This window comes from Cannabis sativa, chromosome 6 (assembly GCF_029168945.1).
Source record: "Cannabis sativa cultivar Pink pepper isolate KNU-18-1 chromosome 6, ASM2916894v1, whole genome shotgun sequence".
Taxonomy (NCBI): Eukaryota; Viridiplantae; Streptophyta; class Magnoliopsida; order Rosales; family Cannabaceae; genus Cannabis; species Cannabis sativa.
In genome coordinates this window covers 67,613,734-67,685,822 of record NC_083606.1, presented here as the reverse complement: position 1 = coordinate 67,685,822, position 72,089 = coordinate 67,613,734, and the positions used below count along the sequence as shown (strand labels likewise).

The window sequence follows — 72,089 nt, the reverse complement described above, 5'->3', positions numbered from 1 at the left end:
CACGGATTGATGAGAAAGGATAAGTTTAGCCTTTCTACAATTCTCCGTGGTGACCAGGCCCCCGACATCAAGATCGGCATGGTCGTAGGAGGCGAAGGCTTGAGCCCTTCGAAGGAAAGCCTGAGTGGGGAGCGTCCGCTGGTAAGGTGGGATCCGCACCCACTCCGTGAGAAGCTCCGGGTGGTCCACGGCCCTGAACCCGGAGGAGAAGAAAAATCGGTGGCGGTACTCCTTAACATGAGTCTGCCTATTATATGGAACCATCCCCTCATTAGCAGGGTGGATCCGGAACCCATAATAACCATCCTTAAGTTTGTCCCCTTTCTTGGGGACGGATACAAGTTCATAAAAATATAAAATTTCCGCCGGGCTGGGAGCCCCCCAGCCGCGGGCGGTGTAAAAAATAAATAAGCCTGAGAGCAGGCGGTAAGCTTGAGGAATAAGTTGGTATGGCGCAAGGCCGACAAAAACAAGAAAATTCACAAAGTAATCTTGGAGCGGGAGCATGGCACCGGCCATCAAGTGGGTTTGACTCCAAGCCCCGAAGCCGTCATAGTTGTGATTAGGCGTCTCCGAGTCACGAGGAGGCCGATGGAAGGTCCCTGAGGTAGAAGGTTTGATCCCAGCCACGTTAATGATGTTCTCCAGCTGGTGAGGGCAAGTCAGGGTCGATCGAAGCTCGGCCGCTTCCCAACCAGTGGCACGGGACTTGTACCCTTCCTGGGCAACAGGTCCCAGAGAAACCTCCTCCAGGGTGGCTATGTTTTTCCCTTTCTTCTTCGAAGATTTCGAGCCAGAAGCAGACATTTTATGTTCTGAAAAAGACAAAAAGAAAAAACCCAGCAGTTAGGCCCCATACCAAACCCTAAATCAGAAAAAAGGGAGTGGGGGTCCCCTAACCGCTGGAAAGAGGCCCCCTCCGGACACGTGTCGCCTGGGAAACTCAAGAGAGAATCCCTGAACAAGTGTCGGGTGCAGTAAAATCGCAGAAAAGTGGTTTTGCAAAAAGGAAAAGAAAAGAGAAAAGTCTTCCTATGCCCTAAGCAATTGCTAATCGAAGAACACATGGCCTTCTTCAAACAAAGTTGTACGCCTACAACAGAGGCATGACAATGACGACTCTACAACTAACACAGTAAACATAAAGCAGAACTCGAAGAACTTAAACAATCACACACCCAGAAGTCTCTAAGTGCGAACCCAGAAAACAAACAAAGTAAATGTAAGCATGGTATTATCTAAAGATGCAAGAAACTTACAGTTGATTGTTGAACTGGGGGTACTGAGTATGGTTGAGTGAGAGTTGAGAAGCACTGGCAAAACCGAACACTGGAAAATTAAAGGAAGTGTTTAAGTGTTAAAGCAGTTTGTGCTACTTTGAGGAATTTTCTTTCTGAGAAATTCGAGCAGAAATGGCAAGGAATGGAAAGTAACCGAAATGAAGGAAAGGTGGTGGCTTTTATAGGCAAAAGTGCATGAGGAACAGGCGTCTTCACCTACCAATCGTACGGTGGGGGAAACGCACGATTCAAATTCCCAAAAGATCAACGGACCAGATCAATCTACCATTAAGGCGGTGGAAACGTTTGAGTATCCGTCTGACACCATCAATGCGCCGCATCAATCATGGGGCGTGAAACGAATCGACCTCTGCAAAAGTGAATCGCCGCATTTAATGCCATTATTAGACACACCTTCACGCGCCCCCAAGTCGTATCATAAGACCGAGGAGGCGGCTGGAAACATTCCTGCGAACAAGCATATTGCTGCATTAAATAACATCATTTAATGTGCCCCCACGCGCTCGAGGCTCGAGCTAGGGAAACGAGGGGTCAACCGGAGACACTCGAACAAGCCTTGGTTTATTTTTACTAAGTAAACAAGGCTTGGGGGGTAAATGTTGCTCCAAAATTCGCCCAAAATACGTGGACCAATCAAGAGGGGACACGTGGATCAGATAACTTGGACAGATTTGCTAAGTCTTTTTATGCCACCAGGAAGCGCTATTAACATGGGTCCCGGAGGAGACACCCGGAGTACAAGTTACTCCTGGAAGCCAATATAGCGTGAAGGCCCTCCGGGATGTGTCAGGTCTCTCCCGAGAAATCAAGTCGCATTTAATGCTGCATGGGAGGAAGCGTGTTGGGACTGTAACACGCAATAAAGTCTGACGGCACAACCCCCAAACAGCAGAGCTACAGTAATGATCATTTAAGTCTAGCGACGGCTACTCTGCGAAGAGTCACGTCAATCATAAGACAAAAAGGACATTCTCCATAAAAGCCCTACAACACCTAGGGATTTGACCATGCATCACCCATGGTATATTCATCGGAAATGCCCAACTTTATGGATACTTACAGACACATGTGTAAGAACAATTCTAGGGATTACCCCACCAAAACACTATAAATACCCCCTCAAAGCTCATTTAATGGGGTCGGAGAATCTTGGTTGCAAAAGAGCAAGAAGAGAAAAAACTCACCAAGAACATTCTCTGTATTAAAGAGAAAAACATTCTCTCAAGTGTAGAATCTGTATTAAATACATCCATTAATAGCAGTGGCTCGTGGACTAAGGCTCATTAACGCCCCAACCACGTAAAAAGTCTTCATCTCGCTTTCTTACAGCTCATTATTATAAATATATTTTAATAGTTGTCGAAAACCTCGGTCAACAGTTATATACAATATATATATATAATGCTAAAATTATTAAAGAAAAAAATATGTAATATATATTTTAATGTTGAATTGAATGTTCATTCTCCTTTAATATCATTAATTCGTTCTATTAATTATATTTTATTTTAATTGCTATTTTTTAATTGAAATTAATCATTATTTTTTTAGTTATTAATTAGTCACTACTCATTAGTACGTACTAATGTACTACTCTTTCTTTTTTTTTTTTTTTTTTTTTTTTTTTTTTTTATAGTTGTAGAAATATTACTGCATAAATTAGATAATTAATTGAAAAACGTATTGGGCAAACTGACGACTCTTAATTTGTGATAGGGAAGGGCATTTTACATAAATGTATACAATATTTTAATTAATTATAAAAAATGTGCAAAAAAAATTAATTTCAAAGATGTATACATTCGAAAATATTTTTACATAAAATCATACAAAATTTTAATTTAATTATATTAGATGTATTAATGAGTTAAACTTACCATAATTAGATTTGTGTAATTATTTTATGGCTATTTTTTTTATTTATTATGTCCAATATAATTATTGGTAGATTTTTAAAATCAATACAAATCACATCCATGATTCACATAATAATTGTATGGTATATTTTTCAAAATCAATACATATATAATCATGATTTTTTTCTTTATTAAAATATGTCCAATATGCTCTATATATTATCAGAATTAAAATGATATTATGTTCTTTAGATAAAAATATTTAGTATGTTTATTTTTGTAAAAGATTATTCTAAATATTTAATTCATTTTATGAAATTGTTTATTTTTTTAAATAAACATGTGATTTATTAAATAATAAAGATATATATTGGTAAAAAAAATATAGATTAATTATAAATATAAAATATATTTATAACTAGTAAAAATATACGTTTTTTTTTTCTACATAATTTTTTTTTTTTTTGACAAAGTGATTAAAATCACTTATGAATTTACGACGCCCACGTCCGCCACCGGCCCTGGAACCTCCTCAAACCAAGATAGCTCATCGTCTAACCGTAGAGCATGCTTTGCCAATTATGGGCTGCTAAAATCTTAGAGCAAGCCCCATGGGACAAAACTGCCTCTGGAAATTTAGACAATAAAGCTATAACATCTTCAAACAACGCTCCTAACTCAATAAAATACTAAAGTTCCACCTGAAAAAAAACATCAAAAAACAACATAAAACTTTAATTAGAAAACTCTGAAGAGAATCAACCAACCACCAAGACTAATCAACTAGATCTCCCTATAAAATACTAGAACTAGCCAAAGGGATTACCCTTTGGCTAGTAACAACTAAATTATAGCATTCTACTTCATAGCCTTAGGATCCCTATTCCTTACTTTTACCCTTTTAAAATCAAACATAAATAAAATTTTCCTTTTAATATCCATTATTCCTTAAATATTCAAAATATCATATACTAATTATTTCATTTTATCTCTTAAAAATATTACTTATTTATAGACTAAAACATGTCAAAATCCTTAATAAGTCAAATTATTTATTATTTTATTTATAGCGTAAAACATGGTATCTATAATCTTTATTCAATCTAAATTAAACCAAAATTGTATTAATATCCTTAAAACTTAAGATTGCACTTTTCACATTCAAAAGTATCATTTTCCTAATACAACTTCATCATACATTTAATTAAAAATATTAAATTAATATTAATTAATTCAATTCGACATTATGACATAATGCTTCCTTATTTATTATTTAAATAGATAACCTCCTAATTATTATTCCATTCAAATTATTATAAAAACTATTCATATTAGTATCTTCCTATACAACTAATAAGGCAATAATCTCAATTCTTCATTAGCATTTACTTCCCATTTATTTCAATATCTTCCCAAAAATAAAATAACATAGAACAAAGTATTCTCAATTCACAATTAATGTCCCTATCTCCAATTTATTACAAAATCCTACATTTATAATTTATATACCAAAATTAATATTATATTATCTATAATATTATGTTATCTATAATAAACTCCTATTTATAATTTATATACCCAAAATTAATATTATGTTATCTATAATAAACAAATAAGTATATACATAATTGTTAGCTATTAAATTTTAAAATATTTTACAATTTATGATATCTTGTAATTTTAACAAATTACCCTAAATAATTATGACATAGTGCTTCCTTATTTATTATTTAAATAGATAACCTCCTAATTATTATACCATTCAAATTATTATAAAAATGCTATTAAGGCAATAATCTCAATACTTCATTAGAATTTACTTCCCATTTATTTCAATATCTTCCCAAAAATAAAAAATAAATAAAACAAAGTATTATCACTTCACAATTAATGTCCCTACCTCCAATTTATTACAAAATCCCACATTTATAATTTATATACCAAAATTAATATTATGTTATCTATAATATAATGTTATCTATAATAAACTCATATTTATAACTTATATACCCAAATTTAATATTATGTTATCTAAAATAAACTAATAAGGCAATAATCTCATAATTATATACCATAATTGTTAGCTATTAAATTTTATAATATTTTTACAATTCATGATATCTTGTAATTTTAACCAATTACCCTAAATAATTAGGGGTCAGCCATAAATCACGCGAAAACCTTAAAAGGCACCAAAGCCATACACAATGGCGCAGCTCATCCATCAAATTTGTACTTCTATTTCTTCCATCAAAAAACTAATGCCACTCATCGAGAAATTCTTTAAAAATACAAATAATATAATAATTTTGGTACATTCCCATAATATTGAGAACAAACCAAATTTTCATAATAATTTGACTTCCCAAATATATATGAACCAATATATTCTCATTAGACCATTAGTGTTTCCACCTCCCTTTATTACAAGATTCTCAAGATTCTTATTCTTCAATTTACTTAATTAATTATAATATTAGAATCTGAATATTAAAATTCTAAACACTTTCCTTTTATGCTAAAAATTCCTAAAAAAAATATAAACCAAAACATAGCTAATAGGAATTAGCCTATAAAGTAAACCCTCTTAAATCTTATTTCAGTTTAAAATATTCTTTAAATCATACCTTAACCAAAATAATCCTTTTATTCCGACTAATAAATCTGTATAGTGCATAACTTATTAACTTTAAAATATTATTGTGTCAAAATTTTCTTATACATTCAATACCAATAAACGTGAAAATTTAAACAAACTACCCTAAATAATTAGGGGCCCAACCATATAATAGGTGCTAAAGCCTTGTAAGGCGCCACAACCATAAATAATGGCGCAAAATAGAACAAAATTAATATAAAACAAACCTATAACAAAAAAGAAAAACATTGAAAAAAGAAAAAATAAAAAAGTTGTGAAACAAAAAAGAAAGAAAAACATTGAACTCATTTACAACAACAAACGATAGACAAAGAAAATTAAAATAGAAAACTCTTAAGGTAACTTGAACAATAAATATGATCAAGAGGTATTAACTACAGAATAGTTGTTTCAGAATCGCGATCACTGACCCTTAATATAACCAATTCTTTCACGAATCACACAGACATTATATCAAAGAGTATATACACCAACTAAAACACTATCACAATTCACATAAAAATCGAAATACGACTATATAAAATGGAATGAATTCAGTCTACGAAAAAGAGAAGAAAAAAAAAAGAAAAACAAAGAGAGAAATATTTACCGTGATAGTTTGTTGGAGGATTAGAACGATAGAGAAGTAAGTACTCTCTTTAGCTTATATTCGTTGTAACTAACTAAAATAATGATCTATATCAAACAATATAATAATATATATCAAACGCTTAATGAGAGAGCTTTTCTCTAATTTTATCTTATGTATAATATTTTTATTATGTCGGTCAACAACCTATCGGGTCATAATATTTTTACATGGTTGATATCCATTTCTTCTTTCCTATATTGAATTTTTGATACATAATTTTAAATAAACATAGATATAAATTATTAATACATTATTGTTTATTATTTTTATTAAATATTTTGTTAAAATAAACATATATTTATAATAAATTGTAGTAAAATAGATAATAAATATTTATACTATACAAAAAAAAAATAGTATATTTATTATATTAAACTGTTTATTATTTATTTAATTTTATTTTTTGAACATGTTTATTTATTTTTCATAAAACAACTAATATATATAATAAATCGTATATTTTATAATAAATACACTATAAATAAACATAAATATATAATAAATCACACTAAGATAAATCAAAACATTTATATTACAATTAAAAAAAATAGCATGTTTCTTGTGTAAAAGTATTTTTTTTTTCAAATAAACATGTATATTATTATTAAAAAAAATTTAAAACATTACTGTAATAAACATAGTACATTATTATATTTATAATTATAAATTATAATAATTTAAACATTAACAATGATATTATTATAAATAAAATATTTTATTAGTATAATAAATTTATATAATTTTATTCTTTTAATTAAATTACTATAATTAGTTTTCTTCTTAAATTTCATTTTGTTCATTATGTACTTATACCATACATATATTAGTAATTATTATAAGTATCAAATCAATAATCATAAATAATAAAATTTAAAGTTACATGTTATAATTACTACACATTAATGCTCCTTAATCCATAATCCACATTTAAAGAATATTATGTATATATATATTTATAGTAAGTTTAGTTAATATGATTTAAATATTAGTAAATATGTAATTAAAATGTATGAGTTTTTATAATTAAGTTTTTTTGCACATTTTTTGTAATATATTAATTTTTGTTGTACATTAATGAAAAAACCCCTTATTTAAATTTGATGCTTTAAAATTTGAAGATAGAATCGGCAGCAAATACCATGATCTTTTGTTCTTTTTTCACTTCTAATTTAATAAATTATTACTGTATATATTGATTGTATTTTGAAATATTATATTAACTCTTGTGTTTTTTCAGCTATGCCTCCTATAATTAGAAAACATGAATTTGGGTTAAATTCTTAAGAAAAAAAAATTGAAGAGTTAAGTACTCATCTCAAAGAAAAACTCTTAATAAATTTATTATAAAAGAACCACATATTTCTTTAGAAAATCATAATCATGACATTGTTGATGTTGAAATTCTTGAAAATATGGTTCCAAATGAGAATGTTCCAAAACTACCCAGCCAAACATAGTATAAAGTTGCGGATCTAGGTCAATTGTCACAATTGTAAACACCCAACCTAATTACTGGGTGTTTGAGAACGATCCTACGATCTGATTGGGTTCCTGAGATTTCTGACACAATTGATCGCTTAAATAACTATAGTTCGCTAAATTCAGTCAAACATAGTATATAGTTGCAGATCTAGGCCGATCATCACAATAAGTTGTAAATCATGCGCACCCAACCATTACGGGGTGGTTTGGGAACGATCCTACGATCCAATTACGTTATTACTTTTCTTGCTGAGTTTATTAAAATTTAAATATATGTTTTCATAAAATAATGTATATATTTTTATATTAAAAAATTTGTTTGATTTTGTTTATTTATTTATTTTAAGTGAAAAATAACATTGGTCAAAAATAAAACAAATTAAAGTGATAAATATACAGCCCAAAACACATAATGATGACAAATTTGTACCAAAGCAAAGCCCAAAGGGATCAGCCCAACCCACCATGATACAGCCTCGCCACGTGGAGGGGAGCTTGTAATAACAGGTAGTAGTTGGTGAAGAAAATAACCGGATATTTATTGCATCGCATCATAATTAAAAAACTGTTTTTTGTTTTTAAAAATAGAAAATTATTTTTTGAAAATAATTTGGCTTGTTTGGCCTTGTTTTTTGAAAACAGTTTTCAGAAAATAAAGTTACAAAAAACAAGAATTTTGAAAACAAGAAAATGTTGTTTTCTGTTTTAAAAACCAATTCAATTTTAGTCAATATTATTTCTAAAAAACACTAACCAAACATGACTTGTTTTTAAAAATTTTAAAAATTATTTTTTGTTCTCATTTCTAAAAACAATTTTTTGAAAACAAAAAACAAAAAGCAATACCAAACATGCTCTTAGAGCATCTCAAATGGTAATATTTTAGAGAATGCTTGATGAGGTGAAAAATTTAGATGACAAAATATAGGGATAGAAAAGAATGTTATTCTTGAAAAAATTTACATTAATGCCACATAATAGCATTGATGTTATGTTTTTTTTTTTTATACAATAAAAAATTAAAGGTGCATCTATAATAGTTTAATAAAGAAAAGAAATATATATATATAATGTGTGAGATTATAATTGTAATATTTTTAAAAAATATTATACCATTTGAATATTTTTAAAAGTAAATTTACCAAAAATATAATGTAAAAAAAAATATATTAAATCTTTAAATAACGTGAAGACATGTGAAGATATATAGATCTTCAAATAATGCTGAAGGAGATGCTCTTATTACCCCTGTCAGTTTGACTTTAAAAGCATATATAATAAGAAATTTAATCACAATATTAGTGTTGTAGTTGTTAACAACTAATTCTGCTATGTTCATTTTACTGTTATATTAGTTTTACTGTTACATTAGTTGTCAGTTAAGGTAGTTAGTTGTTTTGTTTTCTGTTAACAGTTTTGTTTTGTAACAAACTCTCAGTGTATAAATAAAGCCTTTGCCTATACCTTAATTAGCTTTTGCTCTGCTAATCTTGGTTCTTACCAATTCAATTTCTCGCTCTGTTTTTTCTTTTCTCTGGTTTATACTTGAACTCTTACATGGTATCATTCGTCCATGGCGTCGTCTACAACGGATCCTGCTCCTGCAACAATGGCTACTGCCACCACTCCCGCTGCTCCTTCCACTCAATCCTGGAATCCATTCTCCAATTCACTCACCTCCTCTCTCACCCTCAAACTTAATCGCCTAAATTTCCTTTCTTGGAAATCTCAAGTTGTCCCTACCGTGATCGGTCATGACCTAGACGATATACTTTTCACTGGTGTTCCTCCACCCAAGCTGCTTGTCAACAATGATCCCAATCCTGAATATGCTGTGTGGCGCAGAAAGGATCAGCTACTTCTTTCTTGGTTAAGATCGTCGATGACCGAGTCGATTCTTGCTTCTGTAGCAAATTATCACAGCTCCTTTGCAGTGTGGCATGCCCTGGAACAAAAGTTTGCCAGCCAAACTAAGGCTCGACTTCTCCAATTGAAAGGCCAATTCTGAAACATCCAAAAGGGAAGTCTCTCGATCTCTGAATATGTTGATAAAATTCAATCGATTTCTGATGCTCTTTCTGTAGCTGGCTCTCCGGTCAGTAATCAAGATTTAGTTTTACAACTATTAAATGGTCTTGGACCAGATTTTGATTCTGTTGTCTCAGGCATAACTTCAAGAAGTGATGAATTAACAATTGAGGAGGTACAAGCCCTGCTCTTGACTCATGAAAGCAGACTTGCGCATCATCAATCGTTAACAGATCTTGCAATTAAGATGCAAGCCAATCTCACCTTTGGTAATGGTCGATCGGGTGGTGTTCGACCATATGCTAATGCCAAGAATCCCCCATCTGACACTTCTTCTACATCCATAGGCCGTGGTCGAGGCTACCCACGTTACAACTCTCAAAGAATCATCTGTCAAGTTTGCCTCAGATCAGGCCATACTGCCCCCGTGTGTCACTATCGCTTTGACAAAAATTGGGTGGTTCCTCGCACCAATCCCTATGCTGCACGGGCCAATCTTGCTGAAGTGGAGTTTGAGTATGAACCACAGGCATATTCCACAACATTAGTTCAAGATTTTGGTGATGATAACTCATGGTATGCTGATACGGGAGCCACGGCTCATGTCACTTTTGATGCCACCAATCTTGACAGCCAACACACTTATAATGGTACTGAAACTTTGGCCGTGGGTGATGGTAAAAAGTTGTTAATTTCTCATATTGGTCATTCTACAATCCCTTCTACTAATCCCTCTTGCCCTCTTCAATTAAAGTCTGTGTTACAAGTACCTTCCATAACTAAGAATCTCGTAAGTGTATCTAAGCTTGTTGATGATAATGACATATTTCTTGAATTTCACAAACATTGCTGTTTTGTTAAGGACAAGCAAACCGGGGCACCTCTCCTCAAAGGAAAGCGTAAAGCTGGTCTGTATATGCTCAACAATGATTCAGAGATTTCCAACTCAGCACTACAATGTCATCTTACTACAGCATCTTTTTTTGATGAACACTATCCCTGTACTGATAACATACAGCACTCTCACAATAATAGTGCTCTTGTTTCATGTAATCCATCTTTCATGAATAAAGATAGTAGTTCTATTTCCAATTCAGCAGCCTTTACTGCTACTTCGTCATGTACTGATATTAATATATGGCATTGTAAACTTGGACATCCCTCTTTAGCCACATTAACCAAATTACTTCCTCAAATACCTCACACTGGTTCGATTAAAACATTAAAGTTTTGCACAACCTGTCAACAAGGAAAAAATCACAGACTTCCCTTTCCCATTTCCACCAGTCGTGCCAGTCAACCACTAGAACTTATTCATACGGATTTGTGGGGACCCTCTCATATTCAGTCCAAAGATGGGTTTAAATACTATATTCATTTTATTGATGATTATAGTAGGTTTACTTGGATTTATCCTTTGTCTTTAAAATCACAAGCTCTTGATATGTTTCTGCAATTCAAAAGTATGGTAGAGAAACAATTTGGTTTACCAATTAAAGCTGTTCAAGCTGATGGAGGTGGTAAGTACAAACCATTTAAGAGATTCTTCAGTGACCAAGGTATTTTATTCTCTCATCCATGTCCCCATACACATGAGCAACATGGTAGGGCTGAACGAAAACATAGACACATTGTGGAAATCGGCCTCGCTCTACTAGCACAAAGCAATCTTGATTTCTCTTATTGGTGGCATGCATTCCAATATGCAACTTTCACTATCAACAGGCTCCCTACTGCTATTTTAGGCAACATCAGCCCTTTTGAATGTCTATTTGCCTCCCCACCTGATTACACAATAATGAGACCATTTGGGTGCGCTTGCTTTCCACATCTTAGGCCTTATCACTCTCACAAGATGCAATTCAGGTCTGAGCAATGTTTATTCCTTGGCTACTCTTCCTACCATAAAGGCTATTTATGTGAAAATGCTCAAGGAAGGATTTATATAGCAAGAAATGTTGTATTTAATGAGGCTCATTACCCAGGTGCTTTCTCATCTACATCTTCCCAACAGGTACTTAACTCTCCCATTACTGCTCCTACTGCCACATTTACCACTTATAATGACTTCCTTAATCCTAATACTACTACTACATGTCCTACTGGTTTTGTCCACAATGGTACTGAGACAATTACATCTCACCCGAGCCTTATACCTGACCATGCCCCACCACTTTCTGCATCTCCACTTGAGCCTATTCATCATTCATCATCTCCACTTCCCACACCAGCAACTACCACTGCAGCACCATCACATAATTCCCCTATTAATATCCCACCAACAATATATCCTACCCTCTTACCACCCACAAACACAACTACACCTCCATCTATTGTTGTACCCAGTTCTACACCTGTTGATCCATCACAGATTGCCCCACCGGTTTTAGAAGATTTTCCTCAGATTCCCTCTACCAGAACACATCCAATGCAAACCCGATCCCAAAGTGGCATTTTCAAACCAAAGTCTTACTTGGCCACTAAACACCCACTTCCCCAAGCCTTACTACCATCTGAACCAAGGAACCTCAAAGAAGCCCTACAACACCCTAAATGGCTTGCTTCCATGAACTCTGAAATTGGGTCACTTAAACGTGCTGGTACATGGACACTTATACCCTATGAACCCGGTATGCATGTTATTTCTAACAAGTGGGTTCATCGAATCAAGCTCAATGCTGATGGCTCATTAGATCGCTATAAATCCAGACTTGTAGCAAAAGGATTTTTACAAACACCAGGAATTGATTATGCTGAGACCTTCTCTCCTGCTGTAAAACCAGTGACAGTACGCACTGTGTTATCCCTTGCTGTTTCTCACCAATGGCCAGTCAAGCAACTCGATGTTAGTAATGCATTCCTTCATGGAAATCTCACTGAAACCGTGTATATGAGCCAGCCACCAGGCTTCATCGATTCTGAGAAACCGACTCATGTTTGCTTACTGCATAAAGCAATTTACGGCCTTAAGCAGGCCCCTCGAGCATGGAACAACAAGTTAAAAGATTGTCTGGTGCAATGGGGATTCACACCATCAAAAGCTGATACATCATTATTTGTGTACCGCTCAGGCTCTTCCCTTATTATTCTCCTTGTCTATGTTGACGATATTTTAGTCACAGGTCCTAGTGCTTCACTCATTGACAAGCTTGCAACTGATCTCAACAAAGAATTCTTACTTAAGGACCTTGGTGATGTGCATTATTTTTTGGGAGTTGAGATTTTCAGGGACACTTCGGGCATGTATCTCTCTCAAACGAAATATATTACCGACTTGCTCAAGAAACTCAATATGGAAGGTGCCAAAAGCTCTCCCAATCCATCTAGTGCATCAACAAAATTATCATTGACTGAAGGAGAACCTTTCCCAGATGTTACTTTGTACAGAAGTACCATAGGAGCATTGCATTATCTCTCTCTCACTAGACCCGATGTGGCCTATATCATCAACAAGCTGAGTCAATTTATTAAAGCTCCTACTTCTTGTCACTGGGAGGCTTGCAAAAAGTTGCTACGATATCTCAAAGGTACCATTTCTGAAGGACTTGTTCTTCGGCCAACAACAGACATGACACTCCAAAGCTATTCGGATGCTGATTGGGCTAGTTGTGTAGATGACCGTCGATCAACAGGGGGCTATGTTATTTTCCTAGGAGGCAATCTGATATCATGGTCAGCAAAGAAGCAACAAGTTGTTGCCCGATCCAGTACTGAAAGTGAATTCAGAGCGCTTGCAAACACCGCTGCTGAACTCAAATGGATTCAATCCTTATTGTCTGAACTTTACATCCCGCCTCATCATTGTCCTATTATATGGGTAGATAATCAAAGTGCCACTGCGTTAGCTGCCAATCCTGTGTTCCATGCCCGATCGAAGCATATCGAAATCGACTTACACTTCGTTCGTGATCAAATTGTTGCACAAAAGCTTGTTGTCCGATTTGTGCCTTCAGTAGATCAGGTTGCTGACCTTCTTACCAAATCCTTGTCAACTGAGAGATTTCACTACCTTAAGTCCAAACTTCACATGGCCACATCCAAGTTTAGTTTGAGGGGGGATGTTAACAACTAATTCTGCTATGTTCATTTTACTGTTATATTAGTTTTACTGTTACATTAGTTGTCAGTTAAGGTAGTTAGTTGTTTTGTTTTCTGTTAACAATTTTGTTTTGTAACAAACTCTCAGTGTATAAATAAAGCATTTGCCTATACCTTGATTAGCTTTTGCTCTGCTAATCTTGGTTCTTACCAATTCAATTTCTTGCTCTGTTTTTTCTTTTCGCTGGTTTATACTTGAACTCTTACAGTAGTTACATAGACCACTCCAACGTAGTTACATAGACCACTCCAACGACTGTGTTTGAAAAAAGCAAATGGTAACATTTTTTTATGTAAAGGCGACATTAGACCATCTCTAATGGTAATATTTTTAAGGATGATAAAATTATTTAAAATTATAATATTTTCTTTTATTTCTTTTCCACATTATATTTGACACTCTTACTTCTAAAAATATTTTAATGCATAACACTTTTTAAAAATGCTATAATTATGATCTCACACATTATTATTTAATATATATCTTAATTTTTAGCTACAATAATTTTTTGCTTCAATTTTTTATTAAAAAATAATGAATAACATCAATGGTACAATATAACATATATGTAAATTTTTAGAATAACATCCTCTTCTGTCTAATAATATAGTATCTCAATACTTTGCCACATAATATATCCATCTAGTCCTTTAAATTTTTATCATTGGAGATGCTTTAGCCAATCCCTAACTTGTAATCATTTTGTACTTATTTGTTTTTTTTTTAAAAAAAAGTTGTAGCTCATATGTCTTTTTCTTGCTAAATTTGATTTTTTATAGAAGCTGATACATGGCCACCGTAAGTACATATTGTCTTATTGCGCTCTGATGTATATTTAATATTTATGAAGTGAAAATTTATTTTTTCGAAAATATATCGTTTATCTTCATTATAACTGTTCAATAACAGTTATTTAAAAGTCAAAGTACATTAAATTTTAGAGTACATTCATTCAACATTAATCAAAATAGAAAAAGAAAGCTTATAATATAAAACAAGGTAATGTATTTTGTTTTTATATATAAGAGACAAAATAAATTCTCTATATTTTGTATATCCTTTGAATAAAATCATTTACTACCCTACACATACAACATATATATTATTAAGGATAGTCTCTATTAACACATAATTTTACACAAAACTTTTTATTAAAGCATTGAATTATAAAGATGTAATGGTCAAGAATATCACTTGGGGCTAGCTCAAGTGGCCATAGGTGGGTGTGTGAGTGTTGAAGGTTCTGGGTTCGAGTCCCAGGTAAAATATGTTGTAATATATAAACGTTTAAATAAAAAAAAAAGATAGTCAAGAATATAGAACAAACTAATATTAATTAGTAAAAATTTAAATTTATAGAACTTCCAAAAAAGATAAAAAATAGTACTAAAAGTATTACTAGTTTTTAATGTTATATTTGCCAAAACTCAAAACAAAATTACTCTAAATTAAAAAAAAAAATTAAGTATATTAATAATACAGTTAATTCGTATGTATTATTCATATTTTATTTATATATTATGACTCTGAGGCATGATGTTATTTTTATGGAAAAAAATAATATTTACATTATGAGCTTGTTTTAAGTAATAAACATTCTGTCCTTATTTTATTATTCATATTCTGTAAAAATAAAAATAAAAAGTATAATGAATAATTAAAACTAATAACTAATTCCTTTTAAAAAAAAAAAGAAAAACTAATAACTAATTGATTGTGTATGTTAGAATTTTTCATTACTCATAAAATATATGAGCTATATTGTTTTTACTTATATATATATATATATTCTGCTTGTTATTTTGTGTAATTACTAATTAATATTAATTTATTCTATTCTCGACCATTAGATTATAAATTTGTGAAGAATATGTGTATTCATAGAATCTATCCCAATCCCCATATTATTATTTGTATAATTTTATAGCAAGTCTCACATATAATAATTCATGGTGTTGACCACCACTGTAACAATGCTCAATAATAATAATAATAAGATGAAGATGAAGACGATTGGACGAGTAAAGAATTAATGATGTGAGAAAAAACAATAAATAAAATAAAATAAAAATTAAAAGTGAAGATAGAGTTTTGATTTTCATACTGATCATGAAAGGAGTTGTCAAATTTTATAAATATGGTAAAGTAATATGGGGAGAAGACCTCTTCCACAATATCCTATGACGAACGTTGAGCAATATCATAAATGTCAACCTAACAATATTAATTACCTACACATAAACATAAACATAAACCTAACAAATTAATTACACCCTCACATCCTCATCTGGGTCCTTCCTGCTCCCACGTTTTCCTGAAATCTTAAACAAAAAATTGACTTTCCTTTTTTTTTTTAAGAGAAATGCTAAAAGTATTAGTGATAGTTAATATTTTTTTATGTAATAAAATTGCTGTTGGTATAATTAAATATCACGTCTTATATAATTTAAGTTACAATTACTATGTTTCGTTATGCTGCCTTCTCAGAGTATTGATGACTCGGGGATTTCTTCTAAAGCAATTGTTTTTCTAGGTATCCAGTCCATTCCTTTGACTCTTGTCCACCCTGATGATGTTCACTTGCAACTCTGAATAGCCAAGCTCAATTTCGCTGTTGATGACCAGACTAAGGGAAATGCAAAAGCGGAGGCTTTGAGGAAATAGTTGATGGACAATTACGATGGTCCTCTCTGGGCAGAGTACGCTTTTCAGGTTTGAGACCTGAACTTGGAACCCATGATAATCTGGTTCTCCAACTTCCTGGGATCTAATTCCTTGGCTCCCTTTGCGTAAAAAATGATGAGTCATTTTGCCTCTGACTTAGTACAGCTCCCTACGAAAAGATTTGTTGTGTGCGCTTCATCCAGCCCACTCTACCAGATTTAGGATATGAGTGTGGCACTAACCTCAATAAGTCGTTGCACATCCTGCGACTTGTTTACTAACTATTTTATTTTGTTAACTATGGTGTTTAAAATGAACAGATTATTGTTGAATTTGGCTGGTTGTCCAAGACTTTAATAGACTAAGGATATGTTGTTGCGGCTCAAGGTGGCATTACCGAGGTGCTCAGTAAGCTCAAGGAGGCCGAGGAGCAACGGGAGGTGCTCAATGATGAATTTCTAGCAAAGAAGGCACTGAAGGAATAGGACCAGAAGGCTGCAAATGAGGCAAAGTCTACTCTTCAAGAAGCTCAAACTCATCATGATCACACAGACATGCGTCAGGCCCAGAAAGAGATTGAGAATCTTAAGTCAAAATTGCTTAAGCTCGAGGAGCTACATAAGGACGATCTTTGAGCTGTTGCAAATATGTTTGTCGAGCTCAAGGATCTCTACGAATTCTAGGATTTAGCCAAAAAGGAGGCTGAAAGATCTACCAAGCCGTCCTTTTTGGCCCCAGTACGTGCAAGCATTGTGTCAAACACTATGAAGATGGTGTTTTCATGTGATTGAGGTCCAACCGTTTGAGCCTCGTCTTGACTCCCTTTCTAATCCTAAAGCTATCTTTGCCTTCTTTTTGGAGAAGAATAAGAGGTTGGATGCCAAGTTGGCAGAGAAACTACGCCCCCGTCTTCCTCTGCAAGCTTAGGGCATTTGTCTGAAAAAAGGACCTTTTGATTTGGAGTTTTTACTGTAATTTTTCTAATCTTTTTTAATTGTGTAGACATTTTTATTGGCCTATCCCCATTGTTCTTTTTAATTTATGCTTCTAATTCATGCTTCCTTCTTGATAATGTTCTTCTTTAGGATTTTTATGCATTTTAATTACATTTATACACTACCCCAAGTGACTGAAATAGATTACTCTTTTTGAGTCACTTGTAGAACTTGTCTTTACAATTGAAAAGGATAATAGCATTCATAATTAACTTGCAAAAGGTTCCTTTAACTAAAAATTGAAGATGAAATTAAATACCAAACTCTTAACTACTGATAGTATTTTCAGAGATGATCAACATTCCATGCTCTCCAGATCAGGGACCCATCCATTCGTTTAAGTTTATAGGTCCCAAAGCCTATTTAGTCTTCGATTTTATAAGGTCCCTCCCAGTTTGGGCCCAACACCCCCACTCTGAGGTCTTACAAAGTGGGAAAGACCCTTCTCAAAACCAAGTCTCTTGCTGAGAACATTCTATTTTTGACCTTGGAATTAAAGTGTTTTTCTACTTTTCTTTGGTATGCGGCGAGACGTATTTGTGACTCCTCCTGAATCTCTTCTACGAAATCCAGTAATTCTTGTAGCAATGACTGATAAGTGGTTGGGTCGTAGGTCGTCCATCTATGGGAGGGAATAATACTCTCTAGCTACTAGGACCATTGCTTCACATTCGTATACCATTGAGAAAAGAGAGTGTCCAGTTGTCGTTTATGGTGGTTGAGTATGCCCAGAGTACTTGCGGCAATTCTTTAGGCCAATTGTTCTTACAAGCATGGAGTTTCTTCTTGAGTGTGACCTATAATATTTTATTCACAACCTCTACTTGACTGTTTACTTGTGGCCTTGCAACCGCGAAGAAGCTTTTGATGACTCTACATGTTTTGTAGAATTATGTGAATATGTCACTGTTAATTCTGTTTGCCATTGTCTGAGACTATCATGTCGGGTAGTCCATATCGACAAATAATTTTTTTAACCACAAAATCTAGGGTCTTTTTAGCAGTGATCGAGTTCATTGGCTTAGCTTCTACTTTGTGAAATATTCCATATCAACTATTGCATGTTTAACTCCGCCCCTTCCCATTGGGAAAGACCCGATGAGGTCAATGCCTCCTACTACAAATAGCCAAGCACTTGTCATAATGCGAATTCATTTGGAGGGGCCTTCGAGATGTTTCCAAATCTCTGGAAAGGGTCACATTTTCTCATGTAGTCTATGCATTCTTTCCTCATAGTGGGCCAGAAGTACCCTAGTCTTAAAATCTTTTTAGACAAACTAGGACCCCCAGTGTGGTCCCCCCAAAATCCTTCATGAATTTCCTTCATTATTTGTTTAGATTTAGGGTGAGAAACACACCTGAGATAAGGCATACTCAAGCCTTCTTTGGTAATGAAATTTCTTGGAGGCTGCCATGTCTTGGGGAAACTCTCCCTTAGTCAAGTAATTGACAATCAGGTCCATCCAACTAGGCTCTTGATAAGCTAATCCAACCTCTACCTTGGCCAAGATAATTGGCTCCGAAAGATACTTGATGGGAACTACCCCCAGTCTCTATACTTCATTGTTCAAAGCTAATTTTCTAGAAAATTCATGTGTGCATTTTTCTCCCTTGGGATCTACTCAATTTTTTAGTTCTTGAATTCCTAGAGCCATTCCCTTGCGGCCGAGATGTAAGAGACCATCTTCTCTCTGTGAGTCAGATATTCTCCCAATACTTGGTTAAAAACCAACTGGGAGTCACTGATAATTTCTATCTTGTCGGCTCCCACAACCCTGGATAATCTCAATTCTACTAGCAAGGTCTCATACTCTGCCTCATTATTGGAGGCTGGGAATTTAAACCATAGGGCATTTTGAAGCCTTAAACCTTCGGGAGATGTCTTCACTACTCTTGCTCCCAATCCACTTTTGTTTGAGGCCCCATTTACATACACTTTCCAAGTGGGTGCAATTACTTCAAGAGTATTGGCAGTTTCCTCAGTTTTATTGCACTCCATAATGAAGTATGCTAGGGCCTCTCCCATGATTGAGATATGCAGGATGTATTGAATGTCAAATTTACCGAGCTCCATGGAAAATTTAAGCAATCTTCTTGAGGCTTCTAGCTTCTATAAAACTTGTCAAAGCAGATGATTAGTAAAGGCTTTGATTGAATGTGCTTGGAAGTAGGGTCGCACCTTCTAAATGCTATTAGCAGATAGAAGGCCAGTTTCTCTATCAAAGGGTACTCAACTTCTGCTTTTATCATCGTCTTGCCGAAGTAGTAAACGGGGTGTTGGGTCTTTTCTTCCTCACAGACCAGGGCCTTGCTAACTGAATTCTCAAAAAATAGCCAAATAAAGGTAGAGGTCGTTTCCTTGCACTGGTTTGGACAAAATCGAAGGCTTAGCCATATGCTCTCTCAGTTTTTTGAATGGTTCCTTGCATTCATTGGTCCACTCAAATCTCTAATATTTTTTGATATATTAAAGAATGAGATGCATTTGTCAGTAGATTTAAAGATGAAACGACACAAGGCAGCCATCTTTCTAGTCAAGATTTGCACATCTTATGTTTGTTAGGGGAGGGAAGATCTAGCAAAGCTTGTATTTTCTCGGGGTTAGCCTCTATCCCTTGCTGGCTGACTATGAACACCAGAATTATTCATCACCTTACTTCAAAAGTGCATTTTTTGGGATTGAGCTTCATCCTGTACTTTCTTACAACTTCAAAACACTCTTTGAGGTTGTCAAAATGGTTCTTACTGGTTTTAAACTTGACCATCATGTCGTCTACATAGACCTCTATGTTTCTTCCCAACTAATTTTTGAACATCCAGCTGACCAACAGTTAGTAAGTTGTTCCTACATTCTTTAGCCCAAAGGGCATGACCAAGTAGCAATACACCCATTTATTTGTCCAAAAGCTAGTACATTCTTGGTCAGCAATGTGCATCTTAATTTGGTTGTAACTAGATTCAGCGTCCATGAAGGATAAAAACACATAACTGGACCTAGCATTTACCATTTTGTCAATTCAGGGTAAAAGGAAGCAATCTTTGGGATAAGCCTTGTTCAAATCCATGAAGTCAATGCATACTCACCACATCCCATTGGGTTTTTGTACTAGAACAAGGTTAGCCAACCACTCTGGGTAATAGACGTCACGTATGTAGATGTTTGACATCATCGGGTCCACCTCTTATTTTAGTGCCTCTAATTTGACGAGGTCAAGGGGATGCCTTTTTTTATGCATAGCTGGCATATTCTTGTCAACATTTAGAACATGACTAATCACATTTGGACTGATGCCAATCATGACCCCATGATTCCATGCAAAGATATCTACTGATTCTTTAATGGTGTCTCCTATCTCGCTCCTTTTTTTGGGATCAATCCCCAACACGAATTACTTTTGTCAGGTACTGTTCACAAATTTAAATTTCTTCCACTTCCTCCGTGGGTTTCAGCATTGTCTTGGCTCCTATTTGGGGATCTAGCTCAACCTGCACCCCTACTAGGTTTCTCTCTTCGGTTTGTTGAACAATTAAGAGAGCCTGCTTGGTGGTCAAATTATAACACTTTCTGGCCTCTCCTTGGTTTCCTCGAATGATACCCACTCCTGTAGCATGGGTAGGGAACTTGAGGCACAAGTTCCTAATCAAAGTTATGGCTCAAAAATCAACCAAAGTTAGACATCCCATTATAGAGTTATAAGCTGTTGGGAAATCCACCATAACAAAGGTAAAATATTTGAATGTGCTCTGAGGTGTGTCAGGGAAAAAATTCATAGGGAGTCGTATTTTTCCCATAGGAATGATGAAATTTTCATTGAACCTCGTGAGCTAGGAACCACTCAGAGATAGGTCTAGGTCTGTTAGGCCAATGGAAAGAAAAGCTTCTTTGAACAGAATGTTAACAAAACACCGTTGTCCACCAGGATTTGAGAAACTACCTTGTTGGCAATGAAAGTTTCAATCAATAGTGGGTTATGGTGTTGAAAATGTACCGTCCAGGTATCTTCTTTAGTGAATGTTATAAGCTGATCCATGAGACGAGGTCTTTACTTTGGTAACTAGCCTACTTCCAATACCTATTCATTATGATACAAGGCTCTGACATAGTGTTTTAACTCATTGTGGGTTGAAGCTATTGTACAGGGTCTTCCGGAGATCATAGCCACTCTCTTGTTCTGTCTGGGTGGTTGTGAAGGTGGTACCCTTTAATTTGGTGGGAGTTCTCTTAGAAGAGTTGGTACATCTGTTGCGTGAGCTCCAGGAGGTGCTTGAGCTTCGAATTGCCCCTCTCTCATATGTAGCAAACGATTTCTCATCCACTCATACAAGTGGCCCAACCATATCAGGCTCTCAATTTTATCTTTTAAATCTTTGCATTCATTGGTTGTATGCTCAATATCTTTATGATAATCGCATCTTTTGTTGGGATCTCTCAGTGAACTACCTCCTAATAAAGGAGGTGGCCTCCAATAGTGACTGTTCTGTCTTATAGCCAAGTCTACACGTTCCTGTGAGTCCACCAAATCAGTATACTCAGTATTCTGGGGCTATATTCGGATACTCTCTTTTGATTCTTGTTCTCACTTTGGGTGATTCCTTTAAATGAGCTTTTGCTCTGGGAGGCTTGGGGATTTGTAGTCGTACTTGCTGCAAGTGAAGCAGATGAGCAAGGTATTGTTCCAAGGCTTGAATCAATAAGATTATTGTTATCTATTACTTGTTTAATTGGTTTTAGGTTGTACAAATGGATGTCAAATTTACATTTCTCAATTGGATCTTTAATGAAGAGGTATATGTTGTGTTATCTCAAAATTCCCACTGATGACGTATAACACCAGTTTGTACTGATCGAGCCAACTAATATTGAGACCTTCGAAGACTACTACAAATTATACTTGTGGTGTCAGTTTTAAGCTAACACTTATACTTTTACCAGTCAATTAATTATTTACTTCTATCTGATAAATAAGAATTGTTGGATAGAAAGTAAATAAAATAAGATAATGATTTATAATTTTAAAGAAGTAATAATAATAAAGACAAAGATTACTATGATCCCCAACTATCTTTTATTTTACTTTCTAATGCAATTACCTAATTTCTCTTCTTTCTATTCAAATGACAAGTTGAATTAAGTAGTTTATAATCTGGTTAAGACTTACAAACTCAATCTATATGAAAACTTCCTATATTCCTATGGTAAAGTTTAATCATACAAAAAGCATTAAGCGAAGCAACTCATAAAATTATAAAAATAATCTAGATACTTTCGTTCTAAATCAATTTTCATCCATAACAATTGTAGCAGATTCAAATCTCACCTCTCGGAATTTTCATTCAAATTCATTGAACAATTATTGATGGCCAGTAAATAATTGCAAGTTTTAAAAAAAATTGAACAATTACATTAATCCATAAAATAAATTCAAGTGGTTCAAATAATAATCCTTAAAAGAAAATTAGCTACTAGAAGTCATTCTAAAATTATATAAATTCAATTAAAAACATAAAAGATAGAGATAAAGGAGACAGAACATTGTTTGGAGTCCTCCAATGGTGTCTTTTGCTCCTACCCTTCCTTCTATGCTCAGAATTTTTTAAATTTGCGAATTTCCCTCAAAGCTTGCCATCAAACCTATTTTTGTAATGCAAAAATCAGGTTTCCTCTTTTCCTTCAAGGTCCTGGCCTTGCTTAAAAAGTCGCGGCCTTCCAAGAAAGTTTCCATTTTCACACCTTAATTTGTTGATTCTGGTAGTTTCTCATTTTAGTTTTCTTCAAGAGCCTTTTCGGGTATACACCATGGTTGAAGCGTGATGAGAATTACTAAACTTTCTTAGCTTTCAATAAAAGTACCCAAATGTTTACTGAGATCTTCGGAAACTGATTAAGTAGAGCTTAAGAAATTAAAAGATATTAAACAATACAAAAAAATAAATTTTTTAAATGATTCGGGCGTCAATGATCCTAGTCCATGAGTTCATAGTATTAGCATCACTGGGCAAGTAAGTATTACAAGTGTTTACAATAATGAACTCTGTATTCCTCTTATTTCCTTTTTTTTAGGAGAAAGCTCTCTAGGAATTTTAGCAGAGTATCTGTAAAAATAAAAATTATTCACCCCCTGTTCATCAAAAATAAAGAGTATTTATAGGCACACAAGGGATAAAGGGCATACCCTTTATCGACCTAGGGTTTTGTACTCTACACGCTGATAAGGCCGATATTATCATAGGACAATCTGACCATTGGTTGATAATAACATTCTTCATCGTGTGGCGTACAACTATATTAAGGGATTTTGTACAAACCAGGACACGTGTCGTGCAAAGTTCTCTCCTTTGCGAAATACTCTTTAACTAGGCCGTTGGGCAAAAATCATGTCCAGAGGTGCGTACGCGCACTACCATGGCCTGGCATGGGGCACACGATCTAATTTTGCATTTGAAAAAGGTGTAACCATCTATAGAGCAATTTTTATATGATGCTGACGTGGTCATTGCCTGTGAGACTGTTATTACCCTTTGGGTCCATCACTTAAAGGATTTACCTCAACTACTCTCCAGGTTCGGGAGATATTACTTGTCCGCAAATGGCTTATTCCATCAGGTTTCTAGTGCACACTTCTAGGATTGCTGAGATATCCCCTCCATGATACCTTAGGAGTGATTTTTGACTAATCCTTTCAGCTAATTCACTTTGTCTCTTAATCGTGTGCCACGTGTCTTACGCATAAGAATACAGATAACACCCTTTGATTAGCTAGGGTTAGGATAGAAATTAAAAAAATACCGCAACGTGCCTTAGTTAGTGGGGTGTTGCACTTTTGATTGTGGTGAAACATCGACAGTGTTAGCTGAGATATCAAGGAACACCATCAGGTGTTTGGGAGAGAGAGAAAAAACTTTCTTTCAAGCCTTTGTGTTGGTGGTCCTCCCTTCTGGTATCATCGGTGCCAAGATAGGTGGTGGTGTTGCTGAAGCAGATGAAGGAGGCGAAAATGAATTCTAAGCAGCGAGCTGTTGGATTTGAGCGACAGGGCTAAGAGCTTTTTAGGCTAGCTCATTTAGTTCTCTCATCCATCAGTCCAATGGACTGGGCTTATTTCATGGAGGGAATGGTGGCCCTTTTAATTTTCACCAAGCTTCTTCTCTAAAAAATTCAAAACCTCAAGGAAAAATTTAAGGGAAATAGTGAAGAAGAAGAAGAAGAATAGTGAAGTCCTGTAAGAGGGAGAAGTTGAATAATCCTTTTAGGGCTCATTTGGTACGCTGCATTGTATTGGATTGTATTGTATTATGTTGAATTGTATTGTATAATATTAGTATTATTTAATACAATACTATATTTGGTATTGGCTTGTATTAATAGATTGTGTAAAGTTATAATATATTTTAATTACACTCGACCCCAAAATTTACTACGGGTTGGGTCGGGTCCAAGTCTTGGTCCTGAGTCCTGGGTCCGGGTCCGAGTCCGAGTCTGGGTCTGGGTCTGGGTCCGAGTCCGAGTTTGGGTCTGGGTCTGGGTCCGGGTCCGAGTCCAGGTCTGGGTCCTAGTCCCGGGTCCAGGTTTAGGTCTGAGGTACGGGGTCCGAGTCCGGGTTTGAGTCTGGGTCCCAGGTCAAGGTCAGGTCCCGGGTTCGAGTTCGGGTCAGAGATTAGGGTTGACCCCGAATCCTTGGTAAATATAATAACACAAGCTAATACAGACTATTTTTTTATGTATTAAATAATAGAACTTACATTGTATTAAAAATTTTGGTCTTAATAATTAATACAATACATTGCTTCATCGAAACATTGTGTTATTTAGGGATGTTCGTGGTGCGGGTAGTGTTGTATTGACCATTTTTTTTAAACTAACCTGCACTTACAGTTTTTCAAAATTCCCAAACCACATCCGCACCGCGAAACTAAAAACCGCAAAAAATGGTGCGGTGCAGTTTTTGTGGTTTCTCCGGTTTGGACTATCATCAAATAATTAAACTATCACAAATATAATAAAGCTTGAGCAACACTTGTTAAAAATACCATAAGGCTTACAATACAATAATTAGTGGGCTTTGAGTTGAACATTCACATATTGGACCTAAATAAATATAAAAATTGGTAGTTTTATAATGTGCGATGCGGTTTGAACTGCATATTAACAATTAAAAACTGCAAATCGCACCACACAGCGCTGTTTAGGAAAAATTCAAACCTCAACCGCACTGCAAAGAATTTCAAACTGTATTTTTTTGCGATGGGGGCAGGTTGAATGGTTTGATGATTAACCCTAGTATTATTATTATTATTTAATAAAATACGAACCTTATACGACGTACCAAATGAGTCCTTAAAGAAAATAACTTCCCAAAAAAGAATCCATGACAAAATAGAGATTGTTCCCTTTCTATTTATTGCAAATAAAAAAATTGAAGACATGTTAATGAAAGAAAAAGGGAAACTAATAATACCACTCACGATCTGTAAAAAAAATACTTTCTTGGTTTCTTTTTTAAAAAAATTATTGAGTGATACAAGAAAGTAAAAAAACAATGAAACTATAAACAAACTTTCCATGAAGTAAAACCACCCCACACATTAGCAAGACTTCCCAATTTTTTCACATATAAAATTGTAATTTTTCAGTAAAACAAAAAAATGGATAGAGCTCGATTGAAGTTTGAGGAGCCTTTGTTCAGGGAAGGTATCAAGATCGCTCAAATAGATGTTGAGAAAGTCAAATTGCAGGCTACAAATTGGAGCTCTGCCTGATTTGTACTGTTTTGGGAGCTAATTCTCCTTTTGTCGTTTTTGAAGGATTCATACGAAGGATGTAGAGAAACCTGGGAATTTCTCAGATTGTTCGAATTAATGGAGGCTTTGCAATTGTCAAGTTCAATGATGAGGCTACCAGAGATCATTTTTTGGAACATTGCATGTGTGATTCAATTTGATCAAAAACCAGTAATTACGAGACTTTGGACTACACATTTAGATGATGCAAAACTTGTTAAATTTGTGCCTTTGATGATACGATTACATGACCTGGGATTGCAGTATTAATTGGGGAAATAATTGCTTGAGTGCTTTAGTCAGTACTATTGGGAACCCTATTATGGTGGATAAATTTACTAAGGAAAGATCTATGGTCAAATTTGTTAGAGTTTTGGTGGAGATGGATATTATGGACACACCTCTGAGAGTTATTCACTTCATTAATGAGAAAGGGAGACTAGTTGAACATGGTGTGGATTATGAATGGTTGCCGATTAAATGTAAGAGTTGTGGGGGGTTTTGGCCATATTGTGGCTGATTGTAGAAATGGGGAAAATAAACAATGGGTCGAAAAAGAGGTGAAAGGAGGAGGGCTAGGTAAAAGTAAGGAAGGGAAGGCAGGTTTAAAGAATATATAAGGAAGTAGTTAAGAAATATATGGGTACTGAGGTTATGCAAGAAGATGGGAAGGAATTGGGGAAAGTTGTTAAATCTTACTGCAAGGAGGTTGATAATAGTATTAACATGGGAATTAATGGGATTGTTGAAAATCCTAAAAGTAGGGAGAAAGCTCAAGAAGAGAAGTGGGAAACACCAAAAAAAAGCTTTACTGCTTAAAATTAAGAAGGGTAATATTGAACAGGGGCGAATCAAGACCTCAAGAATCCTTTTGAAGTGTTACAAAGTAAGGAGATAGGGACTAAAAAGGGAGACTTATTAGCAGTGATATCTTCTCAATGAATCGCTGTAACATTTTGTGTTGGAATGTTAGGAGCCTTAATAAAGAGAAAAGTAAGAGGCGGTGATGAATGTTTGTCGTATAAAGGAGGTAGGATTTGAAGCTTTGGTGGAGACTAAACTGAAAGGAGAAAAATTGCAGAATATGATGACTAATAAATGATGTGCCTGGGATAGTTATTCCAGCTCTGCTATTGAAGGGAGAATGTTGATTATTTGGAAGAAAGTTTATGCTAGGGTGATTGTGATTGAAGAAACCAACCAATATGTGCACTGCTATGTGAAATTAGCTAGCCACACTAAGGCTTTTTATGCTACGTTTGTGTATGGGTTGAATGGTCTGGAGGAGCGCAAGTTGTTATGGAAGGGCCTAGCTAATCTAAGATTCCCTGTCAAACCTTGGATTATTCTAAGTGATTTCAATGCTCTTCTTAACTATGGTGAAAGAGTTGGGGGTAAATCGGTTACTAAGGCTAAGATTGAAGACTTTAATGTGTGGTTAAGTTTGGGTCAAGTGGATACAATGAAGAGGGTGGGCTGTTATTATACTTGGTCCAGTAATCAAGGAGGTCATGATAGAATTTATTCTAGAATTGACCATGCTTTTATGAATGAGGATTGGTTGGATTTATTCCCTAATTGGATGGCTACTTTCAGCTGGGAAGTGGTTTCGGACCATTGTGCCATTCTTGTCTCTTTGATAGTTATGGTGGAGATAGGTGTGAAGCCATTCGAGTTCTTCAACTACAGGTGTGAGCATAAAGATTTCAAGAATGTTGTCTTGGAAAGCTGGTACAAACCAGTTTAGCAATCTGGTTTATTATGGCTTTGGATAAAGCTCACTTGACTATCCTGAAAGCTTTTAATACTTCCAGGATGGGCAATGTTGAGTTTGACCACCAGAGGGCTAAAGAAAAATTTCAAGAGGCTAATTTGAAGGCTCAAGCTAATCCGGGGATAGAGAAATTCATAGAAGAAGAGAAGTTAGCTCCTGATAATTTTGTTACTCAAGAAAGGATTCTTAAAATTTTTCTGGTTTAGAGAAGCAAAATTAACTGGCTGAAACATGGAGTTGAAAACGTGGCGTATTTTTATGCTTGTATTCAGAAGAGAAGGGAGGAGAACAGGATAACAAGTTATGTTGATAATCAAGGCAATTTAATTGACAATCATCCTGATGTTGTAGAGCATTTTATTAACCATTTTAGAGCTACATGGAAAGTTGCAGCTTGGTTATTAGCAGGCTTGACAGTAGCTATTTGGAGTTCGGAAACAAGTTGAGTTTATCTGAGCAGCTAAGATTGATTCAACCTTTTATAATCAAGGAAATTAAAGAAGTTTTGTTCAACATCTAGAGTTTGAAAAGCTCGAGTCCCGATGGGTATAACTCTGACTTTTTTAAGGTGCTTAGGCTGAAATTAGAGCTGAAGTCAGTAATGCTATTAAGGAGTTCTTCATTACTGGTAAGATCCCTACCCAATTTAATGAAACTCGCATATACCTTGTCCCTAAAGTGGAGATTCCTGTGAGGGCCATTGATTATAGGCCAATTGCTTGTTTCTCTACAATTTACAAATGCATCACTAAGCTAATTAGTAAAAGACTTGCTAAAGTACTTCCTTGGTTGGTTCACCAAAATCAGGGGATATTTATCAAGAATAGACCTATTGCTCATAATATCTTAATTTTTCAAGATTTGATTAAGAATTATGGTAGGAAGATTGTCTCTTCTAGGTGTGTTATCAAAACAGACTTAAGTAAAGCCTATGATACTGTAGATTGGGGATTTGTTGAGGACTTACTTGTAGGTTTAAACTTTCCCTCCAAGTTTGTTAAATGGACATGATGTGCTTAAGGGGCACTTCTTATACAATCATGATGAATGAAAGACTTTAAGGTAGCTTTAAGGGGAATAAGGGGGTTCGACAAGGGGATCCGATGTCGACTCTCTTGTTTGTGCTCATTATGGAGTATCTCACAAGAAGACTGATATTGGAGACCATTAAAAAATATTTTAGATTTCATCCTATGTGCAAGAGTCTCAAGTTGGTTAGCCTTTGTTTAGCGGATGATTTAATCCTTTTAAGCAAAGGCTCTCCTACTGTTGTTCATCATCTTAAAGTTACCTTGCAGAGCTTCTCGGAGGTTACAGGTTTATTTCCTAATAAGTCTAAGTCTCAGGTTTATTTTGGAGGTGTCTTCTAATGATAAAGCTGAAATTTTGAATATGCTACAATTTGGTGAGGGGTCATTCCCTCTCAGATACCTTGAGGTCTCGTTAAGGCCAACCAAGTGGAGACGAGAAGATTGTGATGCTATTCTTAAGAAGATTAAAATGAGGCCGGTTACCTGGGTCACTAGGCATCTCTCTTATGCTGGCTGAATGCAACTGATCCACTCCGTGCTCTTGAGGCTTCGTAATTATTGGATGAACATATTCATTCTTTCTTAGAGTATAATCAAGGAAGTTGAGCGGCTTTGTAGGGATTTCTTATGGGGGATTAAGGGAGAAATATGTAAGATTAATTTGGCTTCTTGGGACAAAGTTTGTCTCCCTAAAGCTTATGGAGGCCTGGGGTTCAAAAGTGGTCCTAATTGGAATAGATCTATTCTTGGAAAATTTATTTGGGCTATCATGGATAAGCATGACATTCTTTGGGTTAAATGGATAAATAACATCTATATGAAGGGAGTTGAGTTTTGGGAGTATGAGTTGAAGGGAGATGTTAGTTGGTATTGGAGGAAAATTTGCCAACTTAGAAAAAAATTCAGCAAGTTTAATGTAGTTGTTTCTGTTCAGAAGAGGTAAGTTTCTTGCTTCTAGACTTATAATGGGCTAATTCAACTTGATGCTGACATGTTCTACAAAGCTGTTTGGTGTAATGTTTCTCTGCCCAAGCATAGATTTGTTCTTTGGTAGGTGGTTCATGGCCATCTTCTTACAAGCGATAAGTTCTTTAGATTAAGATAGAGCTTGATACTATACCAGTTTTCCTATTTGTAGTGAGGAAGAGGAGAGTCTTCATCATCTCTTCTTCGGCTGTTTTGTTTCCAAGGCAGTTATGAATGAGGTGTTTGATTGGGTGGGTTATCCAGCTTGGCCGATAGAGTTCAACAGCTGGTTATGTTGGATAACAGGGAAGATTTCCGGTGTGATAACTTTGATCTAGCTGCTACTGTGTATATGCTTTGGAAAAATTAAAACAATAGTGTGCATAATAGTAGTTGTTTTACTATATTGAAAATTATAAATATAAAAGATATAACTAAGTACTGGTTGTATAGTTTAAAAAATAGGAAGATTATACAAGCTGAAAGAGGCATATTTTTACGCCTAGTTTAGTAGAGGCTGTTTGGTGTGTGGTTAGGCCGGTTGGTTGTGTCCTTCGTGTTTGCTTGCTTTGTCTTTGATTAATGAATATTCTCTTTGGTAAAAAAAAATAGATATTAACAATCTTATTGGTTACAATTATTTATAATTTAAATAAAATAAACTCCAAAAGATTTTTAGAGGAAATTAAATCGAATTGAATCTAGAGGTTTAGTGAAAATATTAACAATCTGTTTATGTGTTATATATATTCCAAGAGAAGAACTTTATTTTATAAAATGATGACAAATATCTATATATTAAGTACGAGAATGTTGCATTAGATTTTTTAAAATATCAATTGCACTTGTATTATCACACAAGTTATTTAAAGTTTCAAGATCAAACCATTAATCCATAACAACTTCCTGATACAATATATTCGTTCTTAGCTATTGAGAGAGATATTGAATTCTGTTTTTTATTGTGCCCAACAACTATATTTCCAAAGTAGAAACAATATCTACCCAATCAGCATGACTAAAACACACTATATTAATGCTAGTTTCTTTCAAATACAACGTTTTATGAATATATCGAATGATTCTTTTCATAGCTGCAACATGAGACTCCATACGATAAACTTGGTACCTGACACACACAAACACTAGAGCTCAAGTTGGGTCTACTAGAAGTAAGATAGAAAAAACTACCAATAATGCTCCTACATAGTATAGGATCAACTTTAACACTATTTTCATCTTTGGATAGCTTCACAGTTGCTCCAATTCCTTTTCATCTTTATCACAAAGTTCTTAGTATATTTGCTTTGAGAAACAAATGTACCTTGATCTAACTGTTTGACTTGCAATCGTAAGTAATAGTTTAATTCTCCTACCATGCCCCTTTCAAATTATTCTTTCAGTTATTTTAAAAATACTTGCACCTCAATCTCAGATGTAGAACCAAACAAAATGTTATCAACATAAATCTTTAGAATAATTATGTTATATTTAATATTTTTTGATAAATAAAATTTTATCAACTACACACTTTTTATATCCATGAGAAATAAAAAAAAAATTGAGTGAGTCTCTCATACTAATTCAGAGGGGCTTGTTTCAAACCATAGAGAGTTTTCTCCAATTTATAAACATGATCACGAGTATGATGAGGATCTTCAAATCATTTGAGTAGTTCAACGTATATCCCTTCGTTCAAGATCCAATTGAGAAATACAAATTTAACATCCATTTGGTACAACCTCAAAACAAATTAAGTAAGCAATAGACAATAATAATCTAATTAAGCTTTGTATCAAGTGCAAATGTTTTATTAAAGTCAATTCCTTCCACTTTTGTATATCATTTTTTGCCCCTAATCTTGTTTTTTTCGCAAAATTATAACAAATTTATCACATTTATTCTTAAAAATCAGCTTTGTAACAAGGGATAATTTCACAAAAACATAAAAAAAAAAAAAAAAATTCAAAAATACGATTTCACGGAATTTTAAACATTCTTTCGATTTTTTTTGATTTTATTTACCGAAAATACGGTCTTTTATGTTGTAATCTTGTATATTGTTTTTTATATATATGTTATTTTTGTTGTTATTTTAAAGTTATTTTTATGTAGTTTTCTTGTGAATTTTATGTTGTTTTTGTGTTATTTTTTGAAAAACCGTAATATTACGAAAGTGAAAGAGAAACATTTTATTGATCTGAATTGTTAAATGATACAGAGATGGGATCCAGCTATATATAGTTGAGATCCTTTACAAGAGATACCAGAAGTTAGTTAAATAACTAACTATACTCAACCGACTTAAATGAAACTAAAACCAGAAAAGGAAAGTTACAGTGGTAACTGTAATAACAGAAGCTGACAGTAACTAGGGACCAAAATAACTGACTATATTCAAATCCTGATACCCCCCTCAAGATGGAGTATATATATCAGATATGGACATCTTGGATAGATGAGTGTTGATGACTGTGGATGATAGAGGTTTGGTAAAAGTGTCAGCTAGTTGATGAGTACCCGAGATTGGAATGAGGCGAATGGTTGAGTTTTTGATTTTGTCCCGAACAAAATGACAGTCTAACTCAATGTGTTTTGTCCTTTCGTGAAAGGTTGGATTGTTGGCAATATGGATTGCGAACTGATTGTCACAATAAATGAACGCTGGATGGGGCTGTGGTATCTGAAAATCGTGGAGAAGGTACTGTAACCAAGTGATTTCACTTGCTGTGGCAGCCAATGCACGGTACTCTGCTTCAGCAGAGCTCTTAGAAATTGTAGGCTGCTTCTTAGTTTTCCAGGATATGAGATTATCACCAAGAAAAACACAGTATCCAGTTGTGGAACGTCGAGTAATCGGGCATGATGCCCAGTCAGAATCCGAGAAACCCCGAAGTGTTAAGGCTGATGTGGATGAATAGAAAAGACCTTGGCCAGGTTTTCCCTTGAGATATCTTAGTAGGTGATGAACAACTTGTAAATGAGGAGTCCTTGGTGTGGCCATGAATTGGCTGAGACAATTCACGGCGAAGGTAATGTCTGGTCTGGATAGAGTAAGGTAGAGCAACTTCCCAATCAATTGTCGATAATGTGATGGGTTATCAAGTGGTTCACCGTGTTCATTGTCGAGTTTTTGTTTGGGATCCATGGGGGTTTTAGTAGGTTTGCTGCCTACATAACCCGTGTCATCGAGAAGCTGAAGTGTGTATTGTCTTTGAGAGATGAATAGACCTTGTTTGGCACGGGTAATCTCAAAACCGAGAAAGTACTTGAGATTTCCAAGTGCCTTACGCTTAAATTTTTGGTGTAGGGTATCTTGTAGTTGACGGAGAAGAGAAAGATTGGGCCCTGTAATGACAATGTCGTCGACATAAACTAGAAGGGCAATGAAAGTATCCTTGGTGCCTCTTGTGAACAATGTATAGTCAGCTTGAGACTGCTGAAATCCTTCATGGAGGAGTGCATCCGAGAGCTTCTTGTACCACTGTCGAGAAGACTGCTTAAGACCGTATATGGATTTGTGTAGCTTGCATACTAAATTGGATTCTGCATTAAGAGAGGAAGGGAGTGTTAGTCCTTTAGGAAGAGTCATATAGACTTCTTCGTTGAGATCACCGTTTAAAAATGCATTATCAATATCAAGTTGTAGGATCGGCCATTGTTGAATAGTAGAGATGGCAAGTAGAAGTTTTAATGTAACCATCTTGGCTACGGGGGAGAAGGTGTCGAAAAAATCAAGCCCTTCTTGTTGCGTGTATCCTTGTGCAACAAGCCTTGCTTTAAGTCTTTCAACACTCCCATCACTGTTGAATTTTATTTTGTATACCCATCGACATCCAATAGCGCGTTTGTTTGCTGGGAGAGGCACAACACTCCAAGTTTTGTTGTCAATGAGAGCCTTTAGTTCATAATTCATGGCATGTACCCATTTTTCAAATTGAATAGCTTCTTGGTATGTTTGAGGTTCTCTCATGGTTGCAACTGCAAAAATAAAAGATTTATATGGATCAGAGATATTGGAATAGGAAATAAAATTAGAAAGATTGTGTGGAGTGGAAGATTTATCCTGAATTGAGGAATAACACTCGAAATCTCTGAGATAGGATGGAGGTTTAGTGGCTCGGGTTGATTTTCTTGTAGGATTGGAAGCAGGATCATGTGTTTGTGTACTGGAAGCAGGTCTAGTGTTTGATGTATTATGTCTAGTAGTGGTGTTTGAGTTGTATGTGTTGTGTATTGCATCAGAAGCAATATTGGTGGTCAAGTCAGGTGTTTCCTGCTCTGAGTGATCCTGTGGAGGCATAGAAATATTGGTGTTTTGTTCTGTGGGGTAGTCACAAACATCAGTATCGTTAATCACAGTACTAGGTAAGACAACAGTAGAAAAAGGATCCAAGTTAGAATTGTCAGTATTTAGCTTGTGAAAAGGAAAAATAGTTTCATGAAATACCACATTTCTAGAAATAAAGAATTGATTTGTATTGATATCAAACAACTTATATCCTTTTACTCCGTGTGGATATCCCATGAAGACACATGTTCGAGCACGAGGTGAGAACTTAGTTCTGTGGGCAGAAAGAGTTGAAGCAAATGCAAGACATCCTATAGTTCTGAGATGTTCGTAGTTCGGTTGCTTATTGAAAAGACACTCAAAGGGTGTTTTATTTTTAAGCAAAGGTGTAGGAGTTCTGTTGATTAAAAAGGTGGCAGCCATGACGCATTCACTCCAGAATTTAATGGGAAACTTGGCTTGAAAAAACAGTGCTCGAGCCACATTGAGCAAATGCTGATGCTTTCTTTCAGCAACGGCATTTTGCTCAGGTGTCTCGACACAGGTAAAATCATGCATGATCCCGTATTTTGCAAATAATTCTTTGAACTCTAACTCGGGCGCGTTATCAGACCTGAAAGTCTTAAAAGTCCAGTGGAACTGAGTTTGAACATAAGATAAAAACTGAGGAATTATAGTATTGACGTCAGATTTATGCTGCATTAAATAAAGGCAAGTAAACCGTGAGTGGTCATCAACAAGAGTAAGAAAGTATTTGTGATTAGTGTGTGAAGCTATGTGATAAGGTCCCCACACATCACAATGTATTAGATCGAAAACATGATTTGCCATATTGTTTTTATTTTGAAAAGGGAGTCTTTTCTGTTTTGCAACAGGACAAATATAACATGGTTTATTATGTAAAGCAGTAGTGTTACAATGTAGAGTTTCCTTAAGAATGTCTAATCTTTTATTTGACAAATGTCCCAATCGAGAGTGCCAAGTCTCAGCAGAGATAGAGAAAACTTGTGTGGAATCTGGTGCATCATCAAGGATGTAAAGCCCATTGATATTGCTACCTTTTCCAATCGTCTTCTGGTTGATTTTCTCCTGGATACAGAAAAAATCAGAATCGAATAGTACAGAAATAGCAGCATGTTCTGTCATATAGCTGGTAGAAACAATATTATATTTGAAATTGGGTGCAAAAAGCACATCTGTGAGAACAATTTTGTTATTTAGAATAACAGTACCACTTTGATGAACATGAAAATAATCATTATTTGGTAAAATGAGTTTGGTAGCAGGTATCTTACATACATATTGAAAGAGTTTTATGTTAGAACATATGTGTCTCGTAGCTCCAGAGTCCATGATCCAAGAACCATGTAAAGGAGATTGAGAGTTATGGGATAGTATGATACCTGAGTTGCCCGATGAAGTGGATGGTTCAGATATGTTCATACCAGATTGTTGAGAGGCAAGAAGATTAAGCAACTGCTGATATTGTGTTGCATTTAATTGAGGAAACAAGGCCTGACTTTCTTGCTGGTTGTTGCTACTGTTGTCAGTGGTTTCGACTTGATTTGCATTGGCTTCCTTGGGTTTATTCTTGTTAAAACCAGGAGGATACCCATGAATTTTATAGCATCTTTCGATTGTATGTCCCAAAATGTTACAATGAGTACAAAATGGTCTGTTCTTCTTTGGGGGTTGATTCTTTGAAGTCTGATTTTCACTCCTTTGTCCAGTATTCTTGTTTCCTTGAAAAGCATATGCCATTGCAGGGTTCGGGTTGCTGGTGTTAGACTGAGTACCCCTTTGATGCTCTTCTTGTGTGACAAGATGAAACACACGGCTCACTTCTGGTAGTGGATCCATAAGAAGGATATTACCACGAACTTGGGAATATGAATCCGAAAGACCCATTAGAAAAGACATAATATGCTCCATATGATAATGATCTTGGAGTCTTTTTACTCCACCACAAGTGCATCCATTGCAGGTGCAAGAAGGCCTGAAATTGGTCAATTCTTCCCATATAGTTTTAAGCTTAGTAAAGTACATGCTAATAGTTTGATTATCCTGTTTAAGGTTCATGAGATCTTTTCTAAGATTGTATATATGGGGGCCATTTCTCTGGTGGAATCTAGTTTTAAGATCATTCCAAATGGCATGGGCAGATTCATCATAGAGAATACTAGATGAAATTTCCTTGGATACAGAATTCAAAATCCAAGAAATAACAATATTATTGTTTCTTATCCAAGCATTGTAAAGAATTAGATCAGAAGGTGAAGGTTTAGAGATTGAACCGTCCAAGAAACCGATTTTGTTTTTGACAGAGATTGCAAGTTGCATTGCCCTGCTCCAAGCTACGTAGTTATCCTGTGCCGTGAGTGGCTGAGAAACCAGTGTGTGCCCTGGATTGTCTCCATGATGAAGAAAGTATGGATTTTGATAACTCTTGAGTAAAGAGTTATTTGATATCATTTTAAACATGTTTTTTATGTAATTGTGTGTCATTTAAATTATGTTTGTCTCTTAATTTGTGAAAGTTTCAGTGTTTTGTGTCTTTGTGTGTATTTTGAAGTTGTTAGTTAAAATCAATAACTCTTGTGCATAAATTGGCAAAGAAAATAGCAAGTTAGTCATGTTCTTAATTTTGCTGAAATTCTGTGAAGTTTTTGCTGCAGCAAACAGATTTGTGGCTGATGTGTTTTATTTGCTTAGAAAAAGGGTGAGTTGGCATTTCATTAAAAGAGGTGGCATTTGTGGAGTTGATGTGGCAATATAAGAGTGGTGGCTGGAGCTATTACATGGAGAGGCTATCTACATGACATGTGTAGGGTTTATTTGGGGCAAAAAGGTACAAAACCTAAAGGAGAGAGGAAAAAAGGGGGCCTCCATTTTAGGGAAAAAGGGCTGAACGAAATTGAGAGAGGGGGCTGCCATTTTTACACAGAAAAAAAGAAGATTGAAAGAAGAAGAAGAAGGAGGAGGAAAGAGGAGAAGCACAACAAGATTCAACATCCATCCTTTTGGGAAAAATCCTCCATTATTGTTTGCTATTACTTTCTTCTCTCTTTTAATTTCTTCTCTCTCTTTTAATTTCTTTAACTTAACATTCAAACTCCATGTCTAAGTTTATTCTTGTAATGGTGGTTCTTGAGTTAGCTATGAGCTAAACTTTTTAATGGTTTGAATTGTTGAAGAACCCTATGTTTATTTGAGTAATTTTCTTATGCAAATATTTAGTAAAAATTCTCATGTTCATTCAAGTGTGTTTATTGTTAATTTCTTGATATTGTTTGGCCATCAATAGCTTGATTATTGAGTTATATTTAATTCTGGAAAGGTTAAATGTAATGGACTTAGCTTGAATGACACAAGTTCTTAATCTTTTTTAGGTTAGATTTGAAATAACATAGGAATATGTTATATCCTTGTGTAACAATTGAGAACTATGCTTGAAATGGTATTCTTGAGCTTGCTTGGCATAGGAATATGTTTGAAAAGGTCCAAGGATTGATTGCATAAAATTTGGAAGAGTTTTGTGCACTTTAATGGAGTTCTTGTTAACCTGAGATTTTTGCTAAAGATTTGCTAACTTTTTGCTGCAGCAAAAACGCACAGTTTTTGCTAAACATAGGGGGATTCAATAGTTCAAGCCTTTCACATTTCAAAAGCTTACAACTAAATTTTATTTTCATCTTGCATCTACTTTTGAGTTAATTTACTTATTTTTCTTACTCCTTTAGTTGATTCATTAATCATTTAATTTTAGTTTTTAGGCTTGTTGCTTGGTAATTAATTTTTGCAATAGAAATTTTATTTTCACAGTCCCTGTGGAGACGATACTCTTTTACTTACCATTGTATTACTTGTTTGTGACTACGTGCACTTGCGTATCTAATTTTAACACAACAAGTTTTTGGCGCCGTTGCCGGGGACTGTAAATATATTTTATTGTAATTGTCTATTAGCTTGCAATTTAGTCTATTATTTTGTACTCATTTTTGGTGACTCTTGTGCATTGGCAGGTGAAATTTTTTTATGAACGAGTACCAAGAATTTGTTAATATTGATCTATATCCTATTGATCCTGAAATTGAGCGCACATTCAGAGAGAGAAGAAGAGCTCAACATAGGGCTCAAGGGGATATAGAAATGATGGATGACCAAGGAAATGGACGACGAGCTCAAGGGGAAATGGCCCCTAATAATGGTCAAAATGCAGTGATTATGGCGGATGATAGAGATCAAATCATCCGACAATACGCAGCACCTCTTTTCAATGAGCTCAATCCGGGCATTGTTAGGCCAGAAATTCAAGCTCCACAGTTTGAGTTGAGCCAGTTATGTTCCAGATGCTTCAGCGTGGGACAGTTTAGTGGCATACCCACCGAAGATCCTCACCTTCACCTTCGTCTATTTATGGAGGTGAGTGATTCTTTCAAATTGCCCGGAGTTACGGAGGATGCCTTGAGGTTAAAGTTGTTCCCCTATTCTTTGAGAGATCAAGCCCGAGCTTGGTTGAACTCCTTGCCTTCTGCGTCGGTCACAACTTGGCAAGAATTAGCGGAGCGGTTTTTGATGAAGTATTTTCCTCCCACTAAGAATGCCAAGCTCCGGAAGGAAATAACTTCCTTTCAACAATTTGAAGATGAGTCTTTGTATGAGGCATGGGAAAGGTTCAAGGAGTTGCTGCGGAAATGTCCTCACCATGGTATCCCTCATTGCATCCAAATGGAAACATTTTACAACGGTCTCAATGCTCATACTCGAATGGTGGTTGATGCTTCGGCAAATGGTGCTTTACTTGCCAAGTCCTATAATGAGGCCTATGATATTATTGAGAGAATTTCCAACAACAATTATCAGTGGCCCACTACTAGAGTACCTTTGGGGAAGAAGGTTGCCGGTGTTCTTGAAGTTGATGCCATTACTGCTTTATCTGCCCAAGTTGCTTCTATGTCAAATATGATCAAAAATATGAGCATGGGTCAACAAATGGGTCAACAGAATGTTTCCTCACCTGTGGGACAACTTGAGGAGGTTTCTTGTGTTTTTTGTAGTGAGGCTCATACCTTTGACAATTGCCCATTCAATCCTGCATCTGTGTTTTACATGGGAAGTCAGAATGCCTACAACCAAACATACAAGCAACACCCAAACTTGGCATACAGAAATCAAGGGGCTGGTGCTAGTAATTCATCCATGCTTCCTAGATCCAACTTTCCACCTGGTTTTTCTCAACAAGCCTTTCAACAAAGACAACAACAAGGTGTCCAAACAAGTTCTCTTGAGAGTATGATGCGTGATTTCATGGCCAAGACAGAAAATTTCATGACAAGAACTGAGAGTTATATGGCGAAGAATGACACTGCTATCCAAAGTCAAGCAACCTCCATGAGAACTCTAGAAAATCAAGTTGGGCAACTAGCTAATGAGCTTCGAAATAGGCCACAAGGTACTTTGCCTAGTGATACTGAAAATCCAAGAAGAGATGGAAAAGAGCATTGCAAGGCGGTAATCTTGAGGAGTGGTAAAGTTCTGGAGTCAAACAAGGAAGAAGCTAAGGATAAAAATGAGCCCACTTCAATCCAAAGTCGAGTAGAGAAAGATGTTGAACCTTCTAATATGGCAAAGGAGCAACCTGAAGAAAATGCTGCAGCAATTCCTCATCAAAATGCAGCAGAAAAGTTACTTAGCAAGCCACCTCCACCATTTCCTCAAAGATTTAAAAAGCAGCAAGAAGATGGTCAATTCCGAAGATTTCTTGATGTTCTAAAGCAGCTCCACATCAACATACCATTAGTGGAAGCTTTAGAGCAAATGCCCAACTATGTAAAGTTTTTGAAGGACATTTTGACAAAGAAAAGGAGGCTAGGTGAGTTTGAAACAGTGGCTTTGACGGAAGGGTGTAGCGCCATGTTGAAGAGCAAAATTCCTCCTAAGTTGAAAGATCCCGGAAGTTTTACAATCCCATGCACCATTGGCGGAAGAGATGTGGGTAGAGCCTTATGTGACTTGGGAGCTAGTATTAATTTAATGCCCATGTCTATTTTCAAAAAGTTGGGAATTGGAGAAGCAAGGCCAACCACCGTCACTTTGCAATTGGCCGATCGTTCCATGGCCCATCCGGAAGGAAAAATTGAAGATGTCTTGGTGCAAGTTGATAAGTTTATTTTTCCGGCCGATTTCATCATTCTTGATTATGAGGCGGATAGAGAAGTTCCTATTATTTTGGGAAGGCCATTCCTTGCTACCGGGAGGACCTTGATTGATGTGCAAAAAGGGGAACTTACTATGCGGGTGAATGATCAACAAGTGACTTTTAATGTGTTCAATGCCATGAGGTTTCCGGATGAGATTGAGGAATGCTCTCGCATAAGTGTGATTGATTCTATTGTTGCTGAAAAATTTCACAAGGAAGCTTCGAAAGAGGAAAAGATGATAAGTTCTCTTGAAGAGCTTGAAGCTTTAAGTGAAGATGAAGAAACCAAAGTTACTTGGGTAGAGTCAAAGCAGCCTTTCACTAAGTTTAGGAGGCCATTTGAATCTTTGGAGTTGTCAGAGAACAATTTCAAGCCTCCTAAGCCTTCCATTCAAGAACCACCCGAGTTGGAGTTGAAGCCATTGCCTAGTCACTTGAAGTATGTTTATTTGGGAGATGGAGAGACCTTGCCGGTAATTATTTCTGCTATGTTGGGTGCCCAAAGAGAATGCTTGTTAGTTGATGTCTTGAAGAAATACAAAAGAGCCATTGGTTGGACCATGGCGGACATCAAGGGTATAAGTCCTTCGATTTGCATGCATAAGATCCTGTTGGAAGATTTGTGCAACCATTCTGTAGAGCAACAACGACGGCTAAACCCCATCATGAAGGAAGTGGTTAGAAAGGAGGTAATCAAGTGGTTAGACTTTGGCATCGTTTACCCCATTTCAGACAGTTCTTGGGTAAGCCCAGTTCAATGTGTTCCAAAAAAGGGTGGAGTCACGGTGGTAGCTAATGAAAACAATGAGTTGATCCCTACAAGAACGGTGACGGGATGGCGTGTTTGTATGGACTATCGGAAGTTGAACAAGGCCACGCGAAAAGATCATTTCCCGCTGCCATTTATTGATCAAATGCTTGATCGTTTGGCGGGAAAAGAATTCTATTGTTTCCTTGATGGGTATTCTGGCTATAATCAAATTGCCATAGCTCCGGAAGACCAAGAGAAAACAACATTCACTTGTCCATATGGTACCTTTGCCTTTCGAAGAATGCCATTTGGGTTATGCAATGCTCCCGCCACTTTTCAAAGGTGTATGATGGCGATTTTTTCAGATATGGCAGAAAACATTCTTGAGATCTTCATGGATGACTTCTCGGTATTTGGGGAGTCTTTTGACACTTGTTTGGTTAACTTGGAGAAGGTTCTAGCAAGATGTGAAGACACGAACTTAGTTCTCAATTGGGAGAAATGCCATTTCATGGTTCAAGAAGGAATTGTTTTGGGTCATAAAGTTTCTAACAAGGGCATTGAAGTGGATAGAGCGAAAGTTGAAGTTATTGAGAAGCTGCCACCTCCTACTATTGTCAAAGGAATTCGAAGTTTTTTGGGGCATGCAGGTTTCTATAGGAGGTTTATTAAAGATTTCTCAAAAATCTCCAAGCCTCTTTGCTCTTTGCTTGAGCAGAATAGATCTTTTGAGTTCACCAAAGACTGTCATGAAGCTTTTGTGACTTTGAAAAAAGCTCTTGTGTCCGCTCCCATTATTGTAGCTCCCGATTGGTCACTTCCTTTTGAGCTAATGTGTGATGCTAGTGATTTTGCAGTTGGTGCTGTTCTTTGTCAAAGAAGAGAGAAGGTGTTCCACTCAATTTATTATGCAAGCAGAACACTAGCTGACGCCCAATTGAACTACACTACTACAGAGAAGGAGTTATTGGCTGTGGTTTTTGCCTTTGACAAGTTTCGAGCTTACCTTGTTGGAACCAAAGTGGTGGTGTACACGGATCATTCCGCAATCAAGTATCTCATTGCCAAGAAGGACGCCAAACCGAGATTGATTCGTTGGGTGTTGCTTCTTCAAGAATTTGATTTGGAGATTCGGGATAAAAAAGGAGCTGAGAATCAAGTGGCCGATCACCTTTCTAGACTAGAAGGTGATGATGAGATAAAGAAAGTTGAGCAGCCAATTAAAGAGATGTTCCCCGATGAAGCTTTATTGATGGTGAGCTTAGTAAACCAAGACTCCACTCCTTGGTATGCTGATTTTGCCAACTACTTAGTGAGTGGGAGGACTCCATCTGATTTAAAAGGGCAACCGCTCAAGAAGTTCTTCCATGATGTGAGGTCTTATTATTGGGATGAACCGTTTCTTTATAAGCAGTGTGCTGATCGTGTGATAAGGCGTTGTGTGCCGCAAGAAGAGGTTCAAAATATTCTTGAGCACTGTCACTCATCACCTTATGGGGGGCATTTTGGAGGCCAAAGAACAGCTGCAAAAGTACTTCAATCGGGGTACTATTGGCCTTCCATGTTCAAGGATGCTTATGAGTTTGCTAGACGGTGTGATAGATGCCAACGGGTTGGTAATATTTCTGCCCGAAATGAGATGCCTTTGCAAGTTATCCTCGAGGTAGAGTTGTTTGATGTTTGGGGAATTGATTTCATGGGACCCTTTCCCCCATCCTTTGGAAATTTATTCATTTTGGTGGCTGTAGATTATGTGTCAAAATGGGTGGAAGCAATTGCAAGTCCCACCAATGACTCAAAGGTGGTGATGAAATTCCTACACAAGAATGTCTTCACTCGTTTTGGGACTCCAAGAGCTCTCATTAGTGATGAGGGAACTCATTTTGTTAACAAAGTGTTGGCGGCTCTTTTGGCTAAGTATAGTGTCAAGCACAAGATAGCTACAGCTTACCATCCTCAAACAAATGGCCAAGCGGAGATTTCCAATAGAGAAATCAAAGGAATTTTGGAGAAAGTGGTGAATCCTACTCGAAAAGATTGGTCTCAACGGTTGGATGATGCTCTTTGGGCCTATAGAACCGCTTTCAAAACTCCTTTGGGCATGTCTCCTTACCGTTTAGTTTATGGTAAGGCTTGTCATTTGCCCGTTGAATTGGAACACAAAGCTTATTGGGCCACGAAGAAGTTGAATATGGATCTCCAAGCGGCGGGGGAAGCTCGAAAGTTACAATTGAATGAGCTTGAGGAAATGAGGTTGTTTTCGTATGAGAATGCCAAACTTTATAAAGAAAATACCAAGAAGTGGCATGACAAAAGAATTCAACCTCGAGTGTTTGAGAAAGGGCAGCGAGTTTTGCTTTTTAACTCGCGGTTGAGGTTATTTCCGGGCAAATTGAAGTCTCGTTGGTCGGGCCCATTCACCATAACCAAAGTTTATCCTCATGGAGCTGTGGATGTTTGTAATGAGTAATCCGGAAAGGAATTTAAAGTGAATGGGCAGCGTCTAAAGCATTATCTTGGTGGTGAGGTCAATCGAGCAAAAACCTCAATCACTTTGGAGGATGCATGAAGCGGAAGGTGGTTGGGTTGCCTTGTGTTCGAATTGTCAATTCTATTTTTAGGCAACCCAATGTTGGAAAAAGAACAAGTATTGTAAATATTTTTGAAAAAAAATAATAATGTATATATAGAAAAAAGACAAGAAAAGAAAAAAAAAATGAAAAAAAAAATGAAAAGAAAAAAAAAGTATATATTTCTTCATTTTCCTTTATTTTTATTTTATTTTATTTTTTGTTCATTTTTCTTTTAGGTGTTTGGGTGGATTTTACACTTGGTTTGATGTTTCAGGTGGTTTTGGAACACAATTTGGAGCCTTAGAGGTGATTTGGAAGTTTAGAGATTTTGCTAAATTTTTGATGGACTTTTGCTGCAGCATTTCTGTGAAGCACAAAAGGAAATTTTCGTTCATGTGGAGAACTTCCGCCTGCTGCAGCATTTTTCTAGCAAAAATTTAGCAAAAGTCATACATGTTCAAAGAGCACTCAGCAAGATTTTTGCTGAACTTTTGTGGAAATTTTGCTACAGCAGGCGTAATACCACTCACATTACGAGATGAAAGGTCCATCTATTCCATATTACTCCTAGAAATTATTATTATTATTATTATTATTATTATTTTTATTTAATATTATTTTTCTTTTAATCTATCCTATTATAAAAAAAAAAATTTATATATTAATATATATTTTATTTTTGCATTTAAAAAAAAAAAAAAAAACAAACGAATTTTTTTTTATTAATATGATATTTATTATATTATATATTATTACATTAAAAAAAAAAAAAAAATTAATTTCAAACTTTTTCCTACCCTACCCGACCTTTCCCCAGCCCCTTCACCTTCACCTTAAGCCTTCAAACCCCAACCCAGAAAAACCCAGAACACAGCCAGAACCCGACCACCGAACCCCATTCGAACTCCATTCGACCTCCAGAAACCGACCACCTCCCACCACCATTCGACCCCCCAGTCCGACGAACCCCTCACCCAGCTGCATCTGTCCACCCCAGGAACCCGAACCCCTCCATTCTCCCTGTCTTCAGCCTGCGTCCCACAGCCGAACCCATTTCGACTCCGCCTTCACCATTCGCCCACCACCCCAGGCGGACCCGACCCCCCACCATCACCTCCCCCATCTCAGCACATCACCCAGGCGCCTCTGTCCACCTCAGAACCCACCCCAGAAAACCGAACCCAGTAACCCCACTCGACCTCCTTCACAGAACACCACCATTCGACTCCGCACTCCCTTTCTTCTCCAGACCCGACCGCACCTCCCAGTCCGACGAACCCTCCGCCCCACCTCCGTCCTTCCTTTCTCCAGCCGAGGCGAACCCAGCCGCCGCTGTTCGACCCCCAGAAACCCGAACCCACCTCAAAACAAATAAAAAAAAAACAACAAAAAAAAACCACCATCCCTCACCCGTCGGACACACTCACCACCGCCCTTCTCCGGCTGCTCCAGTAGTCCGAAACCACCATTTTTAGTTGGTGACTGTTGAGTGGGAGGAGCTTCCACTTTGTGCCAACTTTGGCATTGCATTCTTTGGATTTTTGTGTGGTATGCTCATTTTCTCTTGTTTGGTTGGTGATATTGTTGGGATAAAATTCTGCTCTAATTTATTGTGACAATAATGTTGAAAGTGCTGCCCAAGTTTGCGTCATGATGATAATTTTAGTGTTGGGTGATTGCATTTTGAGACTCTATGATGTTTAGTGGATTGAATATTCTAGGGCTCGTTGTGCTTAATTCTTATTTTGCGTCTATTGGTGAATATTCCAGCTGAAAGATTGTGATTGTCACTAAAATGTGTTGATAGGATGCTGAACTTGATGTGATTAACATTCGTTACTAATATTCTATTGAGTTGTGCATTGTTTAGCAGATATTTTCGAGCTTATTATTGTGAGATTGAGCCATGGCAACCACCAAATCAAAATCTCGTAAGCGTAAAGCTCCGGCCAACACCTTGCCCAAACCGCCACCACAACAACCAACCCACCCAAACCCACCAACCCTTGCCTTGCCTTCCTCCACCACACACTCACCACCCCGTACTCGTCCCCGTAAGGCCTCCTCACCTAAACCCAAAGCTCCACCCGCCAAAGCCCCTCCCTCAACCTCCAAGGGCCAACCCAAGCCTAAGCGCACCACTTCCACACTTCCACCACCTAAACAGAACCCCACTACTCGTCCTAAAGCCAAAGCCGACCCCGTCCGTCATCAATTGCGGTTTGAGATATTGCGAACCCGCAGCCAGTTGGCCGAGCGTGGCTTTCTCCCTGCCCCAGAAGCTTTACCTGCATATATTACCAATTTGATTGCGGAGCACAAGTGGGAGAAATTTTGTGCAATTCCTAAGCCTGCTGTGGCCTTGGTTGCCCCTGCATTTTATGCTGCACTTGATCCAAAGTATCCTGATGTCGTTAGAGTGAGGGGTCAGAGTGTCCCCTTTTCTCCTGATGTGATTAACGATTTATATGGATTGAGAGCTCCGCTTGAGGATGAGTTTGCTCTTTGGAGGATTAACCCAGCTTCTATTCCATATGACGCCGTGCTTCGTGCTGTTGCTCACCCGGGTTCTGAATGGTCTATCTCGTCTTCCGGCCACCGCACCTTGTTACACTCATCTCTACGGCCTGAAGCGAGTGTTTGGCTTGCTTTTATTAAGTGCTCTTTGATGCCCACAACACATGACACCACAGTGAGCCAAACACGCCTCTGTTTATTGTATTGCATCCTGGCAGGCAAGAAAATAAATGTGGGCAAGATCATTTATGAGGAAATTTGGAAGTGTTTTCAGAAAAAAGGCGGCAAGTTATTTTTCCCCGCTCTCATCACTCAGATTTGCCTAGCGGGTAATGCCGCTATTGGGGACGATGAAGAACTTCTAAGAGAGCGGATCAGTATTGACTTGGTCTCAATTCAGCGTGTTGCCACTCATTGCACACCCTCGACTGCTCCTCCCAAACGTCACCGGCCATCTAGCAGTCAGACGACTTCCGCCAATCTTCCTCGCACTCAGCACGAACAAATCATGGATCGCCTAGCACACCTTGAGGAGAAGCAACTTACCTACTTTCGCTATGTTCAGGCGCGTGACACTGCATTAGCAAAATCTCTAAAGCGAATGGCGCCAAGGCCGATAGTTGATTTCCCAGTGTTCCCACAAGAAGTGTTTGCTCGATGGGCTGATCCAGAAGCTCCGGAAGACTCTAGCGCTTCAGAGGATGACCCCGAGGGATAGACAGAGGGAGTACTTTTTCTTTCAACTTCAGTATTTATTTATTTATTTATTTTTCACTTGTCTTTTCTATTTGTGCTCTTGTTTTTTCTGTTATAGTTGTTGTTGTTTGTCTTGTTGTTTTCTGTTCGGGTTGTATCTTGTCTTTGTTAGTGTTGCCTAGGGGGGCTCGATGACGATGTCGTGTTTCCACTTAGTTCTTGAAACTGAATGTTTTTCTTTTTGAGTTTTAAGCTGTCTGTTTTAAGTTAACATGTTGGTTGCCCTACGTTGTTGAAAGTTTGCCTCTCTTGATTGTGCTCATAGCTTAACTAAATAGTTTGTGTCACTAATTAGTTTGAACTAAACCGTTGTGAGAGTTTAAGTCTCTAGAATTACTTAGCAATTTTTCCTTGAGGCGAAATCCTAGACATCCCTACCCCGAGGAAGTGATATAGGCCATGTTTGGAACGTTTGAACCTTGAAGCCTACCCTTGAATATTTTATCCCTAGTTTTTCCCCTTTGAGCTTGATATTCACATTTTCTTTTCTTCGCCACTACATAGCCTAGCTAGACATAACTTCTCTTTTTCACCTCACCCCAAGACGCATTGGTCTTTATAAGATACTAATTTTTATTGCATATTTGGGAGTTGTGGGGAGCGTAGTGAGTGAGTGTCAATTGGGTGAGTATTTGCTAATTTTCTTTTTCTCTTTTTCTAAACATTGAGGACAATGTTGTTCTTTAAGTTTGGGGGGGGGAGCGGTTCTCACCTTTATTGTTATCTTGCCATCTAGCTAGTTTATGTCATCTCTATTTAGTTTATATAAGTTTATTATTCAAAAAAAAAAAAAAAAAGTTTGTACTTAGAATTGTCCCCCCTTTCTTAAAAAAAAAAAAAAAAAAAAAAAAAAAAGAGATCAAAGTCAAAAATAAGTTTGGGGGTGCCAAAAAAAAAAAAAAATGCATGTAGATATATATATATTAGTAAAGAATTAAAGCTAGTGGCAAGAGTTATATGTGGTTTGTGGGGTTTCTTAAGGGAAGAATTTATTGTGCATTGCTTAGGTCCTATAAAGATCAATGTGTTTAGGGTGGTTCGAACCGAAACTAATTTTCCTTATCTTACCTTCACCCTAGCCTATCATTACAAGCTTGACAAAGTCCTATTGATCCTTGGAGTGGTGTGTGTCTACATTAGTGGAGAGGAAGTTGTTAGGTAACCTATGGAGGCATCATTTAAACTTGAGGACCAATGTTTAGTTTACATGTTAGTTGATCGAAATTGTTTAGGAAAAGCTATGCTAAAAAAAAAGAGAGAGGGGCACTTGACACCTATTTTGGGCAGCGACATTTAAACTTAAAGAATTTGGTTTAACGCTTGAGCAAGATCTTCATTCAGTTGCCTTTTGCAAAACATTATTCCTGAGAGCTATTTCCCCTAGGTGTGTGCATTGACAAGACAAGTTGCATCCTGTTTTTGTTTTTTTTGGTTGAATATCTTTGTTCAGTTCAGTGACGTTGTTTTGAAATTCTGTGAGCTGTTTGTTGTTCTAGTTGTGTGGTTTTGTTCTCATCACTCGAGGACGAGCAATGTCATAAGTTTGGGGGTATTTGATAACTCTTGAGTAAAGAGTTATTTGATATCATTTTAAACATGTTTTTTATGTAATTGTGTGTCATTTAAATTATGTTTGTCTCTTAATTTGTGAAAGTTTCAGTGTTTTGTGTCTTTGTGTGTATTTTGAAGTTGTTAGTTAAAATCAATAACTCTTGTGCATAAATTGGCAAAGAAAATAGCAAGTTAGTCATGTTCTTAATTTTGCTGAAATTCTGTGAAGTTTTTGCTGCAGCAAACAGATTTGTGGCTGATGTGTTTTATTTGCTTAGAAAAAGGGTGAGTTGGCATTTCATTAAAAGAGGTGGCATTTGTGGAGTTGATGTGGCAATATAAGAGTGGTGGCTGGAGCTATTACATGGAGAGGCTATCTACATGACATGTGTAGGGTTTATTTGGGGCAAAAAGGTACAAAACCTAAAGGAGAGAGGAAAAAAGGGGGCCTCCATTTTAGGGAAAAAGGGCTGAACGAAATTGAGAGAGGGGGCTGCCATTTTTACACAGAAAAAAAGAAGATTGAAAGAAGAAGAAGAAGGAGGAGGAAAGAGGAGAAGCACAACAAGATTCAACATCCATCCTTTTGGGAAAAATCCTCCATTATTGTTTGCTATTACTTTCTTCTCTCTTTTAATTTCTTCTCTCTCTTTTAATTTCTTTAACTTAACATTCAAACTCCATGTCTAAGTTTATTCTTGTAATGGTGGTTCTTGAGTTAGCTATGAGCTAAACTTTTTAATGGTTTGAATTGTTGAAGAACCCTATGTTTATTTGAGTAATTTTCTTATGCAAATATTTAGTAAAAATTCTCATGTTCATTCAAGTGTGTTTATTGTTAATTTCTTGATATTGTTTGGCCATCAATAGCTTGATTATTGAGTTATATTTAATTCTGGAAAGGTTAAATGTAATGGACTTAGCTTGAATGACACAAGTTCTTAATCTTTTTTAGGTTAGATTTGAAATAACATAGGAATATGTTATATCCTTGTGTAACAATTGAGAACTATGCTTGAAATGGTATTCTTGAGCTTGCTTGGCATAGGAATATGTTTGAAAAGGTCCAAGGATTGATTGCATAAAATTTGGAAGAGTTTTGTGCACTTTAATGGAGTTCTTGTTAACCTGAGATTTTTGCTAAAGATTTGCTAACTTTTTGCTGCAGCAAAAACGCACAGTTTTTGCTAAACATAGGGGGATTCAATAGTTCAAGCCTTTCACATTTCAAAAGCTTACAACTAAATTTTATTTTCATCTTGCATCTACTTTTGAGTTAATTTACTTATTTTTCTTACTCCTTTAGTTGATTCATTAATCATTTAATTTTAGTTTTTAGGCTTGTTGCTTGGTAATTAATTTTTGCAATAGAAATTTTATTTTCACAGTCCCTGTGGAGACGATACTCTTTTACTTACCATTGTATTACTTGTTTGTGACTACGTGCACTTGCGTATCTAATTTTAACACAACAGATTTGCAGGGTCTTCAAGAGGACTTCTTGAATTCGAAATCTGCAGAGAAGAATTCTGGGTTTCTTCAATGGTGGCTTGGACCGTGGCTTCATCTTGAGTGCCCTGGTTTGATTGATTGTTTGTAGACATTGCAGGAAATCAATCGAGGAGGAAGACGATTGAATTTTGCAAGAGAGGAAAGAAGTTTGCAGCGGAATGAGTCGCAGCTTCGTCGGAGAAGACAGAGGACACGACTAGCTGGAAGAAGAGGATCGGACAGGAAAGCTTATCTTTCCTGCTCTGATACCATATTACGAAAGTGAAAGAGAAACATTTTATTGATCTGAATTGTTAAATGATACAGAGATGGGATCCAGCTATATATAGTTGAGATCCTTTACAAGAGATACCAGAAGTTAGTTAAATAACTAACTATACTCAACCGACTTAAATGAAACTAAAACCAGAAAAGGAAAGTTACAGTGGTAACTGTAATAACAGAAGCTAACAGCAACTAGGGACCAAAATAACTGTCTATATTCAAATCCTAATACGTAAAAATGTAAAAAAAAAATATTTTTTGAACTTAAAAATGTAAATATTTTACAAAAAAATGGTGCCTTATGTAATTATTGATTGTAACAATAATATTGATATATATATACAAGACTCTTCGCATATGAATCCAAACTTTGTTCTTAAAAAATTTTCAATTCTTCCAGCATAGTTTTAAACCAATTCATTAAACCTTTTCACACAAAAACAAATATAAATACATATTTATTTTATTAATAAATTTGGAAAAACCGAAAAAAATTTCACACAAAAATAAATACATTCAATATTTAGAAAATATCATAATAAATATTTTGTCAATTTTATCAAATATTTCAAATTAGCATTTTACAAAACCTTTTTCACATAAAGAGTAGATTTCAAGAAGTTAATAAAGCTTTGTTAATTAATGAAATTCTTATCAAGTTAACAAAGAACAAAATAAGTGAAAGTGTGCAGTGAGAGTGACGTGAAAGAAAATAATAAGAGAGCAGCATGCAATTAACATTTTTCTCATAAAGTGTTGATTTCATGGATGTAGAAATCTTAGACAATGAAATTCTTAAATATTCTATACAGAATTTGATGAAAATAGTGAGATAGTGAGAATTGTTGGAAGGTTAAGAATAAGAGAGAAGAAGTTGCTGAACAATTATGTAATGAGAGAAAAAAATATTATACAAACAATAATGAAATATGCGATAAAGTAATTATGAGAATAGGATAAAAAAAAAACATATATATATATATAAAAATTGATGAAGAAAGAATATATAAAAAGAATAATGTGAAGAAAAAGATAGATAAATTAATATATAAAAGAAAATTAATAGAATCAAAGCAAAAAATAATATAAGAGTACAAATTTTCTATCTAAAAAAAACATACAACACTTATTTGAATTTTTACATTATACTTTTCTTGTAAATAAAATTTTAATACAATCCACCAAACATGTCCTTTTCAGTATAAATTCATCCGTCCTACAATTACTTTATTTCCTTTCTATAAAGGGCTAAAGCACTCGATAACTCCATAACAATTAACAACTCTCACCAAATATGGAGAATCTAAAGCCAAACCCAGCAAACTCTTCCCCTCTAACTCCACTCGGCTACCTAGAAAGGGCAGCCCTCGTCTACGGCGACTGCCCTTCGGTATTGTACAACCGAACCACTTATACGTGGTCGGAGACCAACTCACGTTGTCTCCGTGTGGCTTCATCCATCGTAACATGGCTGAGAGTGAAACCTGGTCAAGTTGTATCAGTCATCTCTCCCAACGTTCCAGCCATGTACGAGCTGCAATTCGCAGTTCCCATGGCTGGCGCTGTTCTCAGCAACATCAACACCCGCCTCGATGCTCGCATCGTCTCGGTCATGCTCCTCCATTCGGAATCCAAGCTCGTGTTCGTTGACGAACTCTCTGTTGATCTAATCCTTGATGCCATCTCTAGATTCCCACTAAACACTCAAATCCCTCGACTCGTCCTAATCCGTGATCATGGAGTGGTGTCTAGTACTTCTTCTTCATCTTCAAACCACTTTGATAAGTTTTTTTGCGAGTATGAGGAGCTAGTCGGGAGAGGAGATCCTGAATTTCAGTGGTTAAAGCCCACGAGCGAGTGGGATCCCATGGTTCTAAACTACACATCTGGAACCACCTCGGCTCCGAAGGGAGTTGTACAGAGCCACAGAACTATTTTCACCGTCACACTTGACTCACTTCTCGACTGGAGTGTCCCCAAACAGGCGGTGTTCTTATGGACACTGCCTATGTTTCATGCAAATGGTTGGTGTTACACATGGGGGACAGCAGCCGTCGGTGCAACCAACGTATGTCTCCGAAAATTCGACGGCCCTATAATCTTCGACCTCATCCGACGGCACGGGGTAACTCACATGTGTGGAGCACCGGTGGTTCTCAACATGTTGTCAAACACTCCAAACGTTGCTACACTCGAAAAGCCTGTTCAAATCCTTACCGCGGGAGCTCCACCTCCCGCGGCGGTTCTACACCGAACTGAGTCGCTCGGTTTTAAAGTTAGTCATGGCTACGGGTTGACAGAAGTGTGCGGACTCGTTGTGTCTTGCGCTTGGAAGAAGAAGTGGAATCTTCTCCCAGCTACTGAGCGCGCCCGGCTTAAGGCGCGCCAAGGAGTGAATTCAGCAGCAATGACTGAAGTTGATGTTGTTGATCCGAATTCGGGGTTGAGTGTGAAGAGAGATGGTTTCACAATGGGGGAAGTGGTGTTAAGAGGTAATTGCGTCATGTTGGGCTACCTTAAAGATGAACTGGCTACTGCTAAAGCTATAAAGGAAGATGGATGGTTTTACACGGGCGATGTGGGAGTTATGCACCCTGATGGGTATTTGGAGATAAAGGACAGGTCGAAGGATGTGATCATAAGTGGGGGAGAGAACGTGAGCAGCGTGGAGGTAGAGTCGATTTTGTACGACCACCCGGCTGTGGACGAGGCCGCGGTGGTAGCTTGGCCCCATGATTTCTGGGGCGAAACGCCGTGTGCTTTTATAACGGTTAAGAAAGGGACAAGGGTGATGCCAAATAAGATGGAGATTGTGGAGTATTGTAGAGAGAAGTTGCCTCATTATATGGTTCCTAAAGTTGTTGTGTTCAGAGATGAACTTCCCAAGACCTCAACTGGGAAAATTCAGAAATTTATTCTCAAAGATATTGCGAGAACCATGAGATCTCCGACTGAGCCAGTGGCTATGCTTAGATTTGAGATACCCAAAACCATGAGATCTCCCATTGGGCCAGTTGCATGGATTAGGATCTAAATGAACTAAATTAATGTGCATCTATAATTGGTTGCCTACGTCTTCTTAATCATTCCTCATGTACAATTTCCAAAACCAATTAAAATATGGATCTTCTTAATTTGATGTTCCACTTTCAATAATATTAAATGAAACTAAACCAAATAATGGAATGAGTACGTTTCATTAAAGAACTCACTATTCAATAATATATTGAGCAATGCCTTGAGGTTTCCAATATAAAGTCATGTCTCAATAGTTGTCAGTACTCCATGTGTTGCCCAATCTCTAATGTTTAAGAGCATTAACAATGCTTGATGCTTAATATGGTGCCAATAGTCCCCACGTAATCCTAAAATAATATTTTATTGTCACTCGTATCCACAACATTTTTAATACATTTATTTCTACATATTAGTACAATGTTGTCACCAATATTATATACACTATTCATTTCCTCATGTACAATTTCCAAACCAATTGACATATGGATTTTTTTTAAAATTCTGTTTCATTTCCAATGATGTTCAATGCAATCAAACCAAATACTAGACGTGTGTCTCATTAAAGAACTCCCTATTCAATAATAAAATGACCAGTACTGCCTAGTGCCTAGAGGTTTCTAATATGAAGTTTCGTACGTTCCATTAGTTATTACATTACTAGTACTTGTTCCCGAAATATTTAAATAAGAAAGTACAATGAAAATAATAGTAAGTCTTCAACTTTTATTCATTTTAAAAATAGAAAGACATCAGACTAGGTCTGGCAAAAAAAATTAATTTTCTGTTCAAAACTCAGATCTGACTATTTTCGACTTTAAATCTAACATCAACTTACAGATAACATACATTAATCATACAATTTATTCTTAAATCAATAAATCTATAAATAAAACCATACATTTCAACCCTAAATCACACAAAATACAAGAAAATAAAATGGAGAACTTATATTCTTGGCGCAGTGGTCGTGATTCAGAGATCCTAGGTCTTGGGTTGGTAGTCGTCGGTGGGTTGGTGGTCTTCGATTGGAGGTGCGATGGTTGGTTTTCGTGGGTTGCTAGGGTCTTCGTGTGCGTGAGAAGAAGAGAGCAAGAGAGATGAGGGAGAGAGAGAAGGGGTGAGTTATGAAAGAGTATTTTTGGATTTAATAAAAAAAAATGAAATATCTAATTAATTTGATATATTTAGATTCAGTGTACCAATTTTGCCCAAATGGATGAATAGTAATTCAAATTTCCCTAAATATAACATTTATTACAATCTGTTATTCAATCTCTATTTTTGAAATTACATGCCGGAATATTTTTTTTATAATGGTATTCTTTATAGTTACAGTATTATGTCTATAAATGTTTGAACAATTCCAAATAAATTATAATATTGAAAATAAAATTTCTGTTATTTTAATTTACCACGTGTATTCAAAACACTTCAAATAAATTTTCGACATGACAAACAACTCAAAAATTTTAATAAACTTACAGGGATGATGTTATAACTATAGAATACCGACGTAAAATTTTTTATTTGAAAAGAAATATTCCGCCATATATTTTTAGACACAGTGGTTGACTGAAAATTTGTAATACAAGAAGATAACGATAGCAATTCTATATATTTATTGATGAATGATCTATTTTTGACCGAATGAATGATCAATTTAATGTATTTATTAATTTTTGACAAATGATAATGATCCTTTTTTAAAATAATATGCATAAATTGGAAAATAAATCTTTGATTAAATGGATGCAATGAATATGTGTTATCATAGTTATTATTTTCAATCTGCCAGCTGATATTGAACGTTGAAGTTCTGGACAAAATCATTTATGTGAAACTGTCAATAGTGCCTTAGAAATAAATGAATTCAAATGATAAGTTAATGCTAAAGAATATCTCCCTAATTAATATAAGGTGATCAATAATTAAAGTTGGTTGTTCAAGCTCATAAATGGTCGATTTCCTATTTGGAGCAATTTAATAAAAAATACAGATGGAAGGTGAAATAATATTCCAGTATTTTAGGAAAGGTTGTTTAATGATTAAGTAATAACTGATTTACAGTTTTAAATTAACAACAATGTGTAATTAATTATAATCACACATTAAAAGTTGTTGGTTTGTTAGTACAACACCCAAACTTCGAAGAACAAAATAACGTATAACAAAGAAAATTAACCAAACAGAAAAATTATCACAAGATGAATAGAGGTTCAAAACTTTTTCCTCTCTCTCAACTCCCTCAAGTTTGGTTTAGTTCACTCATTTTTGGTAGTAACTAGCTTTAGAGACTCAGGCAAAACTAGAATGCGTTCCACACTTTACTATGTACAAACACAGAGTATACAATTCGAGATGAAACCCTTTCAATTCAACTCTCTCTTATGGTGATTTTCGCTGTAAAAGTTCACTTTATTAAAAGAAGGAGAGATATGCCTTATATAAAGGCTGCCGAACATGGCGTAGAAGATTGTAATAGAAATAACCAAAAATTAAAGGAAAATAATTAATCTAACTAAGTACCAATCTATACTACTACAAAATAGAATTTTAGTGTTGATTTGAGAGATGTTGTTTTTTAAAAAAAATCAACACTATAAAGACCTCCCCAATTCTAAGGTGTCGGTTCATAATTGACGCATAATGACTTTTAGTGTCGGTTAGTTAGCCGATAAAACAATAACCAAGACTTAAAAAAGTTTTAAAAAATTATATGTACACATTGAGTATAAGTGTCACTTCATAATTGAGACTACACTACTGCAAAAAAATAGTTTTTCTTGATGTTTTTAAACAGTCGTTTAAAGTATTCCCATCGGTTTTTATACGACTGTCGTAAAACGGACAAAATAGGCGACGGTTAAAACCGTCACTAATGTGGACTCACTACAACAAATTAATTTATTAGGGGTGACAAAAGTCGCCCATAAAACAACTAAATCGCCCCTAATGTATTTTAGAGGCGACATGTTGCCCCTAAAAGTTCGCGCCTAAAAGTACCATTAGGGGCGACAAAAAAGTCGACTGAAAATTGGGGCGACACTGTCGCCCCTAAAAGTAAAACACGAATTTCTGTTTTTTACTTTTAGAGGCGACAATTGTCAGAGTTGTTATATTTCACTTTTAGGGGCAACAATGTCGCCCCTAAAGGTTTTTATATGAAAAAAAAATATAATTTATATTATTTAAAATATTAATTTTTAATTTATTAAAAATAATTATAATACCAAATAAAATTTAAAATAATAATTAATATCAAATTTAAATTACTTCATTAATAAGTAGCACAATAACATAATAAAATTAAATAGTTCTTACAACTTTTAGTAACTAAAACAACTTAAGGAAAAAACCAACATTATAATAGTTCTTACAATGAAAATGTAATAGTAGCCTTTTAGTTCTACAACTGAGATAAAAAGTCATTTGATCTCTCGTTCTCACCAAACTCTGGATGACTCGATGGCTGGCACTGTGATGTCTGAGGTTGTTGTAGCGGTTGTGATGTCTGAGGTGGTTGTACCGGCTGTGATGTATGTGGTGGCTGTAGCGGCTGAGATGTCGGTGCCCCCATCATCCATTGATATGGGTAAACTCGTTGAGCCTGCTGTGATGACGAAGGTTGCTGTGATGATCCAGCCTTATCAGTTGAACCTGGAAAGAAAGCAGAAGGATGCTGCTGCGAAATTCCTCCATACATGTATGGATACGGTGGTCCATACATGTAAGGGTAAGGTGGTGGATGGTATGAAGGTTGTGGCAAAGGCTGCGAGAGTGGTTGTACTGGATGTTGAGGCTGTGATGTCGAAGATGTATGCATGTTAGATGATGTCGTTGAATGTTGAGAATGTGCAGGGGAACCTTGATCCATGTGTGTCTGAGACAGTTGAGGTGTTGGAGTGGAATACTTACTCTTAAGCATATTAAACATTGCTAGCTTTGCAAGGTCCATATTTGATAGGTCCATTTGAGGTGAAAAGAGAGTAAACATCACACTCATGTAATTTACCAAATCTTGTGAAGGTGCCTGTGATTGGGTGGATTGGGCACGGCTACTTGAAGATTTACCCTTCACTCTGCGACCAATTCCACGACCGTGACCCCGCCTCTGACCCAACGCCTCTTCGAAGATGCTGAGATGATCATTTGATGACCCAGAATCAGAATCTATCTGAGAACGAGCTTCTCGAGCTGCTCGAACTGCTTGCAACCGCTCCTATATGAAATCAAAAAATTAGAACAATATGAAACTAATATTGGGAAAATATAAAGATCAAGTGACAAAGACTTTCATAATCTTGCATGTCTTGCAAATTCATTAACGAATTGCTTATCCTTTTTGAGATGGACATCCATCCATGTGTCGATGTAATCCGGGTGCTCCTATAATTTATGAAGTAAACATTAGAGATTATACAATTTAATATAACTTAACTACAATTATATTTAAACTTACTAATTCATGGCGCCTCTGAGCCAAGGATTTTGTTCCTTGTGTTGTAACATATTTCATATTTCCTCGATTTATCTTGTTTTGTTCTGATCGGGCAAGAAAAGCTGGGCTAGTAAAAAATTCACACTGTTTTTCCATTGTTCCGCAGTCATATCAATTGGATGATGTTTTAGCACTTCCTCGTAATCCTCAGGTTTTGAAAAAAAACATTTAAAATGGACGCGTCGACTAGTTTTCTTTGTTCTGTATCTATTAGTGCACTCGGTGTCAAGACAGCTCAAAATTTTTTCAGCATTAGGATTCTCGTCAATTTGATAGTAATACTACCAAAAAAATGTGCTTGCACGTAAACTTTCTCGGGGCACGTCTTTCCTCAACTTTACCATCAAAGTCCAAGTCCCGCCTCATCTCATGATTATGGGGTAAAAATCGTCTATGACCAACATAAGATGTCTTCCCAATAACACGGATGGAAGATGTATCTTCATTGCACGTAGGATAAGCTTTATACCCCTAACCACTCCATCCAGACAAACTACTACGAGTAGGGAAATCGTTCACTGTCCAGAGAAGGGCAGCTCTCATGTTGAACATAGTATTTGTATTGCCATCTCTTGTTTGAACCCCATTACTCCACAACTCTTTCAACTCGTCTACCAATTGCCTAAGAAATACATCGATGTCCTTACCTGGTGATCTTGACCCAGGAATAAGACTACTTAATATGAAATTATTATCTTTCATAAAAAGCCATGGGGGGAGATTGTAGTTCGCTAGCACAACAGGCCACATGTTGTACGATTGATTCAAATTTCTAAAAGGATTAAATTCATCGGCAACCAATCCTAAACGTACATTTCTAGGGTCTCTCGCAAAATCAGGATATCTAGCGTCAAACTCTTTCCATACAGACCCATCCACAGGGTGACGCGTAACCCCAACTTCTTTCGATCGCCCAGTATGATGCCATATCATCTCTTTCGCTGTATGGCTTGAACTGTACATTCTTTTTTAACGAGGAGTCAATGAAAAATAACGCATCACCTTACACAGGACCTTTTGTCCTTGAGAATTGGGATTAGTCCATCTGCTAGTTCCACACACCGGACATAAATTTTTTAAAGCATACTCTTTGTAAAACAAACAGCAATCATGATAACACACATGGATGGACTGATATCCTAAACCCAATTTGCTAAGCTTTTTTTTTTTTGCTTCATAGTGGGTTTCAGAATCGTATTCCCTTTTGGAAATGCAAATTTCAACAAACTCAGTAGTTGATCAAAAATGTTGTTCGATATTCCACCAACAATTTTCAAATGCATCAACTTAGCTAAGAAGTTTAGAGAGGATATCCAGTTGCAACCTGGATACAACTCTGCTTCAATATCTTTAAACAACTCATCGTAATACTCGCCCATACGGTTTCCGTCCATGCTAGGTGTATTGTTATCACATGCCGGAGTAAAGACATCATCGATGACATCATGCTTCTCATCTATATCATTCACATCGACTACCACATCAGCTACATTAGCTTCCTCTTCTCCGTGGAAAACCCACTGCTTATAACTAGTTTGAAAACTCCCAACGCAATATGTGTCCACGCACATCCACTGGAGTTTGTCGTTTGTTGTTGACGCATTTCACACAAGGACATCTGATTTTACCGTCAAAGCCCTTGTGTTGTTCAGCCATTTCTGAGAAGGCTAAGATACCTCTCCAGTAAGCAAGATCAGTGCGATCGCGTAAAAATATCCAACTCTTATCGACCGTCATATATGTTAAAATATCGAGATGGTTAAAATTAAACATATTACATAGATTTATTCATTTAATTTATAAAGAATATTTTATTTAATTAATTAAATTATTCAATTATTAATTTGCTAAATTATTTTCTATTTCAATTTCTAATTTTAAAATTTTTTATAATTATTTTTTTTAAAAAAAATATAAATGTACTACTCTATTGTAAAAAAAATTAGTTTAGCTTAATTTCTTAATATATTATTTTTATCGAAATTTCGGCAGCATAACAGCTTAAAAATCAAAAACCCAAAAATTTAAAATCTACAAAAAATAAGCAATCATTGCAGAACAGTATGTGCACAAAAAAAAAAATAATCCACACATCCGACCGCAGTACATTTAATCACAGATTCTACTTCACTACGGACGAATATTTAAGATATTCAAACTCTTCTATATCATGATGTACATATATAATTGCTATGTATTTTCTAATATAAGAAATGTAAAAATAATTACAAACCTTTGAAATGCAAAAAGATTATTATAGAGACTCTACTGGGCAGTAGCGATCCGATGCAGTAAAATAAGAACTAATTTCACAAAAAAAAAAAAAAGTAAGCAAATGAACATATATTAATATACACACAAATATATATAAACTTATCTTATTTAATTATATTTATACACACACAAATTTATATTTATAAATATAAATATATATATAAACATATACACAAATATAAATATATATACTCACACATTATATACATATTCACATATATATACACACAAACAAATATATATTTATATAAAATAAACCTAAATATATACTAACACAAACATCATATACATCTTCACATATATAGTCAAACTAAAAAATATATTTTTTTATACAGAAATACATATTCATATATACATATTTTTGTATGAAATCCCATAACATCACTACTCTCAAATATATTTTTCCAAAATTAACATAAACTAATTTTTCAATATTATTCAATTTTAGGAAAATTTAACAAATAAAAAACACACACACACAAATTTAAATCACACACAACTTTATATTTTCACACACACATTTCATCAAACACTTTCTAAGCATAATTAATTTTACCAAAATTAATAATATAAATTCATCATCGAAAACAATATATATAAAAATAACTTAATCTAAACCAATAAAAATATAAAAACCATACATTTTTGGCCAGTGATGGTGGCAAGGTGGTGGTGGAACGGTGGTGGCGGCACGGTGTTCCGAGGATGACCGCGGGTGGTGCGAGACGACCGCACGGTGGTGTGGGGATGAGCGGAGGGTGGTCGGGGGATGGTGGTGCAGGGACGAGTTTTGGGTGGTCTAGGTTTTTGGTTTTGTAGAAGAAAGGGTCTGGTTTTTACGTTTTTTGGTCTGAGATAAAATGAAGAAGAAGGGTATGATGGTTTAATTAATAAAGTATTAGGGGCGACATATGTCGCCCCAAATGGTCGCCTCTGATGGTCGACAAGTGGCAACGTTTCAGACTATTAGGGGCAACGAAGTCGCCCCTAATGTTATGAGCGGGAAAAATCCCACCCAAAATCTATAGTTCTATTTTTGACATTTAGGGCGACATCTGTTGCCCCTAATACCTAATTTTGTCGCCTCTACACATGTTAGGGGCGACATATGTCGCTCCTAAAGCTTTAAGAATTAAAAAAAAAAGATTACATAAGGGACGACAAATCAAAGTCGCCCCTAATAGCCATATTATTAGAGGGACAATATGTCGTCCCAAATTTAGTCGCCCCTAATAAATTAATTTGTTGTAGTAACTTCCCGACGGTTTAAAACTATCACCTATATAACAAGGTATAGGCGACGATTTTATACCGTCGGGAATGTAAAAAAAAAAAAGAGAAAAGAATTAAAATAAAACAGCTAATTAATTTTATTACAATAACAACTAAGTTTAAAACACATTAAATTTATATAATAATAAAATAAATATATATAATAAATAAAAGTATATATACCAAACTTGGAGAGAGAGAAGGAGACGGACAGGAGGTGGTGGTAGTCCGACGTATGAGACGGAGATGAGAGGGACACCGACTGGAGATCGATGGTGGTGGTCCAACATATGCGACAAAGAGGAGAGGGAGACTGACGCGAGGAGGGGTGGGTGGAGATCGATGTGTTGGAATATATTTTACCAGGATTTAGATTTACTAACAAGTATGTTTTTAACAACCTAAATAGGAATTTCTAGAATGATGAAAATAAACACATAAAAGGTATGAGAAACCTTACATTGGTTGCAGCAGAATTAAATGACTCCTTCTGCTCAGATCTCTAACCTTTGTATCTTTTCTGTCGCAGAGTATCACCAAGATCTGAGCCCGAAACTCCTTCAGTTGTTTGGATTCTTCACAGTGTTACATACTATGATTGAGGACTAACTTGTTATGTGTGGGCATGCACTCAATCACTAATGGCTGAATTTTGTTTTGTGATTCAGCCAAGAGAAGAACACTAAGTATTATTAATGTTGAATTTGTGATTCACCATAACACTAACTTGTTATGGTGAATTTTGTTCTAAATTTTGTTTTGAATTTTGGCTGAATTTTGTTTTGGCTGAATTTAGAACACTAAGGATCTGAAAAACAAGAGAAGAAAAGAAGAAGAAGAAGTCTCAAAAACCTAGAGAGAAAGAAAGCTAGGTTTATTGCTTTTGAAGCATTAGTTGGATAATGACAATTTTATTTCCTTTTATACTACTTCTCTTAGGGTTAGAGTTGAATTATTTGGAATAAAAAATGATAAAAAAATGGACCAAAAATACCTTAAGTGGCCGGCCATGATTTGGGTCTAAGACTAGTTAGATTTTTGCCATTTTTTCAACCATTTGTCTATTTTTCACAAATACCATTTTTTTTTTTGCGATTTCAACCCTATAAATGTCAAAATTATTTATTTAATAATTAAAATAATTATCAAATAAAATTTTCATTTATTTTATTTATTAATTAGACTCCACATAGTCTTTTAATTAATAAACTAACCCTAAAATCTTATTTTTTTACAATCAAGCCATAACATAGTGAAAATTCATATAACCTAGACATAGTCTAATTTTAGAATTATAATTGATTAACTAAAATCAATTAACTGAGTCCTATCAGCAGTTTATCTCAACTACTATGGGGACCATGGGCCTATAAAACCGAGCTCCCAATAAGCAGTTCTAGAATTTACCAACTAAATTCTCTAACTTATTAATTTCTTATTGATCCACTATAGAACTTAGAATTGCACTCTCAGTTACATTGAACGCTCTATATGTTCCAAGATATGAATACGCTATTAAGTATGCATTGTTATAATCCCAATAATCAATGATCCTCTATAGATGATTTACATTGCATAGGGTCAAAATTACCGTTATACCCTTTCAATGTATTTTATCCTTAAAACACTTAGGGCCCGTTTGGAATAGCTTTTTAAAAAGTTGAAAGTGCTTTTTGAAAAAGTTGTTGCTTAAAAAGTGTTTGGTAAAATAAAAAAAATAGCTTATTTTAAAATTTAAGCTAAAATTGTGGCTTTTAGTTAAAGTTGGCACACACCAACTTTTAGATTTTAGCTTTTACGGGAAGCTGAAATTTGGGTTTAATGAATTTTTTAGTTGACCCAATTACCCTCATTTAAATTAAAAAACTATCATTTTATTGAGGGTTTTTTTCAATCGTAAAATCAACCCAGACATATTGTATATTGCGGCTCCTCAAGTTCAATCGCAGGAATCTTCTCCTTCCCCGATCACTCGCACCGCCGTTTGCCAACACCGTCATCAATAACTCTGCACAATTAAGGTTTATCTCTTAACTTTTCCTTTGAATGCCATAGAAATATTTTTTGATTTTTTTTTTCAATCGAACCAATTTCTTTCTTTTCAATTTCTTTTATGTGATTATCATTTTAGATGATAAAATGTTCACTGTAAAATGATGCATCGATAGGTTCAACTGGGCTTCCTATATCATTACAATAAGTTCACAACATTTATGTTTAATAAAAAAGAAGCAAAACCGTGAATAGTAATAATTCAAAAATAACAAATAAAGTCATGTGATTAGATGTGTACCTCAATGAATTTTAATACATTCAAATGGTACTCTACTGTATTAAATGGTTCAATCTCATTATTGTTGCAGTAGATAATATTGATAGCCCAGAAATCTTGAATCTAATGTCAAAGTGACAAAAAAAAAACCAACTTTAACATTAGAAAATGATAGAACCATTTTGGCATCAAGTAAAAGATTAGATACTTATCAGGAATGATAGAGAGAAGAAGACGCTCACCTCCATTAATGATTCATCTAAGCTTAGATCACTGTAACAAAAATGGGTTTGTTCCTCTTTAGTTATCAAAGAAGAAAGTTCATCACTTTTCCAAAATAAATCATTTTCTAGCAAAACCAATGGAAAAAAATTGTTACTTTTTCTCACACCCATTATCACAGTTCTTACTCTCTTCTTCTTCTTCTTTTTCCTCAAACTCATCTTCAAAATCTTCTTCCTCACAGAACAAGGTATCAAGAACCATTGAAGGATTTTGTAGGTCTTGAACCTCATCAAAATAGGTCATTTTTTATTCTTCCAAGAAAAATAAAGTAGAATAAAAATCACAACTTTACTCTTTATTAGTATGCCATGAAACTGAAAAATGTAAAGCTTTAAAAGCCTAAACCCCAAATACCCATATTCTATATCTATATATGTATCGGCAAGCCTTACTTTTACTTTCTCTTTCTACAATATGATGAGAAAGTGAGAGAGAGAGATAAATAAGTCAATAGTAAACCTTAGTCTTATATATGTGTGTATGTTGAAAATTATATATAAAAAGACAGATCAAATCAGAACTATATAAAAATAATATATATATAATCAAGGTAATTAAGCTTACCACTACTGTAAACTAGATAGACTGACCTTAACTCTTGCATCATAGTGTTACTCATATCTATATAATAACTAGTTAATTATAGTATTGGTACTATATTTTGATGAGAGTACTAACAAAAAACTATGCAAGAACATATATATATATATATTATATACATATAAATATTAGAAAATCAGTGTTTACATTACTTTGGTCTCACTTTAAAATTCTACTTTATGATAAAAATTTTAAGTACCCAAATAGAATAGAATGATGATGAGGCTATCATCATAATTATTATGTGTTTTTCGTGTTGGATTACTCTTTAGCTTTATGACTCATTATTTTACTTTTTACTTCTTAATAAAACTTATTATTTTAATTTAATTAGATGGAGAAAGAAAAAAATATTTGTACTAAAGGTGATGTAGCAGTACCACGAGGTAAAGCAATATGGAATTCTGAGAGTGTGAATTTTTTCTTGGAATTCTGTATCAAAGAGGTTGAGGATGGACATCGTCCTACTACTTATTTAGATAAAATTGGATATCTAAACTTGATTACAAATATGAAAAAAGCAACTGAAAGAGATTACACTAGGGTCCAGCTAAAAAATAAATGGGATGGATTGAAAAATGAATGGAAGCTTTGGAAGCAACTCAAGGGAAAAGAAACTGGTTTAGGATGGAGTATGCAAAAGAATACAATTGATGCAACTGAAGATTGGTGGAATAGTAAATTACAGGTACATTATAATCTTGTTAAATATTTATATGAAACTAAAAGACTTTTTTATGAATGGTACATTTAATTAACAAACTTTCTTTTGTAGACTCATCCCGATGCTGCAAAGTTTCGCATTCGGGGAATTGAACCAGAAGTAGAGGAAAAATTAGATAAGATTTTTATGAACACTGTTGCTACAGGAGAGTATGCTTGGACACCTTCATCTGGAATAATTACATCTGAGTCTGAAAAACCTTTTAATGATACTGAAACCTTACATGAACAACTTGAGAGTAGTGATGATGATATAGAGATGCCTAATATTGATAGATTTTCTAAAGAGAAAACTAGCAAGAGAACAACTGAGCCACTTGAGAAACAAAATAAAAAAATGAAAAATGGAAAAGGAAAAATGAAGAAGACAGGGCCCGTAATGATATTTGAACAAATTGGTCGCCTTGCTGATGCCGTGGAGACAAGAAGTAGAAATATTGAAATAGCTAGAAAAGAGAATAGTATTGCCGAAGTTATGAAAATGTTAAATTCTTTGCCTGAAATCGAGAAAGGGAGCAGCTTGTATTTATTTGCAACGCGCTTGTTTATCATGAAAGAGAAGAGAGAGATGTTTGCTTCATTGGAAGAACCTGAGTTAATGCTTACTTGGCTCAAGAATGAGTATACTCTGGAATATAATTATAATGCTTAAATCGTTCAGAATAGTAGCCTTTATTTTCTAAACTTTGTGTAATGACTTTAATATATTTTTGTTATGTTATTTCTTTAATCGTATTGCTCTCAAGATTTTAATATATGTTTGTTATGTTTTTTCTTTAATTGTATTTGTTCTTCAGACTTGGTGTTATCACTAGTATGAATATGCTTTATTATTTTTTTTAACTTGCATTTGCTATAAAGACTTTATGGCTATTTCATATGTATTTCATATACTCTTTAATATTTACAGGATAATTTTAAATTAGAAATAATGGCAGACACTGATGAGGAGATTGAGTTACAATCGGCGTATCTAGCTACATATCTAGTTCAACATTATTATACAACATACATTGAAAAGACTCCTTGTATGAATTCTTCTCAAACTGGTCATATGTGGTTGATGGAAATATTACAAGGAAATGAAAGTAGATGTCATAGAATGTTTAGGATGGAGAAGGGTGTTTTCATTAAATTATGCAATGAATTGGAAGCTAATTATGGATTTAAGGGTTCGAAGAGAATGTGTGCTCTTGAAATATTAGGCATGTTTTTATTTACATTAGGTCACGGTGCTGGAAACCGGTTGACACAAGAGCGATTCCAGCACTCAGGCGAGACAGTTAGTCGATATTTCAATAAGGTTTTAGATGTTTTATGTCATATGAGTGTAGATGTATTAAAACCTCCAGACCCAGACTTTAAAGATGTTCCTGAAGAGATATTGAGAGATTCTAGATACATGCCTCATTTTAAGGTAAGTCATACTTTAAAATTATACATTTTTTTTTCTAGCTATAGTATATTTTTATAATTTAGTGTTCTTTTTTTAGAATTGTATTGGCGCAATAGACGGTGTACATGTGAATGCCGTAATTCCTCCTGAAGATCAAGTACCGTTTGTTGGTAGAAAAGGGGTACCAACTCAGAATGTCATGGCAGTATGTAATTTTGATATGCAATTTATATATGCATATGCCGGGTGGGAAGGTTCTGCTCATGATACAAGAATTTTTTATTCAGCTTTACGTAGTTCAACTTCAAATTTTCCAAAACCTCCCCAAGGTTGCCATCTAAACACATTTATAAATTATTAAAGTTTTATAATTTTTTAATTATGTTTTTATATTTTATTTGACAGGAAAATATTATTTAGTAGACGCGGGATACCCACAAATTACAGGTTTTTTAGGACCATATAAAGGCCAAAGATACCATCTTCCACAATTTCAACGAGGTAGCAAACCTACTGGCTATAAAGAGGTATTCAACCAGGCACATTCTTCTCTTCGAAGTGTTATTGAAAGAACTTTTGGAGTATGGAAGAAGAGATGGAAAATATTAAGAGATATGCCTAGTTATCCATACCAGAAGCAAGTAAAAATAGTGATTGCATCAATGGCCTTGCATAATTACATTCGAAGGCATGCAAAACGTGATCGACATTTTGAGAAAATTAGAGACAATCCAGATTATTGTGCAAATAATCAAACGAATATTGAAGATGAAGATGAGACCATTACAACTTCAAATTTAAATGAAATGGACAATATCAGAGATATGATTGCTGCAAGTTTAATGGGACATAATTAAAATATATTCATATATATTTTGTCAAATTAAATTGATTGTTATGAGCAAAATTTGTAATAATCTAAAATTATTTAATAGATAATATTTATGTTGATTTTTTAATTATTTTTAAATGTCTACTAATTATTTTATTATATATACAAAAATTAAATATTATAAAAAAATTATTATTATTTTCAATAAAATAAAAAAAAAATTATAAATATATGTTAATATGTATGAATTTATTTGAATAAATACATATGATACCTATTTTGGTCATTGTATATTTGACAACTATATAATCATTTAGTTTACCAAACACTTATATAAAACTTTTTAAACTCACAGTTGTTTTAAAATTATATTTACCAAACACTCAGCAGCTTTTTCTCACGACGGCTACGGTGCTTTTCTCACCACATACTTTGCTTTTTGCCACAGCACAGCTGTGCCAAACTGGCCCTTAGTCACCTGTAAATAATATTTCAGTGAACTAATATAATCACTAAAATGAGTGCTCTATCATTTATCTCTATTTAGCCAAGCTCGAAGGAAATCATCCACTACTACAATTTAGACTTTTAGTGACATAATTTAGTGACTCGTACTTTTGTGCGTGTCACTAAAGAATTAGGATTGATTTTTAGTGACACGGACAATTAGATTCTAAACTTTCAGCATTAGTCTCTTATAATGTGTGTCACTAAAAATATGAGGTGTCACTAAAGAATAATACCCATAATTTTTTAACTTTTTTTTTAAAAAAATATTAATCTATAGTGACACGCCAAACGCGTGTGAGTAAACGTGTCCCGACATGCTAAGCGTGTCACTATATCATTCACTTTTTTCAACTTTATTTTTTTTTTTTGAAAAAATATTAATCTATAGTGACACGCCAAACGCGTGTGGGTAAACGTGTCCCGACATGCTAAGCGTGTCACTATATCATTTTACTTTTTTCAACTTTAATTAATATTTTTTAGAAAAAAAAAAACTATAATTATATATAAATATAATCAGACATTTTATTTATTATATAAATAAATAACATATTTATATAAAAAAACCTACTCATATCTTATTTTTCTAACTCTCTCTCTTCCTTCATAAATAAAAAACCTTAAACTTTCTAAACATAACCGCACCCTTCTCTTCTCTCTTATCAGCAGCCGCACTTCTCTTCTCTCTTCTCTGCCAGCCGCATTCTCTTCTCAGCCAGCTGCATTCTCTTCTCAGCCAGCCGCACTTCTCTTCTCAGCTAGGCGCACCTCCTCTATTCTCAGCCGCATCCGCAGCCGCCCCTCCTCTCTTCTCAACCGTAGTCGCAGCCGCAACCGCACTTGCAGCTTCTCTCTTCCCAGCACCGGTGGGGCTCTAACAACCGTCGACCACCTTTCTCCTCCACAGTCAGTCGCCCTCTCTCTCTCTCATTCTCCTTTCGCGCACGAACCTCCGCCAGACCGAAGTTTTGAGATCTCCATCTCGATCGCCTAAGGTAAATAGGTTTTTTTTTTTTCTAATTTTTATTTTTTCGTGCGTCTCTCTCTTGTGGTGACGACAGTTATTTTTTTTTTGTGCAGCGATCTCAAGTGACAGCGTTTGAAGCTCGCCATGGATCTCAGCTCGGGGTTCGTTTGAATCATGATGTGGATCTCGACTCATGGTTCGTTTGAAGCCCGCCGTGGATCTGATTTGTTTTAGGTTTTTTTTTAGTTTTAATGGTCTATTTCTGGATTATATTTCCTGTTCTAAATATTGAGTCTGTAAAAAAGAAATTGGGTTAATGTTTAGGTACTGACCTAATTTATTTTAGTAGTGTTTGTTGAATTATTGAGCTCTATAATGTAATAATGTAAATATCGTGTCTGTAAAAAATTGGATTAATATTTTGTTTAGTAATAGATATGAGTTTTATTGGAATTATGATAATGGTGTAATTTATATTTTTTTGATTAATTAAAATTATTATTGTTATATTTAATTATAATTGTAGATAATTAATACAAATTATTATTTATAATATATAAAATTTGAATTAAAATAATTAAATATTATATTTTTTAAATTAATATTTAATTGGACTTTTATTTTACATTTTAGTATCAAAACAAAATAAATAAATAAATAAAAATTTACAATATTAATAAAAAAAAGAAAAATATTTAATATAGTGGTACTTTTTGTATGTCACTATATCTCTAAAAATATTAATAATAAAAGAAAAATATTGTTGGAAATTTATTTTACCAGGATCTTAGATCTACTCACAAGTATGTTTATTAACATCCTAAATATGAACTTTCTAAAACGATGAAATAAACACATATAAAGTTTAGGAAACCTTACATTGGGTGCAGCGGAATAATATGACTCCTTCCGTTCAGATATCTAGCCCTTGATTCCTTTCTGTAGCAGAGCATTATCAATATCTGAACCTGGATCTCTTTCTCTGAATCTTTGATGCTGAATCTCCTTTGCTGATGATCTTTCTTCACGATCTTCCTCACTATGATTGAGGTATCACTTGATGTGTGTGGGCACTACTCTAATCACTAAGAGAGGTTCGAAATATTGAGGAAGAAAAGAGAGAGAGAGTGGCGGCTAGAGAAGAGAGTGGAGGCTCAGGTTTTTCTGATTCAAAAAAATGTGTTATTTTCCTGAAGCCTTCACTATCTATTTATAGCATTCCTCTAGGGTTTGATTTGAATTATATGGCATTAAAATAATGAAAAAATCATTTAAAAAAGCTACAAAGGTGGCCGACCATACACTTAATGGATTGGGCCTTGGGCTTTGCAATTTTGCAATTTTAACACCTTTTGTATCTGATTTTCTCAAAAATGCCAATTTCCTAATTCAATCATTTAAATGCCAATTCTAACTATTTAATAACTATAAATAATTATTAAATAATATTGTCATTTATCATATTTATTAATTGAACCATACAAAGTATCATAATTAACAAATATGCCCCTATAAACTCTTTCTTTACAATTTCGCCCTTACTTAGTGAAAATTTCACAAATAGACATAGTCTAATTCGTGAATTATAATTGATTAATCAAAACCAATTACATGAGTCTTACAAGCAATATTATCTCAACTAGTGGGGGGACCATGGGTCTATATAACCGAGCTTCCAATAAGTAGATCAAGAATTTAGCACTAAAATTCACTAACTTATTAATTCTTCGTTGAATCCACGCATAGAACTTAGAATTGCACTCTCAGTATATAGAATGCTCTATATGTTCCACCATATAGACACATCATTAGTTATCCATTGTTATAATCCTAATTTGATCAATGATCCTCTATATGAATGATCTACACTTGTAAAGGGATTAGATTACCGTTACACCCTACAATGTATTTATTCCTTAAAACACTTGACCCCGTATAAATGATATTTCAGCTTATGTGAAATGAGTACTCCACCATTTATGTTCGTTTGGTCAAGCTCGAAGGAGATCATCCTTTGCTTACTATTCGCCAGATAGAAGCTATAGATTCCATGTTTATGATAGCGCTCCCACTCAATTGCACTACCGTGTTCCCAAAATGTACGTATCACACTGACCTAAAAGTAGGCTTAACTAACAAATCAAAGAACACGAATAGCCTTTCAAGATTGAGCCTAATCATATCAGGATTAAGATCATTTGATCTAGGATCAACTAGGCGATATTGACTTGAATAGATATTACGGTAAGTTTAATAAATCTAAGTCAAAGTTCAATATCGGTCCCTTCCGATGCATACTCCATGCATCCAACCTAAGCTTTACTTTAACCAATGTTCTGGAAAGAACATAGTATTTCTCCAAATACAAGTAAACTCTTGTTGTAGATTATCATATCAGTAAAACCCTATGTCTGATAAATCTAGGAAACTTTATTCACATAGTCATGTTTACTTTCCAATGTGTTGACGACACAATAAACAGGATCAAGTATGTGAAAAGGGTTTCAGATGAATTTATACATTATGTACATATAATCATGAAATAAATCATGTGAACCATGCAACATTAAATGTTATTTCTGATCTATATTAATAAGTAAATCTGATTATATTGAAATGAGTTTTATTTAGGGCATAAAACCCAACAAACTCCCACTTGCACTAATATAAAACAAAAAGTGCGTTTCAAATAATCTCAACACCTTGATATACAAATCAAGTGTAGTAGTAGTAAACTCCTCGTAATAGGATCTGAAAGGTTGAA

At 35.3% G+C, this 72,089-nt stretch overlaps 5 protein-coding genes and 1 non-coding gene across 6 annotated transcripts; 5 read left to right on the top strand and 1 right to left on the bottom strand.

Annotated features, from left to right (window-relative positions):
• The first annotated feature begins 27,132 nt into the window (after positions 1–27,132).
• On the top strand, positions 27,133–30,602 carry LOC115695445 (uncharacterized). Its single transcript, XM_061118238.1, has 10 exons — positions 27,133–27,278; positions 27,610–28,224; positions 28,308–28,434; positions 28,540–28,683; positions 28,844–29,055; positions 29,149–29,259; positions 29,566–29,785; positions 29,885–30,157; positions 30,257–30,348; positions 30,437–30,602. Exons 1-10 carry the CDS (start codon positions 27,133–27,135, stop codon positions 30,600–30,602), a joined length of 2,106 nt encoding a protein of 701 aa, XP_060974221.1.
• A 7,988-nt stretch (positions 30,603–38,590) lies between these two features.
• Positions 38,591–44,144, top strand: LOC133039362 (uncharacterized). Its single transcript, XM_061118237.1, has one exon. It carries the CDS (start codon positions 38,591–38,593, stop codon positions 43,973–43,975), a length of 5,385 nt encoding a protein of 1,794 aa, XP_060974220.1. The 3' UTR covers positions 43,976–44,144.
• On the bottom strand, positions 39,161–39,267 carry LOC133039563 (small nucleolar RNA R71). Its single transcript, XR_009688701.1, has one exon. It is a non-coding gene; the product is annotated as a small nucleolar RNA R71 (small nucleolar RNA).
• A 7,778-nt stretch (positions 44,145–51,922) lies between the features above and the next one.
• On the top strand, positions 51,923–53,935 carry LOC115695955 (probable CoA ligase CCL11). The gene has a single exon (XM_030623062.2). It carries the CDS (start codon positions 51,973–51,975, stop codon positions 53,710–53,712), a length of 1,740 nt encoding a protein of 579 aa, XP_030478922.2. The 5' UTR covers positions 51,923–51,972; the 3' UTR covers positions 53,713–53,935.
• An 11,503-nt stretch (positions 53,936–65,438) lies between these two features.
• On the top strand, positions 65,439–66,365 carry LOC133038895 (L10-interacting MYB domain-containing protein-like; the record flags this gene model as incomplete). Its single annotated transcript, XM_061117477.1, has 2 exons — positions 65,439–65,585; positions 65,673–66,365. Coding segments are annotated over 2 exons (747 nt in total), but the record flags the coding sequence as incomplete, so codon positions are not given.
• A 186-nt stretch (positions 66,366–66,551) lies between these two features.
• On the top strand, positions 66,552–67,873 carry LOC133039361 (uncharacterized). Its single transcript, XM_061118236.1, has 3 exons — positions 66,552–67,037; positions 67,114–67,270; positions 67,422–67,873. Exons 1-3 carry the CDS (start codon positions 66,552–66,554, stop codon positions 67,871–67,873), a joined length of 1,095 nt encoding a protein of 364 aa, XP_060974219.1.
• The last annotated feature ends 4,216 nt before the right edge of the window (positions 67,874–72,089 follow it).

Excerpts from the sequence above, each read along its gene's own strand:
- LOC115695955 (XM_030623062.2), top strand. The coding sequence starts at position 51,973 with ATGGAGAATCTAAAGCCAAACCCAGCAAACTCTTCCCCTCTAACTCCA.
- LOC133039362 (XM_061118237.1), top strand. The coding sequence starts at position 38,591 with ATGAACGAGTACCAAGAATTTGTTAATATTGATCTATATCCTATTGAT.
- LOC133039361 (XM_061118236.1), top strand. The coding sequence starts at position 66,552 with ATGGCAGACACTGATGAGGAGATTGAGTTACAATCGGCGTATCTAGCT. Across the intron at positions 67,038-67,113 it reads GATACATGCCTCATTTTAAG|AATTGTATTGGCGCAATAGA; the intron begins GTAAGTCATACT and ends TTCTTTTTTTAG. Across the intron at positions 67,271-67,421 it reads TGCATATGCCGGGTGGGAAG|GAAAATATTATTTAGTAGAC; the intron begins GTTCTGCTCATG and ends TTTATTTGACAG.
- LOC115695445 (XM_061118238.1), top strand. The coding sequence starts at position 27,133 with ATGGGTACTGAGGTTATGCAAGAAGATGGGAAGGAATTGGGGAAAGTT. Across the intron at positions 29,260-29,565 it reads GGTTTAAACTTTCCCTCCAA|AGCTTCTCGGAGGTTACAGG; the intron begins GTTTGTTAAATG and ends GTTACCTTGCAG. Across the intron at positions 29,786-29,884 it reads AAATGAGGCCGGTTACCTGG|AGTATAATCAAGGAAGTTGA; the intron begins GTCACTAGGCAT and ends ATTCTTTCTTAG.